Consider the following 62,343-nt stretch of genomic DNA (forward strand, 5'->3'; position numbering starts at 1 on the left):
ATTATCGCCCCACCTGAAATTCTACAAGCTGTTCTATGGGAGTGTCAAAATCCAGGTTCCGAGGGAACTGATGTGCCAGTATCATGGCAGAGCTGCCTTACACAGAGCTTTACACATGCATGCACTGAAACAAAACTGTAGCAGGAGTAGCAGAAGATGCCGATAGTGAGGAAAATGATTAAGAACTAATTATATTGAACAAATAGTTAGGATATGCGATATTTTGAAATATCCCAGCTCGTTTTGTAAGACTGCTGATATTAGCTGTTAATAATACCACTAATAATAATGCTAATAATAATCACCAATAATTATATTCTATGATTCATCAGTTTCAGGTTATAAAACATAATTAAAGAGGTTTTGAATTTTTTGTGTAAAATAAAGCTATTAACCATACAACTATACACACATTTACATATACGTATACGTATATACATGTATATAGTTTACATGTGGTTGTAACAATCGTAAGATATAGAAAGTTAGAAAGTAGATAGAAGATGAATTTTGACTTCACCAATGACAGCCTAAATTGCAGCAAAATAAATATTATAAAAAGTTGCAAATCTGATGCTTCTATGGAAAGAATCTTATTTACAGGGGTGATAAATCCTAAAATAAAATTTTATCAAATTTCTTTCAGAATTGGGAATGACAGCTGTGGCAACTGTTCAGTTTTGAATTATCCATACCAAAATTAGTCTGAATCACTGCAGAAATTGCCACTGAAAGGGGGTGCCAACGGAGATGCAAGAATAAACTGCCTTGGCCCACTGCCCAACATAGCTGCAAGGTGGTTAAGCTGAGCCGTTTTTAGTGTTAGTTGTTAGTGTGCACAGCTGCTCAGCCAAAGATTTGAGTTCAATTTCCCATGCAATGTTTTTCCTAACCTCTATATCTAGCTTTAGACATATGGACAGACACTGCTATTATTTATATTATTAGTGTCATTCTAAAAACTGTCTTCACAACCGGGTGGCTGGTAGGAGGTGAGCCAAGGCCTTAGCCTGATGATTTTGACTTTAACGAGTCATTTTACTGAATAGTCTTCCTTAAAATCTGACCAGCTCCTAGCAGCACTGTTTTCTGAGTTGTTTGAAAGACTATTGAACACTGACCTCAATGAGATATGACCCAAGCTGGCTGAATAATGTATCAATCACTCCAATCACTACATACATTATATTACTTTCGGTTGAAAATTCTACAGCCTTCGACGCTCCAATCTTGCACTTTGTACATCTCCTTTATATATTTCCTTCTTCTTTTTACTCTGGCATCACATAGGATGGTTATACAACTAATCTGACAATCTGTTGTTTCTTTTTTGATCAGTACTAAACCTTTCACTTTGTCATTCTCAGACACTGGCTCTACCCTATGGTTATACTATTATGCTGTGTGTGGTATGCCATGCTTCTTACAGATACTCCAGTAATCTGCTGAGGCCACTTGATCAAGTCAGAGGTTGTATTCAGTTTGTGCAATCTTTGAGCACTTGTTTACAATATGGCTGTTTCACCCTTTGTCTTACACAACCTGCACTTAGTTACCATTCCTGGAATTGGTTTGCAGTGCTTAGTCTTGCGCTGCTGTTATTAGACACTCTGCCTCTTTCTTAAGGCCTCTTTTTGTCATCCTCTTTTGTGTCCGCTACTGTCTGATTGCTTGTTTTCATTTGTTATAGTTCATTCATCAGTCTTGGTGTTCATTATCTAGCATAGCACCTTCTAGTTTTTTTTTCGAAATTCTATCTTACATGTCTTATTCATTGTTAGTTATCAGTTTATTTAAAATATGTATATGTATGTAATAAGTATTTTTTCAGACTGCGGCTTTCATACTTTACAATTATCATTGTATTGCTATTACTAGTACCCATGGCAGTCCGCTGTACTTTGAGGGATGGTCATGCGTGTTGATAAAGTGCAGAGAATAATTACATCCACAATTATTCTACCCTTAAAGAAGACAGCTCATTATTGCATGTGTTAGGGTAGTCGACTCTTAAGCTGTATGCCACCAGTAGCCAAACCAATAAAAATAGTTTTTTTAATCTCTGCCCCTAGCTTCAGAGGCACAGACAAAAGTGTTGGTACTATAGAAATTATTGACTACTGTCTGCTCTGTTTGATGTTTGCCTATTAAAACCGGTAAAAAAGGAAAGCCTGAACCTGTTCTTCATTAGATGAAGTAATTCGCTTAACCACTCTCCGCTTTGTGAGGTAGCATTTTATTGACAAACAGCAATGTTTTATTCAATACAATTATATAAATATAAAATGCTAGTAGAAACAAAAAAATTTTCTTTGTAACTATTGATGCATTGTTGTAATGATAGCCAATGAACTAAGATAAAATAACTGAATTTTTGCTGCCTTCATCACAAAATTAGCTGCAAGCGATTCTTACAGTATGTTTGTAATAATGTAGCCAGAACAGTGTAAGCTTTTTAATTAGTAGCATGCCTAATGGCCTGTTCATGGTTTTCCAAACACTTGTTATGAAGTCAATTAACACTTTGATGCCGTATTGGCCGTGGGCCAAGACAGTTTATTTTGCGTTTCCATTGGCACCGTTTTTCAGTGGAAATTTTTGCAGTGATTTAGACTAATTATTGTATAGATAATTCAAAGCTGAAGAAGTGCCGTAGCTGTCATTTCCACTTCTATGAGAGATCTGGCAAAAATGACATTTTAGGATTTATCTCCCCTGTAAATACGATTTCTTCCATAGAAGCATCAAATTTGCTATTTTTATCTAAATTATCTTGCAGTGATTTAGAATACCAGGGGAGAAGTCAAAATTAACATTCTATCTATTGTTGAACATTCCATATCCTACGATTGTTACATGCACACTAAAACTATATACATGTACATACGTATATGTACATGGATATATAACTGTATAGATTAATAGCTTCATTTTACAATACGAAATAAAAACATTATAATAATATTATGTTTTATAAACTGACACTGATGAATCATAGAAAATAATAAAAACACATTGTGAATACTTTGTATGTGTTTGAATAATGATGTCTCTACTTTTGTAGAATATATCTTTTAAATTTATTTGGTATTATATCGTTTTTGTAATTAAGTATCAATATGTTGTTGATTTCTTAACATTAATATCAAAAGATGATTTTTTTAGCGTAGTTCTGCATGATCATACTATATTTGCATAAATTTGTTTCTGTTTGCTATTTATTTTTAGCACTGTTGTGAAGTAATAAAATACAAACTATTTTAATTGGTTTTAATGCATTTACAACTTTTTGGATAAAAATGTTAGGTAAACCAGCTGTTTTAGTACCTACCATTCAGTCCCTTCTTGCCATGACAATAACCAGTCAGCCAACATCCACATTTGCAAACTATATTTGTTGTACAATAAATAAAATGCTATGAGTTTTTTATATTGAAGAAAAGTAGCCAATTTACACATAAGTTCAAAAGATAGACCACAATCATCGAAATCAAACCATCAGTTTTAAAGGTTTATATTCAAAAAATAACTTCTTGCTAATTCAATTCATAATTGGTTTGTTTATTATTCACATCACATAAAACTTTGATTTCATGCCTGATAAAAACCTGCCTATAAAAGCTCAGCTGGCAGCCATCAGTTGTGCATTTTATTGCAAAATTTGGGGTAAGGAGACTTAACTCTTAAGTGTGTACAGATTTTACCTATGAATTCATTAATTTTGGACACATATCCTTGAGGAGACAACTCCAAGTTCAAAACTACCTCTAACGAATTTAAAAATATATCCTCGATAGGAGGCAAAAATGTTCCGCCTCCTATTATCAATTTGCTATACACATTTTAGATAATTTTTATATATACGAAGGCCTCTTATTAGGGGGCCTCCCATCCTACATATTTTGAGTATATATATATATATATATATATATATATATATATATATATATATATATACTAATATCAATAACCATAAAAGCATGCATAATACAAGTTTTTTAAACAATCACCAATTCAACTAACAGTTTTATATTTCCAAAAAATTCCAAGGATGTTAACAAAATTCCAGATACAACCAGCAATAACTTAAAAAAATCATGCATTCCTGTAACATCCTATATGTAGCTAAAATGTTACAGGAATTAACTTTGCTAATGTTATCATAACATTGTTGAAAAACATTGTTATTGAATGTCTCAGCAATGTCCCAGCAATGTCCCAGCAATGTCCCAGCAATGTCCCAGCAATGTCCCAGCAATGTCCCAGCAATGTAACAGAAAGGTTACTTTGGAATATTTGAGCATAAACATCCATATAACATTGACGTACATTGTAACTGTGAGTCTGTGACGCTATGATGGAACATCATTTTTACATTCAAATGAATGTCTAAAATTTTTTGCAGGAATGTTACTTTAGAATGTTTGAGTCTAAACATCTACATAACATTGACTTGCAATAGATCTGGAACATAATTGTGTGACATAATTTTTACCTTCAATTGAATATCCTAGTGATGTTACAGGAAAGCTATTTTTTGATGTTTAAGAAAAGCCAATGTTACGTGGATGTTTACACTCAAAGTAACATTTCTGTAACATTGCTGGGACATTAACTTGAATGTAAAATAATTTCACACCATAACTTTTGAGCCCATCTCGCATCTTAGTATCACTAAATGAGTGGTTTAGATGGCACCACCAATACCACTTATTAGCAGGTATTATTAGTACCACTCATGATGTGGTTTTATTAGCATGACTCATAAAGATATATTTATCTTGATGATTTATTATAAAATATCTAGAATCCACCAACACAATTATAGCATAATTAACCGCTCAAGCAGTGGTATTAGTTTAGTACCACTTGTGGTGCGGTAGCAATTAAAAGCGATATTAATAGTGATATATAATAGCGATATATATCACTATTAATATAGTGATATATAATATATCACTATTATAGTGATAGATCATTGTGATATAGTGATATTAATACTGGCCAATATGAATACCTGTTTGCCAATAGTGGTATTTGTCCAAAAGGCAAATAGTTATTTCCTACCACTCATACTTTGATATTAGCTAATACCACACCACGAGTGATGCTAATTAATACCACTGCATGAATGGTTTTTAAATGACCACTCTTATACCACTAGACAAGCCATATCATTTATATCGCTTTATAAGTGGTATTAATGTGGGATACACTGTAATTTTTACACCATAAGGTTCTATAGACCTGATAACACATATATATGCCTAATGCTAATGCATTAGACCTATATATGTGTCGTTGGGTCAATAAGATGAACAAGGTTTAATTTGTCATTGGTATATACCTAAGTCTATTTATGTGGTATCTCAGCAAAATACCAAGTAGCCTGATTTAATAATTTCTGAAATAAGATTTAGTGTGTGCTGTAAGAATGGCAAGATTTGAAAGATTGGTTGCTATAGTATAAAAGCAAACTTAAGTAATATCAGATATGAGTACAACTTGAGTGAAAGTCAGAGAGCAGGATTAACATAACTCATTGAGAGATATTTCAGTGTGTTCACGGATAAGCCTGAGAACACAACTCTAACTGACATGGGATGAAGCTGATGACTAGTCATCTAGGGTGATCTGGTCATGAAGCCTGATTTCCATATACGTCACAAGCACCAGTGACATCATCACAGGCTATCAGTGGTGTAATGTGAACCTATGCGCTGAGTACTACCAAGTATCGCCGAGTATCGCCGGTAGTTGCCGCGGTCAAGGCAACCGTTCAGCTCTGTTCAAATTTCACGAAGAGCCGCAAGCAAAACCCTACCAAAATGCAATGTACAGGGGAAGGTCAACATTTTTGAAATGACATTGGAAAAGAACATTTTTTATGCGATTATTAGCAATGCAACTTTATGTGAACAGACGTCGCCAAGCCTAGCGTCTCAAGTGTTTTGCTGCGCAAGATTACCCAATTTACCTGCACAATCGATATGAGAACCAGGCTTTATGTGGTTGCAATTGTTATTCATGACTCATTGAGCAAAGATACAGTAACGATGCTGCGGATGGGTGTGATTCATAGATGTAGTTCGAGTTATATCAGTTCAGGAGTGGTTGCAAAACAACTTGATGGCTCCAAAGGATTTGCATTAATTACAGGAAATTAAATAAGATCCCCTTGTTTGAACCCATGAACCCATGAAATCAATACTTGAAATATTTCAAGAATTATCTTTTACTGAATCTATACATGTATATATTTTTCAAAGTTAGGCTGTTCGTGCGTTTGTCCAGCTATTTCTATTAAAATCTTGTAATAAAGAATCTGTATTGAAGAAAATTTGATCTCAGACCCTCCCATTCACCAGTCCAATGCATTACCAATTCAGCCAAATGAGATTGGTGGATTCACTAGGCCAGTGTTTTTCAACCTTTTTTGAGTCAAGGCACATTACTACATTGAAAAAATTTTGTGGCACACCACTAACCAAAAATGTTATAAAATGACACTCTGAACAGTATACTTAATCACAATATATTTCATCAATTTATTTATACTCAGTAAGTGGGAAACCTGGGTCTGTATAGATAAACACAAAGCCGATATCCTGGCAGGAATAAAAGAAAGACAGACACGAAGGTCTTCTTCAACAGTCTCTCTTTGTTTTTAGTTTATATAGAAGTTAGGCTTGAAAAGCACAGCTCACATAGATATGTGGTGGAAAATGGGAGCAATGTGAGAACAGCTTTGTTGGCCAGAATGGGGAACTCCTAGGCAGCAGTCAACCAAAAATTGTCCGAAGGAAGATCAGCAAATCTTAGTTTTAAACCCGATCCTGTTTCAGTTCAGTTAGTTCCTCTTGCTCTTGTAAAGTCATATCCTTTCAACCAACTGATGCTGGGCTGTATGGATCCCTAACCCAGTCAAAGTATTCAGTGGTGGCTGAAGAGAAATAAAATGACAACTTCTGCTCGAGACTTTTTAAATGTTTACATATTACCTCACACAGTGCAGCAGTGGGGACTAAAACTATGGAACTATCTTTTAGTGCTTTCTCATTTACCTTTGTGGTTTTTCTCATAAAGGTTGCCTGTTTCTCTGTATTTACACGCAAGCGAACAAAATAGTCTGTAGGCTTGTTTTGAAGCAAAGGGTGTTTCATTTGGAGATGGCGTTTAAGCTTGCTCGGCACCACGTACGGCGCTGTTAGATAGCTTCTCGCTACACACCAGGCATAATGGAGTAGGTGTCATCTCATCCCCGGTGAAAGTGAATCCATACGAATGATAGCTTTTACTATATTGCCTTGAGCTCACCGTCTTTGCTTTCTTTTTCCCACCAACCATACTAGGGCCTTCATCCAGGTCAGAATCTTGTACAGAGACCGATTCGGAGTTTGCAGTTGTCCTTTTCAAAAACTTCTCCATGACTGTCACCCCGACCTCTCGGGTACATCAGTCAGCTACGTGTGCCAGACGGATGAATATTACCGTAAAACCTGTATTTGAAGGCCACTTTTATTTCAAGGCCACCTATATTTGAGTGACACTTCCACTATGTTTCCATGATGCGCAGTGCTTCGGAGTTGCGCTATCTCCGAATCATGGAAACGGCGTCTTGGCACTGAAATCACTGCGCACTGATCAGTGCGAAGCCAGTGCGAATTCGCAGCAAGGAAACAGCGACTGCGCAGTGGCTGCGCATAGCTCTCATGCCGTAGAGACGGATTCTTCGAGGGCCATAAACTAGTACAAAGGTTGTCCTGCTAATCTTGTTTATTACTATTCTTCCGATCTTCTTTCACCTAAATTTAATTATGGTCTGCATTCACGAGGATGATGAGGTGATTACTTTCCTGGACTTTGTTATCGATGCCAACACTTTTCGAAAAATAGGTGGCAAGTCCTAAATAAACGTTTAAATAATATATTACTTGAAAATACTTATTAAAAATACATTATTATTTAAAAAGTGTGTTAAGGTTTGTAAAACCTTGTGAATGTGTATTGTAAATAAAAGTATAATGACGACAGAATCATAAAAAGACCGTTTATGACATTCGGTATCCGTGATCGATTCTATTTCTCCATCAGGCGATTCGATTTATACAATTTCTCTTCTCTGGCTAATTTGCGGTATTTGCTGAAAACCACTGCGCAGCATGGAAACGTACAATCCCCTCGACTTCGGAGGGGGCTGCTTCGCAGTACTGCGCACCATGGAAACATAGTGTTTGATATTCATCACACTAGTTAGTAATCAAAGGTGCCTAACTGGGCATAGTGTACTAAACGACCATTCCGCTTTTGATGAACTTTGAGTTATGTGGGCCGATATTAAATGCATTGACCATGCATCAAATCCATGAATAGATGCACCTGGATCATGGTGCCTGGATATTTAGCCTACTACATCAAGGCCTTAGCATTCAAATACAACACTCCTACCTCATAGGTTGCCTCAGAGCCTGAGGAACCTGTAATTAAAAAGGGACATGGGATAATTTTTCACGGCACACCTGAGGATCTCTCACGGCACACTAGTGTGCCGCGGCACAGTGGTTGAAAATCACTGCACTAGGCAATAAGTGTTGCTATATGGGAGCAAATACACTACCGCTCTCCGTTATGACGCAACCTGATAGCGCAACATCATGGAGAGCGGCAGCGTAATTTTATGAGTACTCAATGTGTGAGCAAGTAATTAGCTCTTATTAGTAAGAGTACTCAAATTATACATTGGCAATGTGTCAGGCTAATAGCAAGTGGCAGGCAACTACATTACCTCTCATTGTTTATAAGCTGAGCTTTAATACCATCCGGCTAGTATATTAATGATTTTGGTGTCAGTCATTTACATATTTCAGTCTTATTCAGAGACATTGAGAAAAGTTTCTAGTTCCAATGGCACGCATCAGTTGTTAAAATGCTCTTTGGAATGGCAAATTCACGTGCCACTCTTGTAAAGACAAAGCAGAAGTTTATTGATGGATTCTCGAGAGTGGAAATTGATTTAGATGATGTGATTGTATATAGCACAACATTGAAGGAGCACATGTCCGTATTGCCAGAACTGATAGAGCATATGTGGCAGGTCAATCTGACAGCATGCAGAAGTGTTGTACTATGCCTCAAGGTGATTGTTCAGTTCATCTATAGAGTTAAAATTGTGAGTTATGTATTGTGCCGTGGCTCTGTGAACTTTCAATACCGAACTATTGAGAAAACAAAAACTGCACATCATGTAAAACCAAAAAAATGTTAAGTATTTTCTCGGATTAGTTGGACATTATAGGGAGCACATACTTTAGTTTGCTACCATTACTGTGCTATTACCGGATCTTATCAATAAGGGAAAGTCTAACTGAGTGACCTTACTTGAGGCTGCAGCATTGTCCTGTCTAAGGTCCATCCTAAAAATTGTCCAAAGACCTATTTTTAAAGAACTACGAGATTAATCAAATTACTGTAAAACTTCTATTTGAATGCCATGGCGCTTTATTTTTCAACCTTTGTCTTATAGTGGTGTTCATATAAAGGTAGCATTCAAGTAAAGGATGTCGTCGTATTTTTCAAATAGCTTGGCATAATTTTAGGAAGCCAAATTTAAAACTTTTGCGAGCAAAGTGATTTTCCCTATATTTTGCACTTACCATTGGGTGGAGCAACATTACCCCTTTTGGATGCAATAAATCTGCTAACTTACCTCCAAATTATCAATCCTTTCTATATAAATGCATTGGAAGCCCAAAAATATCTCTACCAGTTGATGTCTACTGCTTGAAATCGGACCTACGAGGATATTATAGCCTGTGCCCTGCTTTGCAATTTGCTAGAGCTTTCAATTTTTTTTTCATTCTAAATTTGAAGGCATAATTTTATTGTATATATATAGTTAAAAATGCTACACAAAAGCTCATTGCACTCATTAATATGTTTGCTACAGTTTGCAGCCAAAACTGGTTTTTTATGTGCAATAGAAAAGGAGTTATCAGTGTCAACCCATTGTAAGTCAAGTTAAGATAAACACAAGGATGCTGTTAAATAATATGCTATAAATCGGCAAATTTATAAGTTATGTAACAATAATCTATCAAATGCTATGAAGATATTTTAAAGAACAAGTGACATAAACAAACTATGCTTATTATACTAGCAGAAACAAAACTAACAGTTTTGAAGCAAAAATATTTGCATCGTTTGCTCGGCCAGACGTGGTGTTCTGATTGTTGGTGGTTTTTCTGGCTGTTTAATACCTTCCACAATGTCTTCAGACCTCAACTTTTTTTCTGCTTTGCTGAACTAATCAATATTAGCATACAAACAATTTTTGGCAGAACATAACTTTTACTCGTTGCATTTCGAGCAAATAATGATAAACTTTTAGTTGCATTAGTAAGCACAACTTTTAGCCTAAAAATAGTCGTTCATAAACCATCATAATTGTAAACCGTCTTTCACATACGTCGAGGTATCAATAACGGATTAAAAAAAAGCTACTATTTGCCTGATATGATTCTTAATTATTTCTATGGTGGTGCTTTCAAAGTTTTAACGAAATAACTAAAAAGCTTTCGAGTCGGAAAAAGCACTTCGATACGCACAAAAAAAATTAATTGTTAATGATATAATTGAGTTATCTGAATACTAGGCTGATGGTTACAAGCTGTTATATCATATTCTTCAATTCATTGCTAACAGAATATACCCTTTTGAAGAAGACAACTCCAATATAGCAATGAGGAAAGTTTATGTGAGGACAAAGGTCTATTAGTACGATTCTGTGAACAATTTTCTACTGGTCACTGGCTATTTTTGGTGAATAAAGACCAAAGAATGTCAAAGTAGCATTCATATAAAGGCGGGGATCATCTAGAGGTTTTACAGTATATACTGTATATTCAAATATTGCACATGTACTAGCAAAGTTAGACAATCCCAGGGAGTAGATACCTGCGTTTGCCATCATTGCTGTGCCCTTGAAAGATCTTGCCAAGAAGACTAAGCCTGACCTAGTTATCTGGTCTGAAGTTGCAGATTTAGGCCATCAAAGTTAAACATTAAAATATGTTCAAAAACCTGCATATTTTCAAAGAACTACCAAACCAATCCAAATTATATACACTGAAAAAATACATATCAGACATCAATATAGGTGCTGTTTTGATGCAAGAAGCAGATGGAAAACATTTTCCTGTTTGTTTTGTTTGTGAAAGGCCTAAACTCAGCCCAAAAGAAGTAGAGTGATATTGAAACTCGTGTCTAAAAGTAAAATGAGCAGTAAAATTTACCAACCATGCCTTTATGGTACCGCCTTTGTGCCACAGACTGTACATGAGATTTTGACTTCCTGGGATCAAATCTAGTATATTACCAATCATGAGATAAGCTAAGTTTCTGCAGCGCTGTTCTATCAGGGTTTAAGCTATCAAGTGTATTAAAAACAATGTAGCGGATTTTTTGTAGCAGAGACACTACCTAAATAAATTTAGTTATATTTCAATGATGTATCACATTTGTTCATCTTATCAACCTTGTGCCATATATATGGGCCATATATGGGCCTAATGCCTTGATAATTGGTTAAAAAACTTTTGCTTCATCTATGCTTCATTGGCCGTTTTATTCACGTAAAATTGATTTTGTGTTCCAGTAAGTTATTGAAAATGATTTATATTTCTTCTTTGACAGTTGTAATTGCACGAATTTGAATTAAAAACATATTTTTTGTAAATAGAGACTGATTAATATTCATGAAAAACAAAAGTTACTTTTATTAATTCATTAGAAATAAAAAATTATCTAAAAAACCATAGCATGCATGGTAAGCCTGTGGAAATACCATAGCATTTTCTTTCATTGCTTGCAGAGTATCACAATTTCAAAATAGCAGCTTTTTGGGGCTCTGACTATAAGCTAATAGCGCTAAGGTTTCAAGTATACAGTAACTAATGAGTGTTGTGATTGGTCACAAAAAAGCTAAAACTTTTAATGACCAATTACAACACTCATCTTCAACTTAATAACAGCAAGTCTATGTAATTAGGTTATGTTTGTTTTTGACAAATAGGAGTTATCTACTTTATTAACACAAACATGATTTACAGTTCAACCGATATTTGTAACAGATTTTGTGTTAATGCAGCCCATTTAATTTAGATTAAAAACTTTTTATTCAGTATCATTAATTTCAGACTTTAGAACAAATTCTTTTACATATTTCACATTTTCCAAATTTTTTCATTGGGCGATATCTGACAACTTTGCATTTTTCAATAATTCCCTCCTAAAAAAGCTAATGCAGGCCAATATGTCCTTATTATCAGACATTTTTACAACCTGGTATTTAACTTTAAAATAGGTATCCTTAGCTTTCAATATTCAGATAAGTTACAAAAATATTATAAAGTATAATAAAAAATAATATATAAAAATTAAATTCCATTTTTTGCTTTTTAAAGATTATCTTCAAGTCTTCAGCTTTGAAAGGGTGTTATTCATTCTAGAAGCCCTGAATTGTAAGTCTATACTATGAAATATAGTTTTTTTGTTACAAAAATAATATATACCACATTAGCCCTTTTTGTACCAAAATTGACTACATCGGTATAAATGGCTTGCCCCAGTGTACCAATCTAATGTCAGCTCCTGTGAATTCACTGTTTTACAAACTTAAAATTATTTTATTTATTTTAAATTTGCATTATAGTAACTACGTATTGGCTTCTGTAATTACGATACAACCAACACCAATATTTGTGCTTTACATGTGTAATCTGTGTACGTGGCCAAAGGTTTCTCTTTCTTTATGTAAAAGTTACGCGTTCAAAATAGCAATATATATAAAAGATTTGCTCTGCTAAAAAAATAGTTTGGATGCTAATATTGATTAGTTCCCCAGTTCAAAAAAACATTCAAGTCAGAAGACACTCTAAAAGATATTGAACTGCCAGAAGAAGCTGAATTGAGTCACAACGAAAACAACAATGAGAGCGTGACTTGGGATAATTGGGCCAAATTATGTCAACAATTCTAAATAATTAAAAACAGTTTTTATTTTGGTTTATGCATTTTAATAAACAGTGTTTGTTTAAGTTTTTTGTTTTGAAGTATATATTTGCATAGATTACCTTTAATAGGTTATTATTTTATAATTTTTAAATTTGCAGATTTGAAGCATACCATTTTATTACTCGAAGGTCGTTATTTAATCTCAACATGCAATAGTTCATAACACATCTTTCATTGCACAAACATGTAGAAAGCCAGTTTTTGCTGCAAATTGTGGCAAGCACATAAGTTAGTGCAATGGGCTATTATCTAACATTGCTAATTATAATTTAAAAAAAATTATTCACTCAAATTTAGGATATTGAAAAAAAAAGTATAGCTCCTATACAAGTTGCAGCACAGGCTATTATATTTGCATGTGTTAACTGTAAGCAAAAATATCAGCTTGTAGAAACAAATCTCACCTTTTAATGCATAAGAATTTAGAGATCTATGACAATCCAGAGGTAAGTTATAGAAGCTTTCATGAAGCCATGTTAGAGGTCCAAATTACTCTACTAATCTGCTTGGTAGGTGGGTCATTTCAAAGCACGTTATAAAAAGTTTATGAAAAATAACTTTCAGTCGATCCATTTAATAACATTGCAACAACCTAAGAAGTGGCATTTGAAAAATTGTATTTGGTTGAACATAATTTTTGGCTTTCACAGAAATTGTTGAAAACATAGAAAGTTGCGCGTAATGATGAGATATACAGCTGGATGTAAGACATAAACTGCAGTAACGACATTGAAATACATATATTTGTTCAAATCCAAGCATTTTACGATTACGCATATGACTGTCTCATTTCGTAGGTGCATGAAACTGAAGAGAGACTTACTAAATATGCATAAAATTGCTCCAAGGAAAGAGGCATATTTTAAAATATTGTGGCAATTGTCAAGGCAATGTGTGTGCGTATAGCTTTTGAATGTATGATTAATGCAGCAGCAGTTATGATAACATACATTTATTAATTCTAAGCCTCAAGCTTGTATCTCTGCATTGATCTATGATATATTTTTAAAAGCGGCAAATTTACTAAGAAAAATATCCAACAAATTAACTTAGAGAAAACTTGTTTGGGGCCAATAAGTTATATATATAGTCTTTTATTGGCAATAATTTCATTTCACAAATAGAAATGTTTTTCAAATTAGGCCATACAACAATAGTAAAACAAAAAAGGGGGAAAAAAGCAACAGTTAGCCATTAAAATTGAATAAATAGTCTGACAAATAGTGTTTAAAACGCCTTTCTCTGCTAAGAGAACGGATATTTGGTGGAAGATTGTTAAAGCAGCTGCCAATGACATTTTCAAAATGATTGTTAGTGATTGTATGCAATTTTTTCATATCACGTAAGTTGAAATGAGATGAGAGCCTGTAATTGTCATGTAAAAAACGAGGACACAAACCATGAAAAATCTTGAAACATTGAATTGAAGTAAAATAAATATTTAGCATAGGCAGAGTAAGAAGACGCAGAGATTTGGAAAGATCATTCGTTGGAATAATACATGCAGGCATTTGATGTAAATTTGCAAGCTAAACTGAAATGTTATATTTTAAATAGAATAAGAAGGAATGCAACATCATCTACAGATAAGTAGTCATTTCTTTTTGGTTCTTTACTCACTGAGGTAAATAAGTTACTCAATTTAGTTGATAACAGGTTTTAGTTACTCTAATTAATTAATTAAGTTGATAACTGCGGCAGCGGCAGTGGATATGATAACACACAGCAATTCATCTTAAGAATTAAACTTGGCCCTCTTCTCTGCATTGCTGTATAATACATCTTTATAGCAGAAAATAGATCAACACATTATTATTATTTCAAACAAATAAACTACAGAGAAATAATAATAGATAAATAAGACAGAGAAAAATGTTGTATCGCGTATGTCATGAGAAGTAGAGACTGCAGACAGTGATAAATGACCAATTTTTTTAATTCATTACTGAAAAAAATTTGTTTTTTTTTATTATGTATTGCTATAAATTATTTTTTTATTAAGCCTGGCGATGCGCAAAATTTTTTTCTTTTCATATCGATCAGTGTTTAAAGGGCTGGAGTTTGGAAACAAAGTATTTCTAGCATTCTAGCAAGAGAAACAGAGCCTATGCATGTGAATTTATGATAGAATATATAATAATATAGAAATATAGAATATATAACAATATAGAAATACAGAATAACAATATATAAATATAGAATATATATTAATAAACAAATATAGAATATATAACAATATATATAATCAAATATATAAATATAAAATATATAACAATATAGAAATATAGAATATATAACAATATATAAATACATAATATATATTAATATACGAATGTAGAATATATAAACATATATAAAATCAAATATATAATTATATGTAAATATAGGATATATAACAATATACAATTATAGAATATATAGCAATATATAAATATAAAATATATATTAATTTATAAATATAGAATATATAAACATATATCAAATCAAATATATAGTTATATATAAATATAAGATATATAACAATATATAAATATCAAATATGTAACAATATATAAATCTAGAATATATAAAAATATATAAATATAAAATATATAACAATATATAAATATAGAATATATAATAATATGTAAATATGGATTATATGACAATATAACAATATAGAATATATACCAATGTATGAATATAGAACATGTAATAATATATAAACATAAAATATATAATAATATATAAATATGGAATTAGCCAAAAACTTGGAAATGCATATTAGTTGTACCGGTTAACACATCCACGCACAATGAAAAACTTAAAAAATTATAAACATAGAATAATCTATTCATTGAAGCAGCGTGATATTTAATAGGCAGTCAGTTATTAATTACTTTTAATAAAGTTTGTTACCACGGCCTGCTAGTGGCTAAGAAGATAGTACATGAAAATATAGAACAGTTTCTAAGCCAATATTGTCCAATAACTAAAGGAGCAAAATAAAAATATTTTAAATTCTTACTATTTTTTTACTTTCAAGTCCAGCTTGGTTATTTGTCAGAAACTGAAACTGCAAAATAATGCAGGCTATATATGCAGTTTGAGCAGGAGGAAAGAATTAAATTTTTCATAAAGTCAATCCAAGAGATAAATCATTCTCAAGTTTATTCTTAAAATCTTAAACTAATCGTAAAAAGTAGGTAAACATTGTCTATGCTTCTGCTACAAAACTAAAAAGAGCATGAAACGTCGACTGTTGCTCCGTTGTATCTGTAGGATATCTCTGGTGTAGGTATTTGATCGATACTGAAACCTTCACAGAAATACTTTACGGCAAATGTCAAGATCATGGCGGTCTGAAGAAAGCTTAATCTAGCGTTGTACGTGTTAGATTGTTGAATTTCAACTGTGGCTCCAATTCTTCTAAAATTTGCCAGCTCATGATTGGTTGTTAAATCTAGCATGGAACTTCTTATTTTAGCCATGGGTTGCTCGTCAGTTCGCATGATTGCTTGATCATTTGCATATGTGATGCCATTTTCATGATAGCATCCGAGTGTCTTATCAAATTTGTAGACGGCCAGCACGTTGCTACCAGGAACGTTGATTGCATAAAAAATTGTTACACCTTTTGGATTTTTTGCTTCTAGTTTGGTCATGCCTTTAAAATCTTCTAACGGTGTGCATTCTAAAGTCAAAAATGTTTCACTAGGCATTATGCCCACATCATAATAAACTATGTTGTTATGGCTGGAATGTCCAACAGCGGAGACAAAAAGATTTTTTGCAACATTTACTCTGTTAAATGGATCGGTTTGAAGGGGAAATGATGGTCCTTTCTCACAACTTAAACAGCTGCATTCTAAAGCTGTCAGACATGATTGGGTTGCCTTTAAATTTAGTTTGATGCCAACTCGGTTCAACACCATAATATACGCAACTATTACCTTCTTTTGCATTGTTGTTACGGCTTTCTTCCAAATAAGGTCAATCGTTATTGGGCTGGAACTTTTAATTGATGCCATCTCTTCTCCTTCTCTATTTAATATGACAGCATCAAAGTTAGACTCCGACAAATTTATCACTCTTATATTCATTTCATATCTGCCAGATGGTTCGTTTGTTTCCAAAGTTGAGTAATGCCTATGTCCTTGCAGATGTTTATATTTACCGAGTTCTTTATTCCCAAGCTTAACTATACTTGTAAATTCTTTTTTTTCCGTTGTAAACATCAAAGCACCGCTAGGATCTTTCGCTTCGTGTCCATTTGAATCACTTGCTAAAATGGCCAGAATGTTATGTCGTTTTGTGTTATCCATGAGGAGCAAGTAGTTTTTGCTGATACCACCCACTTTTGACCAGCTGCCCCGACGCACAATCAGTTTTTCTTCTTCCACTGATGCCTCAAACGCACCTGCACCTTTAAAAACCTTCTTGTTTTGCTCAGGTTTGCACCGAAATGTTCGTCCATTGAGCTTTAAATCCTTTAAAGCTTCGTCTTCGGTACTTACTGATCTGTTTAAGTAAGTCGATTCAAAGGTTAGAGCTCGCTGTATTACATAAGCTATAGTTAAAACTTTCATTTCTGCTGATTCATCATCAGCCCAATTGAAAGTATATTTTTCCGTTTCACGGGTGATTGTGCTTGAGCCAACTGTAAAAGTATCAAGAATTCTACTGATGTGGAAACCTGCTACATTATTTCCGGGCTTGATAGTGTCATCTTCAATGGTGCCAATCACATGACCTTCAGAGAAATATACTGTCACAGGATGACTCTTTTTCTCGGCTCCTCCAATACAAAACCGTATATTGCCCTGAATATCAACAACAACTAAATGGGAAGATTCAGCTACTTTACAGCAAAGTGTTCGTGATCCACCACATACCATTTCCAAAAGGAGGTTGTGATGCTGCTCAAAAGCTTGAAGTTCCATCTTCGTTTGTCCAGCAAGGTATGCAAGCGCTCGATTGGCTGCCATCTTATTCAGCTTTTAAAGTCTTGCTTTTTTTAATTTTGTTAAGCTCTCCAAGCCTTTTTAAAAGTGTACTCAATACCTGCCAAGAAACTCATTAATTTGAAATATTTTAAGAATTTATTTTAAATTTTCAATCACAAAATTATATATAATTTTAGTTTTAGGCATCTGATAAACTTTTAGAACATTTATCGCCGTACCACTAAGTTTTAGTCAGAAACCTTAAAATACAATTATTCTTATCAATATAGAATATAGAATAATATATAAATACAGAATATGTAATAGTATATAAATACCGGATATATAATAATATATAAATATAGAACATATAATAATATATAAATCTATAATATATAAAAATAGAATAAATAATAATATATAAATACAGGATAAATAATAATAAATAAACTTAAAATATATAATAATATATAAATATAGAAAATGCAGTAATAAATAAATATAGAATATATTATAATATACAAATATCAAATATATAATAATATATAAACATAGAACAAATAAATATATATATAATAAATAGTTATATATAAATATAGAATATATAATAATATATAAATATGAAACATATAATATATAAATATAGAAGATAAAATAATATAGAAATATAGAAGATAAAAGAATATATTAATATACAATATGTAACAATATATAAATATAGAATATATAATAATATATCAATATAAAATATATAGTAATATATAAATATAGAATGCATAATAGTATATAAATATAGAATATATAGTAATACATAAATATATAACATATAATAATACTAGCTGTGCTATCCGGCGTTGCTCGGGTAATAAAAAATTCTTTGGACCGAAAATTGATGTATTTAACATGTAATGACATTAGCCATTCTAACTTTCAAATTACATATCATGAGATAAGTGTTTTGTGTAGTTGAAATAAATTAAGGGAGAAAATAAAAACATCTGGAAAAGTTTTCAAACTTTGTAAAACAACTGTAACTTTCAAACTTCATATCACAAGAAAAAGGTTTTGTGCAAGGCAACCAATTTAAAAAATAAATAAAACAACTGTAAAGGTTCTCAAACAACTATGAGTTTTAAATTTCATAAATTAAAAGAAATGTTTCGTTGAAATAAATTAGAAAGAGAAATAAAAGTGTAAAGGTGTTAAAATGTAAATGTGAAAACATTAGAGACTAATGGCTAAGTATAGTCTATTTCGCTACGATTACAATCAAAAATTATTTGGTATACAATTATATGATTTTTGTTTGTGTCAGTGTTGGCATGCAAAAATTTGCATGCCAATTTTTGCATGCCAGAATTGGCATGCGAAAATATCTTAGGCTAATAATAATAGATGTTCATAGAGTAGTATAGAAACCCATAGTCATTATCTGATGCAATCACCTCCTGGTAGACATCATCATCATTAAAAATAGTACCAAAATACTATGTTAACCTTAGTAACTATTAGTACCTACAATGACTTTAGTACATTTTGTGGTTATGATCTGCAAGATAACATAACATTACAATGTACTACCTGGAGAGTTCTTACCTCCGAGGCAGACGTGTGACATAAATGCTGAATCTAACTTAAATGAATTTAGTTTACTAAATACATACTCAAAGGAAGTTTGATAATGTATTTTAGTAAATTTCTAACTTTTAACAAAAATTTTATCATTCACCCCTTTGCGAATCGTTTTTATTGTAACGGAAACTAGATATACTGGAAAAAGGATACGAATAACTTGCCATGGCGAGTTCAACGAGTTATATGTTTTAATAACGTATATAACCAGTACACAAATGGGCCAATTTCAAGTTCGAGATAAATTATTGTTGATATCCTGAAGAAGAACAAATTTGCCTTGATGGAAAAAACAAAGAAGCATCTTGCTGCATTTACTTAGCTCCCAAAATATTTTTTAACAGGAAATAAAATATATATAATATAAAAAAAATTATATAATATAAAAATTTTCATATTTTTTAATGTTTTTTATTTCGTAACGCATGGGCGCAGGTGGTACAATCTATCTATATATTTTTCAAAATTGGTCCTGTGTATGTATGTGTGTAGGCGTGTCCAGCTATAGCTATTAAAATCTAGCAATAAAGGATCCCTAAAACAAGAGATTTGATCTTAAAACCTCTCATTTGCCAGGTCGACAGCTAGCTAACTGCACCACATGAGCTTGATATATTTGCTAGGCAATATATGTCGCTATATGAGAGCAAATAGGCGACCGCTTTCGATCTCGATCGACGCAAAGTCATGGCACAACACAGGTAGCTCTTACTAGTAAGCTTACTCAAATTATCTGTTGGCAATGTGCCAGGCTAATAACAAGCGGCAGGCAACTTTCATTGTTTATAAGCTGATAGTTAATACTCGGGCAGCGCCGGGTAGCATAACTAGTAATAGCTATAACTGGAAAATCACAACAACATACGAATACATGAATACGCACACAAACTTTGAGAAATATATATAATATATATAGCAGCAATAGGTACTTAACAGATCCTGATAGAATTCTAAATTATTTTTATGTTTTTGTGGATCTTTCAATTGTGCCAGAATTTATTTTTTTATACTGTTAATGTCCAGTTTAAAATGTGTTTTTATTAACATTGTTTCTTTTCATGAACAAGCTCCAGAAAATCTCAAAGAATTGAAGTCAAAAGTTACAGAACAAAAACCAGGCTTAACACTTTGGAATAAATTAGGTCGTTTAATTATTGCAATAAATTAAAAAACTGAAAGTGAAGTTAATCAAAATCAAAAGTGGGTTGAATTGAAAAGAATAGAATTTGATATTTAACAAGGAAATATGAATCAAAGAAATATATAAGCAAAAAACAATAAGCTAAATTTATATTAGTTTACTGTTTGATTGTGAATTGGCAAATTACTGAATTGGTGAAGATGCTGAATTAAACTAGTTTCATACTTTTATCACACCCTCTACCTACACACTGACTATTCCCTGTATCAGCAAAGGTACACCCCAGATTGTAGTTTTTAATGCACTGTCTATATCCTGTATCACCTAAAATACACCTAAAGTTGTCAGGATGTAACCCACCACCTATTCATTGTATCACCAAAAGTATGCCTTTGGTTTTCAGTCCTTAATATCAAACATAAAACACAAAATTAAAGCTTTCTGTTTTTGGTTTTTACTTAACTCGTTCAGTTTTCACATATCATTTAACTTTTATATTTTATAATTTATCGTTATCCTATTTATACCAATTTATGCAATGTTTTGAGTTAACAGAGGAACTTCAATGTAATTTAGTGTATTCATATAAAAATGCTTATTCTAACATGAAACGAATTTGACATAACAAAAAAGAAAGCTGAGAATGAAATGTTTTACATGTCAAAGTATTTTCAACTGTATTTGTCAACTGTATTTTCAATGTAAATCTCTGCTGAATTGCTTGTAACTAATGCAACAGAAATGCAAAGAGGCTGATTAGTAAAGTGGTATGCTGCAAAGGAAGACAAAATGGCACAAACTTACCATATAACTACAAATGTATAATAATTTTGCTCGTCAACAAATAGCTTTTATCGCTGAGTGTTTCCTTAGTCAACTTTATTTTTTATTTTGAATGATTTAGTTGCTAGCCATTATGCAAATAAGTACATATGTAAGTACATCTAAATAAGTAAGTAATTAAGTAAGTAGGTAAGTAAGTATGTAAGTAAGTAATTAAGTAAGTATGTAAGTGCGTAAGTAATTAAGTAAGTAGGTAAGTAAGTAAGTATGTAAGTAAGTAATTAAGTAAGTAGGTAAGTAAGTAGATAAGTAAGTAGGTATGTAAGTAAGTAATTAAGTAAGTAGGTAAGTAGGTAAGTAAGTATGTATGTAAGTAAGTAATTAAGTAAGCAGGTAAGTAGGTAAGTAAGTAAGTAAGTATGTAAGTAATTAAGTAAGTAGGTAAGTAAGTAGATAAGTAAGTAGGTAAGTAAGTAGATAAGTAAGTAGGTATGTAAGTAAGTAATTAAGTAAGTAATTAAGTAAGTAGGTAAGTAGGTAAGTAAGTAAGTAAGTAAGTAAGTAAGTAGGTATGTAGGTACGTAAGCAAGTAAATAAATATTTAAATACATGTTAGTCAAACATTAGGTAAGCAAAGCAGTAAATACCTGTTCTGCTTGAATCAAATCAACAGCAAAAGAATTATAAATCAATATTTATAAATCAATACATGCCGATGTTAGAAGACCTCATATGTGACAAATATTGACATTGGAGTATGTTTAGGTCACCTATTAGCTCGGAGTAGCTCTTTTTCCAGGACTTTGCACCTTTCTATCAGCTTGTTGTTGTCTGTTTCAAGTGCTTGGTAGACGCTGTGCTGGCCAGAGATGAAGTCAGTTTCTCTTCGAGGTCACTCAGCTCTTGCTCATAATAAGCCTAAATATCCACCAAGTTGTTGAGTGCTTCTGTCGAAGGCTGAATCTCAGACTAAAAGGTCAATGAGATTCTGCTACTGTTGATTTGATTTATCATATCTATTACATCTCATCATTTCTGAAATTCAAACAATATTAATTTTTAATAAATTTTCATTTGATTTCAGTAGTTGATACATAAATATATTAGTAAAAATAATTAACTACTGATATTTATTTACTTTTGCATTTGTAAAATTAAGGCAACTTTGTAAACTATTATTTTGGTGCTCATTTGAGAGCATGAAAACAGAAGAAAAAAACTGTTTGAATGAGATCACCAGTAATGCTGGCATGCTCAGTTTTACACTGACTAGAAATTCTATGGCAGCTATGGCCAAATGGCGGATCTAGATCCAGATCCGGATCTTTGTAGTTTTTTTGTAGATCTTTCAAGTTGCCTGTCAAAAAATTTATTTAAAAATCTTTTTTGTAAACTTTTCTTACAATTTTTGTAAATTCATTGTTTTTATCAATGAGTTTTGTAAAAAGCAGTCATAGGACGCGACTCACAAATACTCATCTTCAAGAACTTTAAGAGTACTTAACATGAACTTAAAAAAACCGCATTTTGATAGTATTGTGCAGTCAAAGCCCCACTCATCATTTTTCTCACTGATATCAGACATATTTATTGCAGCACATTCATTCAGTGATTTTTAGTCAAATTATTTAAGTTATTATTACAAGTAATTGCATGTTTATGTATGGTAAAAAAAATGCACATCTTCAGCTCATTGTGGATCTTTAATGCGTCAGATTTGGCTGTAACGGATCATGGCCAAAATCATTATTTCCATCCCTCTTCTATGGCATCAGCATCTACTTCCAAAGACACCATCAATATATCTATAGGTCCAGCGCTTTGGTAATTGTTTAGAAAACTCTTGCATCATTCATGTCTCATTGACCAGTTCTGAAAATATAAAACTTGTGTTGCTGTTAGTTACTAAAGATAATAAGAAATTTGTTTTACACTTGTAATTAAATGATTCTGAACTGACATTAGTAATTACTAATTGATTAGTATACAGTCAGAGCCGGAATTATTTTAATATAGTGGGTGTGTAAAATTAAGTCATAGAACATAACTATGCATGATTAGCCTGTGCCACTAAAATAGCAGTTGTCCTTGAACTTTGAAGAACACCTCTGCAGACCTGCATAGTTCTAAAATAGTAGAACTATGGGCTATGATTAAAAACTGATAGACTCAGAGTTATAGATATGGCTGCTAAGTATTGTGAATGGTAGTTAAATACATGTAGATCTCAATAATAATAATAATTATGGTAACAGACTTTTAATTAGGTTTATTTGTTCTTAAAAATTGGGAGTTATCCACTTTTTCAACGCAATTATATGATTCATGGTTTAAACCTTTTTGTAGCATAGTTTATTTTAATGAACTAATGCTAATGTTTTAATAAGATTAGAGACTTCTTAGTCAGTGTTTATTAATTTTAGGCTTTACAGAAGTTTGATTTTACAAGTTTGGGCTTTTTTCAAATTATTTCATCAAAATGATATTTGAAACTTTTGCTAACTTTGCACTTTTTAATAATTCACTTAAAAAAAGCAAATGCAGGCTAATGTGTGCTTATTATCAGACCTTTTTACTATCTGATCTTTAGTTTTCTGAAGAACAACCTTGAGTTCCAAGGTTTATAAAAAGAAAATCTTTATCTTTTGCTCTTTAAAGGTTATCTTCTAGTCTTCAGGTCAAAAAAAATTATCCTTAACACTTTATAGCCTTAAATTGTAATTCTACCTTAATGTAAATATTTTTGCTGTTACAAGAATGATATATATCAAATTAAAAAAGATAACTTTCAGCTTACCCAGTTACATTACATTACCAAAAAAACCAAAAAAATAAATAAAAATTATTTAACTGTACAGATTCTGAGAAAAGGATAAAAAGGTTACGCATAAACATAAATTATACAGCTGGCAGCAAAATCTTAACAGCAGTAAATAACTTAAAATTGATAAACTTATTTTGAATACAAAGATTCTCAAATGATGCATATGACTGTCACCCTTTGTTAATATTCACTAGTAAATAGCCCCTACAATGTTTCAAAAGAAGAGGCCTATTTTAAAGTATTGAAGCAGTTGGCAAGGCAATGCATGTGCTTGCACCTTTAAATCTAGTGAGTTGTGTGCACTTTTATTTATAATGGTCAATGATTTGTTTTAACTACTCAGATAGTGTCCCTGATCTGCCTTGCTATACGATATAGGCCCATTAACAAAAGCAAGTGCATAAGTGTTATGTTTTGTATTTCTTAAATACACTTATGTATGTAGATGGAAATGATTATCACCCAGTCATATGTTTCTATCCCTGTTGCTTTATTTCTTCAAAAATGTTAACTACGCATGCTCAATGCCTGTGTAGTATCAAAATCACAAACTACAAAATATGCATATAATCTTGATGCAAACACAACATCACTTCGAGACGTGAGAAAATGTAGCACATATTATATATGAGCACACATACCATATGCATATAATGACCAAATGACTAGAACAATATACGATGTAAATATTATAATACACAGAGAGAAATTTTGATTGAATTTTAAATCATTAATAAATCTAAATTCAGGGTGACAAAACTGTACTCAAAATTGATTTAATTTGCATTTAATAATGATTTACCTATGCCAACGCATACTGTGGCTATTAAATCATATTATGATTGATAGCTGAGCTTTTGTACAGCTTTGCTAGTGCCTTTTCAATCATATAATGATTGATGGTTGAGCTTTTATACAGGTATGCTAGTTCTTGTTCAATCATATAATGATTGAAAGTTGAGCTTTTGTACAGGTATGCTAGTGCCTGATCAATCATATAATGATTGAATGTTGAGCTTTTGTACAGCTTTGCTAGTGCCTTTTCAATCATATTATGATTGATTGTTGAGCTGTGGTACAGGTATAATAGGGCTTCTTCAATCATATTATGATTGATAGTCGAGTTGTTGTACAGGGATGCTTTTTGTGGAAATAACCAAAACTAAATCATTCTGTGATTCAGTGCTGTGCTGCTATGGATGCTCCCTGTTCACTCATGGTACTGCCATTTTTAAATCACAATAAAATTGTAATTTTATACCAGGAGAAGACAATTGCACACTTGAGTGAACTGATTACTATGAACTTCTTATTTTTATTTTCATGAAATACTGAGGTTAAATATATGTATAAGCAAAATATATTATGATAACTTTAAAGCTATAATATGAATAAAAAGGTTAAAAATGAACTGTTTTGCAATGAAGTATTTACATGTAAATGTTTACAAATAGTTATAAAAGAGAAAATATTTTAATTGAGTACTAGCGACACCAGCCGAGATACCATCAGTTGGAGTTCTAGAGAAGCTGTTACTTGACTATCCCCATAATTTGAGGAAGTCTCATCTGCAATGCAGAGGTTGTTGTCATCAATGATGAGAGCAGCCGTAGCAGACGTTCCACCAGAACCCCAACTGATGAATGGGCTTGGATGTGGTACCTCTGGTTAACCACAAACAAACACTTAACATAGGCCAGACATGCATCTACCTCAGTTGCCATCAGGAACACTGCTCCCGTTGGCAAAACCAGGTAGATGCATTCCTGTTCATTTGTCAATACAATGGCTCCTCTGCTGGTTTCACCCAAGGTACTTTGCGAAAGTCTCTCCATAAACAGGCTGGTGGCTGTCGACTTGCCCCTCAAAACACCTTGCTTTTCATCATCAAGCTTGTCACCTATAAAACCACAAAGGTAAATTGGTAATAATTGGTACAAAGGTAAAAATCATAAAGGTAATAACACAATTCATAACTAATAGCTCATGTAAATGTGCTAAAAATAGCAATATAGTGATGTGGGTAGGTAGGATTAATGATTAGGAGTTATCTTACTCTGTGTTAAGGTCTGGGTGATGATAATAATACAAGTCATAACTAATAGCTCTGGCTACAACTAGTAATATAGTTATGTGGGTAGGTAGGGTAGATGTTTAGGAGTTATCTAACTTTGCGTTAATTATTCGGAGTTATCTAACTCAATGGGGAATATTGATTTACTCAACATACTCTTACAATTTGAATTAATGTTTTTCAACTTACTCGTTTTAACTCCTTCTGTTTCCTAATAAGGAGAGTTTGAGTTCTTGAGATCATGTTAGGCTGAAGGTTGGCCAGCTGGTGTTCCATCAGTTCTATAAAAATATCTTCATCGACGCCTTGGTCTAAAATTGATAGAAAAATTTAAATGATATATTCTGGTTGAATATGTGAGCAATTTCTTCATAGTTGTTCTGTTGTTTCTGTGAGGTTAAATATTCTATTATATGTTTTAAACAACAGACAATATACATTAAATTATAAAAGATTTGAGATTGTGAATATAGTCTTAAAAATCCCAATACAGCCACCATTACTCTTGCTCCAAGGGGTGTGCGTGTGTTCTATGATTTTTTGTGATATCCAATGATGTAGTTCACAGGAATTTTACATTCCTTAGTGACAGAAACATTAGTATGACATTTATGATAAATTTTTGGCTAAATAGTGCCATGTTGTATGTTATACAAACTCACCATGGCAGGCTTTCACAATTGATTATCCAAATGACTGCAGAAAGTGTGATGGCAGAGATGGCACAAGCTCTTCATGGTTACTTGCTTCAATATTGTCTATGTCGTCACTACGATATATTTTGTAATTATCTGAATAGTTGTCTATTGTGTTGTATATCCTACTAGGTGATCGCTTTAACAGTATCAAGTGCAAAATGACCATTGCCAGCTTTAATTCTACAAGGATGATTTGAAAATGCCTCCCTTGTTTTCATTGGTCAATGCGATGAATAGGCTGCTCAGCCCCTGAGCTGCTTATCATCATCATAGATATTGGGCATTTATAGCTTTAAAGCAAAACATGGCCAATTTGTTGTACATGTATTGAGCAAAAATACTGTGAATAATAGTTAACCGTGGAATGCAATGATTTTAGTTTGTATTTTCAAGCTAGGAATACAGAGAATTTTAAAAACCCCAAGATGTCAACATAAGTAAAAAAAGACATAATGAATATGAGTTAGTCTGGATAGGCTCTCTTGGAGAGGGAAAAAGCTGTGCCTCTACCCCACCACGCAATATGTGTAGTGTAGCTACTCGAGTTGACTTAAAAACAAATAGCTTATCTTATACTGAATATTGTATTATGGATACATTAATCATTTCAGTTGGGTTGAGTATCAGATAGATGTTGCAACAGTGGCGAAGATGTGCAGTGTTAGGAATGCATTACTATCAGGGTTTTTCCTTATTACCACGTAAATCAAATATTGTGTATATACTGTATGGCACCAATAAACAGCGAAATCGACATCTATATGATACTGTGTATAAATGTCAGCTCATGGCAAACCATGGCCACCCCCTTGGGTCACATATAACCACCTTAACTCCATGTTTTAAGCAACACTTACAAAAGTCAAATAAACATACAGATTACAGATCTTCTGAGCACTACAAATGACGATGCAACTTAATAGGAGAAATCAATCTTCACTCAGTAAAATAAAATACACTAAAGGTTTCTATGTATCAGATTAAGTGAAAACAATTGCCAGATCATTGCTCCCAACCAAATGTTTCGCTGGTAATAAGTGTATTTTATCGATATCAGGCAAGGCAAAACATCCTAAATAAGTGTAATGTAGTAATTTAATCTAGTATTTCATCCTTTTAGCTCTACTAGAAAGCTTACAGATGGCTCAACTAATACTATACTATTCGCTTATATTCGACTCCACAAACTACATTTTGTTTGTTGAATTAGGAAAGTGGAATTAGGAGATTTAAGTCAGACAATGGCCATCGAATGGGTTGTTTGAAGCCATCATTCAAATAGTAAGGTGATGAAAATTTTTAAATAGTACAGCCTCAAGCTTAGATTGCAGCAGTTTGGATACATTAGCTACATGCTACAATTAGAGGATTTCAGAGTCATGTTTATCCTTAAAATTTAAAAAAGATGGTAAGTTTTCTTAGCTATTGTATCTCTGGTGAAATACAATCATACTAGTGACAAACATCAATTGGCCATTAATGATATCCATGAAGCATTGGTTAAACAACTGTGACTGCATTGCACAATAATTTTGTATGATTAGCTGAAACTTTATTTTTGTTTTCATTGATAATGGGAGAATGGCTTCAGTTGCCTCAAAACCTGACATACAATAAGCTCTACCAAAAACCACTTTTTTCAAAAGGCCACCATAATTGAAGTGCCAAGCCATATAGAAATTTACATTTAAATCACTCATTTCAAGGCATCATGAGTTTCGCTGTCGGTCAAGGGGTGGTTTCAACTACCTGTTTCTACTGCAAAAGCACATTACAGATTACTAGTATTAAGGCTGCTTGGTATCATAGTGTACAGTGCTCAGCAAAACATCCTGATAGCTAAAAGAACAAAGTGACCAACAATAATAACTAAATGCTTGTCTATAAAAATGTTCTTCTCAGCTGTGGTTGTAATATTACCAGGTCGCTCTAGTTGTTGCGCTGGCCCATACTGAAAGCAAGCACTCCCAATAACTCACAGCGTTATTGTTTCATATACAACATAAATCCCATCATTGAATTAAGTTATGTAACTCATAGCATCTGTTAATAATAAGACAAGGTATAACCACGCTATAAATAAGCAATCATATAGTATTAGATAATTGTAGTAGAAGATTGTGGAAGATAGCATTTTATGCACAATCCAACAGAGGTTTTAGGCATTGGCTAGTAGATAGTATTGGGCTCGCTGAATTAGGAAGGCTGTAACATAACAGCCAATGAGTTTACCATCTAGCATGTATATAAAAATATATCAACTGCAACTAACCTGAGACAGGCTGAGCTTAGGCTACAATAAAACTAAATAATAAATAAAACAATAAAACCAATAATATTAGATAGAGGGTTTTTACCATTGATATCAATTATATCTAAAACTGTCTACAAAAGCAATGTTTGACTGATTGCAACGTTTCCAACATTCCTTTATTGTAGCTCATTCCAATTTTCTGCAAGTGTGAAAAGGTGTGATACTATAATTTTACTTGGTTTTACATGTACAACTATTTAGTCAAGAGATTCACAACACAATTCTATGTTTATCAAGAAGAATATATACAAAGCTCTAATTATTAATATGTACACAACTTAGTCATTCTTGTGAAATTTCAATTGCTTCAAAATGAATTTTTTCAATATCAAAGAAGTCTAATAATAATAATTATACTGTTGACATTCCAGAGTAGACCAATAATATGCAATAAGGCAATTATTCCAGATTTGAAACAACATTCTGATCATAGCTATTTCCTTACTACAACAGTCCAAGGTTTAATAGAAAATTTAAAACAACTATTGCAAGCTGATCATGTCAGTCCTTGGCCAGCTATTTCATTGGATTCATTAGATAGAGAGCATGCCTAAAGAGCTTTCATTGCTTCTGCATAAGCTCGTTAATAAACAGCTTTGTAAATGACAGCTCAATTTTGTGTTGCTGGTAGAATGTGAGATATGACTTGCTGCAGTCTGTGCAGCTAAGTCGATGATATGGTGGTCTGGATTTATTAATGAGATCTCAGTCTTGGCCCCTATATTACTAGACTTTTGACATCCAAGCTAAACATATTATGATGAGATAAGTTGCTAGAGGAAATTTCGTATTTTACCATTTTACATTTTTTAGGCAAAAGGTTAATGCAATTACCGAATTCTCAATAATTTACTCTGTTGTGTAGTCTTATTCCAGCATTTCATTACCCCAGCGATCAGACAAAAGCAGTCTTGGGCCAAAAACGGTGTTTGGATACACACCATTTCTGTAAAGTTGTGCAAAGAAACCTTAGTTCAGTGAACTCAACAATGCCATGTTGAAAACCTTTCTTGAGAGAATATCTAGCTAGGTTTGAACAAACTGACGAATGAATATATTTATAATTCTCCAAATGTATAAATTGTTCATATGAATCAATCAAGGGGGCAGTGCCCAGATCTCAGCAAGGAAGGATGTCCAGTACTTTTTATTTATTGACTGTTAGTTTCCACTACCAAGTTCAAATCCAACGCTTCTGTCTAGTTCCAATTAGGGAACAGATAATTTCATGAACTAACCCCAGCTTGATGCGGTTCAAAATACAATGCATTACATTTCTTAGCTCAGTTCACTAAACTGCCATGCAGGGCCGTATCCTTCTATACTGCGGTTTCTGCCATGGCAGTACCATTTTTTGAAACTCAAATCCTGGAATTCACGTCATTTTTGCTTGACTTCAACCCTTGGGCTGGGGAAAGGGTGTCGTTGATCGTTTATCGTTTTAATGTCGTTTATCGGTTGCGTGGAGAAACGAACTTTATGTCGCTTTCGGTAGACATTTATAAAGCTGTCGTCTAGTAGCGTTAAACAAAGGATGTGAATGCTAGTAAGTTTTAAATATCATCAACAAGATATTAGTCGATGAATTACGATATTAAACGATTATCTGAGAGACGTTGCTTTGTGCTAAAAGCTAAAAAAATCGTGCCTTTTTGGAAAAGAATAAAAATTGAAAAACCTAGTCAACATAGGCTCGAATTTTAAAATGGTAAAATAAAAGTTATTTGATCCTGCGATCGATAGTGATTTTTTGTCAGATCAGAATAAAAAATAATTCAGATGATAGAAATGATGTAAACTTTTTGAACTTTTATTATACTTGGAATATACAGAGAAAAACAATTGTTATGGTAGCTCACACGGCAACTTTATAGCTTGGACTCTAGCAAGTTGAATGCTTGTAAGCATTTCATACGGAGACAATTGAACATGGTTGTATTTTTTATGTGTAACATATGTATTTAATATGTGTAACCAGATTAAAGTGGGAACAACTCTTGGTCTAAACTGCTGTGGATTGTGGAATCAATATTAAATGGCAACTGTCTGAAATTTGATTTATTTCAACAATGATTTAAAACAGATTCATGAGAAAGTATGTGATTGAATTTTGATAGTCCTAGCTGTCAACAATTAATTAGCGATCATTATTAAATCAATCTTCAGTGTCATATGATTGATTTTTTCATTTTGCTTCACTGATTTAAGAATGATCAGTTGTGATTGAAGTTTGAGTTGTCAGCTGAATGTAGGATAGACTCACTATTTACTCCAGCTGTTGATTAATTTGCCATTAATTATCGTTATCAAATCATTTATCAATCAGTATGGGTATGTGTTATGGGTAACAGTGATTTTTAGATCATTATCAACATAATATTAAATCTTAAGCCTGGCTAAATCAAATTACAATCATTTTTTTCTCTCTGTGTACCAACCATGAGTAGATAAAAACATAAATTACCCCGAAATACAGTATGAGTATTAAAATAGGCACATACAAAGAAAATACCCAACGGTTGCTAAAATGCAGACAGAATACCCAGTTCAAATTTATTTTCAAACTGTTACAAAATCTTTGTGGCGGAACTTTACGATCTCGCACAATTCTGGTGTTCAATAACTAAAATTCAGAGTCATCAGGGCTAGAACTGTTTTGAGACAAACAGAGATTCATCTTCTTGGCAACAGATACTTTCTGTCTAACTATTCGACCAGAAGGACTAGAACAAAATATGTCAGAACCTCACACGTCAAGAACCTTAGTGGTGATCAGGATTCTAATTAGTGCCAAACTTCTTTCTGCTTTTTCAGCTCAGTGGAGCTGTCTTACCAAGACTCACAAAATTTCCTTGGCATCTTTTTATTCTTTACTTATAGAGTGCATCTGCATCTTTGGCATCTCCTACCGCCCCGGTCATGAAGCTAGACACCGTGTGCATTTTGGCTTTCATTTCACGACCAAACATCAAAGCAAAAGGCATAAGCCAGGTAGCAGTATGTGAGGTGAACTTAACTGCTATTATGAATTTCTACCAAGCTTTCTCTAAATTATCCCCCCAGATTTAACTACTTTATGAACATTTAAATTAGCTTTCTTGACCTTACCATTGACCTGAGGTTAAAAATATCATGGTTAAAACCAACTTTATGTTAAATTCATGGAGATAACTCTCAAGTTTACCAGAAACATGCTGTAGACAGTGGTTTGACTTGAGCATGCCTGGATATCCATAAAAAGCAACGACTTCTCTCGAGAATGCCATAATCCTTTCAGTTTTAGTGTTATGCAAAAATGAAGCTTAAAAAACCTGTCAAAGCAATTAACTAAAATGGTCAAAGATAGCAAATCGATACTGCAAATTTTCTAAAGACCATTGGACAATGTCATGGGTGTAATAGGGATAGGAGGGTAGCAACTACTAACGAGCTGACAAAATAGACAGCATCAACATTAACACCTCACCGTCGCAAAAAACCTCTGCCATCAAACTTTGACAAAATCTATTCTTAGTTTTATTCATTCCTTGACCTTGAGATGCCAAGGTCAGCACCTTTTACCAAAGACTAGTAAAAAGCATGGTCCGGTTAGGCCTACCTCTAAAATGACATCTTCACAACAACTGAACTTGGTGTTTACTGACCTTACAAAATCTGAAAAAGACCTGTAGTTACTAGATTGAATAGCCTAAATAATAAGTTTGGTCTCTTTAAAGATTTGGTAGCATAACGTAATGTGTTTTAAATGTATTTACCGTAAGAGTGATGCTGGGTACAATCAATTCTCAATGCACTTGACGTCCAGCTCACTTGCCTATTCAAAGCACAGTTTTGTCTCAATCTTTTTACATGTAGTTCTCCCCTAAAAAGCCTGAAAATGCCAGTTCTTTTTGGCTTTATCCATAAACATATGAATTACTAGCTGTGCTAACCGGCATTGCCCGGGTAATAAAAAAGTCTGGATGGAAAATTGATTTGTATTTAACATATAACAACATTTTCCATTCTAACTTTCAAAGTACATAGCATGAGAGAAGTGTGTCGTGTAGTTGAAATAAATTAAGAGAAAAATAAAAACAACTGTAAAGGTTTTAAAACTTTGTCAAACAACTGTAACTTTCAAGCAATTAGCCTGGAATATTGCCAATGGAAAATTCCAGTAAGCTGCTAGGCTTCTAATGATGGTACTCCATGACGTTGCGTCATCATTGTTGTCCAGCTACAGTTATTTTAATAATAGCTATAGCCGGAATGCAGACAGACATACGGACATACTTTGAGAAATGTATATATAGATTATACACTACATCTCCTTAAATTTTCACTGATATTAATATTTGTCAGTAACGATGCAACTACACTATCAAGCTTCAGAAGATGATTCAATGCCTATCACACAATAATGTTCTGGCCCATAAATACTGATTTGTAATAAACTGAGTATGAACAAAACAAATCAAGAAGGTGCAATAACCGATAGTAAGATGTGCAAATAATACAAGGTGCAATAATAAAAAAGTGCAATAATAAAATGTATGATAATATAATATGCACTTTACTTTTTACTCTGCCTGATCAATATGTCTACAACAAACTGATCTTCTCGTTCTATTTTTTCAGCACTTCCGACTTCACATGCTTCCATAAGAGACGATTAAAGATGTTCAGATGCTAAATAGTATAAAACTAGATATGGTAACTGTTCTTCAAATTAGTTAGATATTTAGCTGGTCTGGTGGTTTGATACTCAGGCCTAATGTAGAATACAAGGTGGGTGTTGCGGGTATGGGGTCATCTTTGATAGCTGCAGGTTTAGATGAGTTATGATGTAATGCAAGGGTCTCAAACTCAAATTGCTCCAAGGGCCAAGTGATGACTTTTAAAGTACCTCGAGGGCCGCATAGCCAGAAATTGTTTAAAATTATAAAAAGTTAATAAACAAGACAACATAATAAGAACGTAGTGCTTTACAAACTTTCTAAAACCCATTTATTGCAAATGTAATGTAGTCAATTTAAGTACCGTACTTGGCGTATCTGTATTTGGTTAACTTAGGTTTCAGTCACTTTCTGTACTGACTGCTGACCTGGCAGCGTTTTGCGTCAACAAGGGCATCAATATTAAGCTTGATTTTATGAGAAGAAACCAATCTCAGTGTTGCTTGCAAATGCTCATTAGTGAGCTGTGACCTCAGTACAGACTTGTTAACTTTCATGGATGAGAAAAATTGTTCACATGCAAACGTAATGCCAAACATTGCAAGAATCCTTGCAGTAGCAGAGAGTAACCTTGGAAATCTTTCTCGTGAAAGAAATGTGTAGAATTCGGGTATCTCTACTTCTGCATATTTTTGCTTCAAGATAGTATCACACTGGAGTTCTACCAACTCCATTTGCAATTCCTCTGCAATAGCGTCAATTTCTACAGCAAACGGCGTCAAAAAAAGTTGAAATTGTGGCTCCAGTAACTTAAAGTCTGCAAAACGCACAACAAACTGTTGAAGTAACTCAGACATCAAATCTGTATATTCTTTCAAGCATTTGGTATCAACTTTGCCTAAGGAATTCAGAGTTGAAAAATGGGCCAAATTGCCCTCACCAAGTTGCTTCATCCACAAACGTAGTTTAACTCCGAAAGGATTTCACACTGTCGTACATCTGTGTAATAATCTGTTGTTTACCTTGAAGCTTTATGTTCAGTGTATTCAAGTGATCCGTAATATCAGTTAGAAAAGCAAGGTTGCATTGAAATGTAGAATCAGTCAGTAAAGGAACTGCCTTATTTTTCATTGTCATGAATAAAGCGATTTCATGTCTAAGTGCAAAGAAACACCTCAAAACTTTTCCACGAATTAGCCATCTTACTTCAGTGTGATAAATAAGTTCACCATACTCAGATTCCATATCTGCAAGAAATGAAGTGAACTGCCTGTGATTCAGCCCCCGAGAACGTATATAGTTGACTGTTTTAACTACCACATCCATCACCTCTTTCATCTGTAGGCTTTTACTACAAAGGGCTTCTTGATGCAAAATGCAGTGTATACTAGTGAAATTGATTCCTGCTGTTTCAAGGCTGTTTAATTTGTTTTTCACCAATCCAGCAACACCTACATTTTGAGAACACATTGACGGTGCACCATCTGTGGCCAAAGATACAAGTTTATCCCATAGCAAGTTATACTTCTCAATGCATTTTTCCAGGGCTTGAAATAAATCAGGTCCAGTTGTAGTACCCTTCAATGGTAATAGTTCCAGGAATTCTTCTGTCACATTTAAATTGCGGTCCACACCTCTGATAAACACAGAACATTGTGCGGTATCTGAAGCATCTGTGCTCTCGTCGAGAGCAATTGAAAATGCTTCAAAGTCCATAGCTGTCTCAGTTAATTGCATCTCCACATTTGCTGCTAAATCTGTAATTACTCTCTGGCTACTGTATTGGCTGACAAGCTTATGCCTTCAAACAGTTTCTTTTGATTCGGACATAAAATGTCACTTGCAGTTAAAAGACATTCTTTTATAAAAGAACTCTCTGTAAAGAGTCGTGATGACTTCGCTATCATCTCACTTAATGCAAAACTTACTCTCACAGAATCCTTGCTGGACTGGTTAATTTTGGTGAAAAAACTTCTTTGTTTGCATAATGCTGATTTAAGTTGAATAACTTTATCCTGTCTGACTTTGCCGGTGTACGCGTCATATTTCACACGGTGCAATGTTTCGTAGTGTCGACGAACATTGAACTTCTTCGGAACCGCTATCGTTTGCTGACAAATGAGACAATGAATTTTATCGCTGACTTCAGTCACAAAATATAAATCCTCCCATCTGACTTGAAAAACTCTCTTTTCATCTGCGAGTTTTCTTTTTTCGAAACAGAAGACATGAGCACTTGTTTAAAAACATATAGTAAAATCAAATTTATACAATGCAATCAACAGTGAGCAATAATAAACTGGATGTATGCTTTGAGCGCTACACGGAAATCAATGGAAAGACTACGAATAAATAAGTAGGTAAGATTTTCTCCTGGTTATGATGGCGCTTTTGCAAAAGTTCAAACTCCGACAATAGAAATGTGTTGCGGGCCGCATGAAATGCCTTTGCGGGCCGCATGCGGCCCGCGGGCCACGTGTTTGAGACCCCTGGTGTAATGCAACAGCACAACTTGACAGACGTGATGAAATAAGTATCTTCTGACTGGCGTAAAACCGTAGTATCACTCGACTGACATGATGCAAAAGCACTGTTTGACATTTGTGTAAAATAAGCTGTACTTGACTGGTCAGGGAATAGCTCACCACTTCTAGATGTCCTAGTAGTTTTATCATCTGAGATATTATTGGATATTATTATTTGAATATTATTATTATCCAAGTTAATAATAAATTCTTAATATCCTATTAATTTGGATATTATTGTTAACTTAATAATATCCAAATTAATATTATTTTGGATACTATTAATTATTCAAAATAATATAATTATGTTTTGGATAATTAATATTCCGATCCTTGGAATATTAATTATCCAAATAATTAATAATTCCAAAGAATTAATAATTATTTATTAAATGCATTCATTTATACGTTAATTATCATTAAAAGTGCACAAGGAGCTTCTTGACTGTTTGCTGTGCTAGACTAAACTAATTTATTTCACTAAAAGATTTTGTCACAAACAAGTCAGCAATAAATCAGACGACACACAATAAGAAAAACAATATTATAGATTGCCACACTGAAAGCATAACAAAGAAACATTTCTGCACTAGCTTGTAAAAACTGTGGATTCACATAATGTGTTGCATCAGCTGACATACAGGTGTGATGATCATGAATAATCAAAGAATACAAACATTGGTACATTACATCCCTTACCAATTTTACAGGCATTAAGTCCTGTTGTAACATAAATCAGACAGCTACATTAATATAAGCAATTATTTGAAAAACATCAATTGAACAAAGCTAATCTGTAACACACAGAGTAAAATATATTTAATCAGAATAAAATGAGACTAGCTATAAAGTATCCTAGGGCTAATAAGATTTCAGTTTCAAATTCCACAAGGTCCTACTGTAATCTGTTTAATGTACCCTGATATCCCCATATCTCTCTGGTGGGTGACGTGGTCGGGTAGAGTCATGGTTAAGAGCCAGTGGAATAAAACAGTCAGCCCTGTTGGCCTTCCGTAAGGTACTTTGATAACCAGGGCCCAGTTGGACTGCATCAGGCAAAACTTTGACAAAAGTGGAGTTTCTACGCGTTTGTTTGCCACTCTCATCCCTAACAATTATTTCAGACCCTTCTTTAGCCACAACTGTTTTGGGGTTTGATTCAAAATTACCATCTAGCTTTCCCCCTTTCTCTTTTCTCATTAAAACCTGATCTCCGATCTCAATATCCTTACTGGATAAACGCTTATCTACATTTTTTTTGTTTGCATGCTTAGCTCTTGCATCAAAATCAGCTGCTTCCTCAAACACAGTTGGATCAGTTTCACCGCACAAACCAGGAAGTTTAGTTCTCATTTCACGACCACCAAACAGAAGGCTAAATGGTGCCACACCTGTGCTGCTGTGCGGTGTTGATCTGTATGCCATGAAAAAATTCCTCAAAGCCTGGCCTAAATTTTCTTTTTTGCCATGTGCAATTTTCAAGGATTTGAGAATCTTACGATTTACCCTCTCTACCTCTCTAATTTCCATGAGGCCACAATGGAGTAGTTGATATCCAATTTATATTACAAGACTGTAAATAATCCTGGAACTCTGCTGATACAAACTAAGGACCATTATCTGTTCTCAAAGTTTCACAGTACCTGAACCTAGCAAACACGGTGTCCAGAAACTCAATGATCTTTGCAGACTTGGTAGAGCCTAAAAATGCACATTCAAAATACTGAGAGTAATAGTCGGCAAGCACCATAATTGACCTACCATCTGGTAAAGGACCTAAAATGTCAGCACTCAAGTATGACCATGGTTTATCCGGAAACTTTGTCAATGTCACCTGCTGAGGTGGATCTGGCTGAGATACCGTCATACACTCAATGCATTTCCTACAATAGCTCTCTGCCATTCTGTCAATACCTGGCCACCACACTTTGGTTTGTAGCCTCTGCTTGGTTTTCACAATACCCTGATGACCTTCATGAGCGAGCTCCACAGCCTTATCTCTCAAACTTCTGGGTATAACAATCCTCTTACCTCTCAGTACAACACCCTGAACCTCACTAAACTCAATAGACACACTTTTGAACGAGGAAGGACAACTCCCAAAATCATTGCTATAAATGGCCTGTTTCAAGAGCTTGATTTTCTCACACTGATTAGACTGGTCAACTATTTCCTCCCATGTCATAGCTTTCGGAACAGAGTCACGAGCTGTGTATTCCATATAACTCTCACTTGTAACATTGCTAATAAATGGAGAATCACCAACCCAATTCACTATCCTAAACAATGGATCTGCTATGTTTGATTGCCACTCTGATACACCACGTTAAACTTAAATGACTGCAACCTTAATGCCCATAACTCTATCCTAGGCATTGGCTTAGAAAAAAGATTGTTGAGAATAAACTGCAAAGCCTTGTGATCAGTTATCAGCTCAAACTCTGTGCCCAACAAATATAGCCTGAAATGTTCACACGCCCACACCAATGAAAGTGCCTCACGCTCAGTTTGGCTGTAACGCTTCTCGATATCAGAAAGTGATCTATGACCGTAAGCAATCATCCGTTTAACACCATGCTGTGTCTGTACAAGCACTGCCCCTAAAGCAAATGGAGATGCATCCGCAATTAATTTTGTCTTAGCATTAGCATCATAGTGTGCCAGTGTTTCTGCATTGCTCATCAAGAGTTTGATCTTATCAAACGCTTTCCTTTGCTCACTTGCCCATCGAAACACAACATTCTTATGCATCAATCTCCGTATAGGCTCTGAAACAGTTGCAAGATCAGGGAGAAAGCGGCCCACAAAGTTCACTAGACCCATGAAATTTCTACACTCAGTTGCATTCTGTGGGGCTTTGAAATTAACTACCGCTTCTACTTTCTCAAGGATCTGCCGATATACCTCTATTTGAGACAATAAAACCTAGAAACTTGACCTTGCTGCAATGGAATTGGCATTTCTTTGCATTCAAGGTTATACCAACGTCTCTGAGTCGCTCAAGCATAGCCTTCAACCTTACAACATGATCCTCTACCGAACTAGCTTGTAAGAAGATATCATCAGCCATGTTTTGTACACTCTCTAGACCTGACAAAACCTGCTGGATGATATACTGAAAACATTTCGGGCTAGCATTGACTCCCATTGTCAAACGCTTGTAACGATGCAGGCCAAATAGAGTGGAGAAAGTGGTAATATCCCTGGATTCTTTCTCCAATTCTACCTGATTAAATCCTTGATTCATATCTATGTGTAAATGAGAGAAAACCTTCCCTCCCTCTAAATTAGCAAGCATTTCCTTGATTGTGGGAATGGGGTGGCGTTCACGCGTAATTGCCTTATTTGCCCTTGGCATGTCAACCGTTACCCTAATGTCACCATTGTCTTTAGGTACACACACCAGGGGACTGCTCCACCGAGACGGGACACTCACAACATGCTCTATGACATCCTCACCCACCATAGCATCTAATTTCCTACGTAACTCTTCCCTGACTCCAAAAGGAGTTCTCCTAAGAGGTTGAGCTACTGGCTCTACTGTAGGGTCTATGTGGAATTTGATCTGATATCCTACCAGCTTACCCAAGCCTTGGAAACTGTTGGAAAACTTTTAATTATGTCATCAGAATTTCCAGGCAAAATGTTACACAAAACATTATCACTATATGACACTAAAGACAGACTAACAACTGTTTCATGTGATAACAAGCATTTAGCCACACCATTGTAAGCATAGAAAATAGCACGTGCCGTTTTATGGCCACATTGAACATTAGCAACGAATGATCCACACAAATCTAATTTTCTCTTGCTGCCAAAGCCAAAAAGATTGTCATCATCAGTGACAGCTTGCAGTGAGATGCTATGCTTGGACTTCAGCTTATTATAAGTGTCAACACCAATAATATTGCTGCAGACTCCAGTATCAAGAATAAATGGAGTTCTCTCCCCCATAATGTTGATGTAGCATCTAGGCATCTTACTTTTAATATGCTGAATGGCATACATGTTGCTATTGCTTGACTCGGGGTTGTTTACTGTGGACACGGTAGTAGACCTTTTGGGTTTTCCATTACAGAATTTAGATCCCGCAAAGTGTCCTTTTTTGTGGCATGTGTTACAGTTATGGTGCAGGGCCGGACAATCTGTACTGCTGCTAAGATGTTTCTCATTCATACACCGGAAACATGCTTTCTTCTTAACAGTAGAACTAGGAGTAGACGATTTCTTATCATGCCTCCTTTGCTTCTTTACAGCTGAGACATCGACTGCGGGTGGGGTGGTGACACTCATCAATTCTAATTTCTCCTCAATCTCCAATTGTCGAGCTATGGCTACCACTTCTGAAAGGTCTGCTTGTCTGTCAGCTGGCATTGCTGAAATCCTGTCCCGAACTGTCTTACTATTGACACCTATCCGGAACTGTTCTAGCAGATTTTTTTCCAAATTAGCCTGAAACTCACACGTTCGAGCTTGAGATCGTAGTTTCAGCACAAACTCTGAAACTGACTCTGATAGACTTCTTTTTACCTCTCTGAATTTTGCCCGCTCCATCATCTTGTTTGTTGTTGCTCCATAATGCCTTCGTAGCAGCTCAATTAAATCTTCTGCATCCACTTCTTTTGGCTTCCTTGGTGCAGTTAGGCAGGCCAGCGTTTCATATTGCTCTTCTGACAGTCCCATGATGAGCACATGTTTTTTCTTGTCCGGTTTGGTTCTGTGAAATGCATAATAACTGTCAAATTTTTTCCATATATGTCTCCACCTTCTCACCAAATACCGGAACCGCTGACGCTGTGGTTGCACCTGTTGCTGCCATTTTTTACCAGTCTAGCGTAGAAACTTTTTTTCTTCGTCGCCAATTTAATGTATTCATTTATACGTTGATTATCATTAGAAGTGCACAGGGAGCTTCTTGATTGTATGCTGTGCAAGACTAGACTAATTTATTTCACTGAAATATTTTGTCACAAACAAGTCAGCAATGAATCAGACGACACACAATAAGAGAAACAATATTATAGATTGCCACACTGAAAGCATAACAAAGAAACATTTCTGCACTAGCTTGTAAAAACTGTGGATTCACATAATGTTTTGCATCAGCTGACATACAGGTGTGATGATCATGAATAATCAAAGAATACAAACATTGGTACATTAAAATTTAGAGTTATTTTCTAAATAATTCCAAATTTGGAATTATTTGGAATTCCAAATAATTCACCATTTGGAAATATTTGGAAAATAATTCCAAATGGTGAATTATTTTTCAAATAATTCATTATTTGGAAAATAATTTCTAAATGGTGAGTTATTTTCTCAGCACTGAGGAAATAATTTACCTTTGCTAGGTGTCTCAACAGTTAAACCACCGAAGGGTGATGAAAACAAGGTCTGACCATTGTTGAGCAATTTCGATTGATGATTCTGCGATGAGGCAAACTTATCAATTGGCTTAACATTTGCTTGATAATGCGTCAGTATTTTCCCATCTTTTTCAAGTAGCGCCTCACAACCATCGGTGCCCACTATCATAGCCATTTGTTGCTTCTTTTTCACACTGTCTACAGTTTTTGCTGACTGTAAGTCTTAATAGACTTCTATCTCAGACTGCATGTCTTTGGTCATAATTTTGCAGCTGTTTTGCTTTTAGTAACCTGTCTCCGGTGTGCAAATGTGCTTCATTTGCCAAATAGTGAATACTAATCTTTTTAAAGTTTAATCCTCTATTGACAGAGGCTGAGCTGGCAAATACCCACTCTGCAAAAGAGTACCTCTGTAACTGCGCAATGCTACCTGCAGATTGACATTTTTCATCAATGTTTTACTGTCTGGACAGACCTATCAGTTTCTATGGTACTCTGACTTTTTAGAGAGGCGGAAATAGTGTAAGTTGTATCTTTTTTTGCAAGAATTTTTGGAACAGTTCCCTTACGAAATATGTCGCGTTATTGCTTACTAGTGAGTGGGTAACTTCAAGTGGGCAAACGACATCCTCGATTTGCTAGTTTGTTAGTTTCCTGGCTATTGTATACTTACTGTAGTAGTCTACTTTACCCAAAACCTGAGTAGAATCAAACCCACATACATTGACTGCCAGTGTCCACCACGCTTAACCTAGTAGATATGTACTACATATAAGTTCTTTCGGAATCCTTTGGAACTTTTCATTGGTTGTACATTGCTGAACCGGTTTTTTCATCTCATCAGACAACCTGGACACACTAAAAGGTTTGCACTGTGGATGCACCTTTTCATTTCATAGTGCCTTTATAAAAATCTTTTAAGATTTTTTCTTGTTCTGGCGGAAGTATGACAATTTTGTTCCAGTAGTAGATAACTCCATTTACTGTTGTTACATTATGTTTACTGAAATATAGTTTCTGGAAAAAGCTTTGCATTTTGTGGGCCATCCACCTTCTATGTAGTTTAACAGCAGCCGGCACTCCTCATTAGCTAAAGCTAATGTTGCTGCTTGCAGTCGAGCCAGCTTCAACTGAGACACTGGGAGTTACTCTATAGGTTTGTGCGTGAGAAGCTCACCAGTATTCTCTTGCTCCACTGCTGGTAGTGAAACTATAGATAAAGTGTCAGTTACTATCAGTCTTTTTCCAAGTGCGTACCTTATGTCATAGTCCATCATTTCTAGCCGGAACTGCTGTACACAAAACGGAAGTTTAGCTAACTTCTTATCCCCAAAACTGAGATAAACGATTTGTGGTACGTGTTTCTACATTGAATTTTTAAACCAGCCAGATAATGAAGGAATTTACCACAAGCCAACAAGATCGCAAGAGCCTCTTTCTCTATTTGTGCGTAGCGTAACTCTCCCCACTGAGAGCTTTAAATGTTTAAGCTACTGGTCTGCTATGCTCTTTGTACATCTGCATTATGACAGTTTCCAACCTATATTACGAAATTTCAGTGCTTGGGAAAATTTATTTTTCCAGGCTATAAAGCATGAAAGTTGGACAGCTTTCATTTCAACTCTTCAAACCCCCTAAACTTTTCACTGCTTCAAAGTCAGGCTGAATCCTTTTGAAGTAGCTTGTTGGGAGCTGCGAAGTCTGGAGCTAAAAAAGCTAACAACTTTTTGAGATAGCTAATCATTCCAAAAAAAGTCTGAGCTCTTTTTTACTCTCAATATTATCAAAATCTCTGATAGCATTCATCATCTTGGAGTCCACAAGTGTGCCATCTTTATTAATAATAGGCTCTATTAATCTAACCTCAGACTAATTAAAATTGCATTTATTAGGATTGAGTGTTATTCTAGCTTGAGATATCTTCTGCAGCACTGTTTCAACTAGTTGATCATGCATTTCCTTAGTTTGGCCATATACCAAAATTTCATCTATTTAGTAAGTTATTCTCTGGAGGCTAACTAACACTTTTTGCATTTCACATTGATAAATTTCAGGAGCAATTGAGATGCCAAAGAGGAGCTCTGTACAATGGTAATGATGAAACGGTGTAATAAAGGTAGATAGGTGTTGTGCTTTCTTCTCTATTTTTGACTACCACTACTAACTGTTTGCATCAAGTTTTGTGAAGTGCTTGGCAGCCCTAACTAAATTAATGTTCCTTCTGTTGTAGAGAGAAAATGATACTCTCTTTCTATGATTTTATTGATTTTGGTAAAAATAATGCACACCCTGATATTATTATTCTTTTTGGTACAACTATACATGAACCTTACCATTCAGTTGGAAATTGAATTTTTTCTACCATCCTCATTGCTATCATTTTTTTCTAGTTCCTATCTTAGTGGTTCTTTTCTTGCTGCTGCTAGTCTACGTTAAACTGCATGTGTGAACGGCTTGTGATCTTTTCTCAGTAGAATCTTAACTGATGATTACATCATGGGTGCCAAATTTTGTAAAAACTTTTAGAAATCATTGCTTTCAACTGCTGCTCCAACAGACATCTACTAAGTCTATAAAATCAATAAGTCATAATCTTGAGATAATTGGCTTGCTAAAGAGAGATATGGCAAAATTGGGAACATGACTTGTTTTCTACTTCTCTCCTTTTGTCGTTTATTAACAGCAGCTTCTCTTGTGAGCTGAAGGACTTGATTAACCACAGCTCTAAACAGTTCTTAAAGGTTCACTGCTAGCTTTAAGTTTTTGGCCATTTTCCTCAAAATTGCTGCTACTGCAGCTCGAGCACCAACTTTGAATCCCACAGGTTGACCATTAATTTGAAAACAAAGCTTTTTTAGTTTCTTGAATGTTGTCGAAGTCTAATGACAAACCATTGGCCTGAAAAAAGTTATCTACGCTTTCTTCTGACATTTCGAAAAATGTCAGCTTTTCAACTGATTTTGATTTTTACAGCTCTTTGATTTTGTCAAGTGCCTTTTTTCCCTACTCTACATACTCTATATACTCCTATATACTCCTCTCCTCCGCTCTACATACTGAAAATTTGACTATTTTCCACGATGAAATGTTTAATTACAGAGATCACAAGCTTCATTCTCAATATCTTACTCTATTTTGCAGTTTTGATACTCTGTCTTTGTTATATTGCTCAGGGGAGCAATTAATCATTAATATAATATTAATATAATATAATATAATATTAATCACTCACCGTGAACTCAAGATCACAAGAGGCCGTCAGCTTCGTCTCCAACCACTATATATCCATAGGGGTCACGAGTCTCCTAGTCGTCTAAGCCGTAGTCACTTAGCCTGTGGTTTTTCATCCATAATGTGTTACATTATGAATATATAACAGTCTTGCTGTTCTTTACATCAAGATTCTCATCCCTATTCTCAGTGAACCTGCTACTTTGTTGATGCTTTGCAATCCATTACTTTGTTTTCTGAATGCATCTCATCAAATCTAGATCATCAATATCTATAAGATATTTTCTTAGCTTGCATACCTACTACAAATCTGACTCTACTTAAATCACTGTTCACCAAGCTATAGTCACATTGATCTGCTTGGTTCTGTAAGTCCATAATGTATTGGTCTATCGATCTTTCTCCTTGCATCATCATATTAAATTTAGCTCGCTCACGCATAACATTTTTGACAGGTTAACCGTAGTTATTGAACAATTTAATATGGTTCTCTAGCGTTTTCTTATTTGTTGCATCATTAAATTGAAACTACGAGTAAATGGGCTCTCATTTCCAATTTGTACTAGCATGTTTGATATCTGATACTTTTCACTCGAAGAAGAATATTAGAAACTAAATATAAAATAAAACTAGAAATTCCCCTGCCATACAGCCCACGACCAAAGTGATATTGGAAAAAAGAAAGGGTACTGATGGTTGAGAAATGCAATATTAGCAATCAAATGGCACTGCAGTGCAATAGGATAACTGCAATGGTAGCTGTAATGTACTGGATGTGGGTGTTATTATGTACAACAAACAGCAATAATGAAAGGAAAAGATTATATGTTTATATCTCTCCCTCTGCAATAGGATAAATGCAATATTAGAAGTAAAATGCACTGATGTTATTAGAATAACCAATTTTACTAATATAGTAATACAGTAATAATAGAAAACCAATGCACAATTTTGTTCACATTTGAAAACGTCATAGCTGAAAATATCAAGAAGTTGTGAAATTTATAAAGATTTTTAGAAAATCTATTTAACAAAACTATCCAGAAAAAATAATAACAGTAACATATTGCCTATCATCGATGTTGTTAGTGTGACTATAACACTTCAATAGTCATCCAATAAAGATTGCTCATATATATATCCAAACTTATAATTAAATATTGTTATAATCTCATAAGAATCGTTAGAAAAAAATATCATCGTCATTTCCTTTACTTTCATTGCGCTGGACATCAGTTAAGACTACCAAAGTACTCAAAAGTGTCCAAAATGTCAGTCCCTTTGAAATCGGCAAAAAAACAATTATATTTTAGTACTTCTACGTTAATTACAGAAACCTTCAGCAATTCGACAATGCTATAGACTGGTGAAATGTGCACGTAATTTTTGTGTGAAATGCGCACGACTTAATCGTTCTATTCTCTCTCGATCGGCGTCGCGTTTGCCGGTCTTAATTTTGATAAAAATAAGGCGGGGCAAGTTTTAATTACGATTTTTGGCCCAATTAATCTGTTTATTTGTGTATAATCCAATCAGATGGGTAAGTTTTAAGATACTGTCGACAATGTCCAAAGACTTGGTAACATAATTAAATGGGGTTTTATGTGTTTTGTATCGTTATTATATTTAAACGACTCCATTGAAAAATGGTTAAATTTGTTGATGAGATTTCGGTACAAGGGTTTGCCATGTTGTTGGTGAATAATTTTTGGGAGTTGTGTGCACATGCATTTATTATAAAACTCAAAAATTCGCTCCGCTCGTGTTTGGTTGTGGGAATATAGAAGACAAATGTATACCACGCTTAGTCAGGTTACCACTTGAAAATTCCATCCTTTTGAAGAAACTTATCATTTTTGGTACTCACAGCTATGGTTAAACACAATAGCAGATAGGGATATTATACTGATCGAGTCTACAGCAAAACCCCACTCAACATTTTTTTTATAAATACACACAGTACTGTATTGTCCTATTAGGAGACTCTGGAACCATCCGGAGCACTTTTCCTCTGTCAAAATCTCGGAAATTGCGAAATCAGCATAGTGTACATAGTGGAAGTCATTACGTGGCACTAAAATTCACAGGCCTGTATTCCCTGAGATGGCTGGGCAGCTGAGTCGCCCCAACTTTTTAGTGCTCTCAGGTGGCTAATTAGTAAGAATTTCAGTCTAAGCTTATTCACTTGGAATTTTCAACAACTAATTACCTAGCGCTCTAGCGATGAGGTGGAGAGGCTCACTAATCTAGTACGTATTGGTTTTGCCTCCCACCGATGCAGTGAGCAAGAGATACTTTTGCGCATTGAAGCGAATCCAAACATCGATGAGGAACACCATGGGGCAGGCTGTCTAAATAATCTTCTAATATTACACATATATAAAGATGATGAAATGGATACAGAATCAGTTGTGAAAGATTTCTGCCATGGACACATTGACAGAAGAAGAGCTTTTTAAAAGACAAGTGTCAGGCTATAACACTCAATTTTCTATGTACACATATACATGTATGTTTGTGTCTGCAGGCCAAGTTTGTTGCTCATTGTACTCTTAGGTGGCCATAATTTAAACATAGTAAGTTTTAAGCAGGCCAAGTAATCTCTTTATTGTCTTTCCCTGGTGCATGTAATATATTATTTAAACTTATTTATGTAACTGAAACAGGTGTTCTTAAATTGAGTTTTTAAAAGACAAGTGCCAAGCTATAACAATCAATCTTCTATGTACACATGTACATGTATGTATGTTTATGAATATAAATGTAAATATACCTATATATATGGTTACAACTCAAAACCATGTAACTCTGTAGCTAGCTCTTTGCAAGACTTGAAATGACTCATTTTGGCAGGACCTGGATATCCACCTTAAATAATACGAGACACACTTTAAAATGCTCTAATTTTGCTCTTAATTCTCAAAATTTTCTCGAACCCCCAAACCCCCCTTCTCTGGGAGGGTGCTTTATCTTTCCTCCCAGACCCTCCCAGCACGACCGAGTCGGAGCTTCTGCCCTTTGGCAACTACTAATTGACTGTCTTCTGACCACTTTATCTTTGGACAATACAGCCCTGAATATATGCTATAGAATTTTCTGCTGATACTGTCTGTACTTCTTTTAAATTTATCTCTCATCAGGCAGCCTTTCTAATAGCACCATATAGCGAAATGTATTTTAAAGGTATTTGCCAAAAGGGTATTGTTGGCTCCAATCTCTCCTCAGTATACTTCACATCCAGAAACAAAAATAGCAGAAGTTAGTAGTAGTAGTAGTTAGGCTAATAGTTAGGCTGATAGTAGTTCCTCATTTGACACGGTCTTGGTACTTGAAAGTAGGGATGGTCGATAAACACTGATATGCTAATATCGTATCTTTAGGAGTTGTCTTCTCAAAATATCAAGTTAGCAATAATTACTGGATATTGGCGATGCAATCAACTACCTACCAAAATAATTTAACTATCAACCTTAATTTTTTGTCAACTCAAAGTTTTATTTGACCTATGGTCAAATAAAACAGTGAGTTGACAAAAAAATTATCAAAATCTCAATAATTATCAAGGGAACAAGATTGCCATGGCATAAGATTTACTGAAATGATAAAATTGTGTGTGCGTAGGTCTACTTTGAGCCTGTTTTTCTATCTTAGGCTTCAATCTATGAATTGCAAAAAGTCTCGTGTATGTAGTAGTAGTAGTAGTAGTAGTAGTAGTAGTAGTAGTAGTAGTAGTAGTAGTAGTAGTAGTAGCAAAGTGAAGTGAAACGGAAAAGACAATCTTCTCAATTGAGCAAAAAAATTAATGCTGAACTAGGGCTAGACGATGAATACTGGCATGCTAATACCGAATCTTTGGAAGTTGTCTTCTCGATATATCGAGTTACCGATAACTACTGGATATTGGTGATGCAATCAACTACCTACCAAAATAAAATAACTATCGACCTATCGGTCAAATAAAACATTGAGTTGACAGAAAATAATAAAAAAAATCTCAATGATTATCAAGGGAAAAAGGTTTTTTATGGCATAAGATCTACTGAAATCATAAGATTGCGTGTGTGCAAAAATAGTCTTCAAAAGATTCAGTTGGGTGCTTAGGCTTCAGTCAGCATTTATTAGGAGAAAGAAAATACCTTTGATTCAGCAACAAAATTACAGCCAGAACAATCGTGATATCGTGATCTATGAATAAAAAGAATGAACTGCAAAAAAAACAATCTGCAGCTAAAAATTGACAAACAATATATTGAGGTGGGTACCATCGATGAGTAAAAGAAACTACTGGTAAGATCGGTAACACGATAGGGCAGTTTCACTTTGATTTATATTACTGAGAAGACAACTACCGAATATCACTATCGTTTATCGTTATCTTGTCCATCCCTACTTGAAAGTATATAAAAGCTGTTTACATAATATATAAACAGCTTTTATATACTTATATACATCATATATTATATGATAGTATATGAACAACTAGTTTTAGGCTAAAAGTTGTGCTTAACCTGCATGTGGCTAAAAGCTTATCATCAGTTGTGCAAATTGCAACACGGGAACATTTTGCTCTGCTACACAAACTGCTTTAATGCTAACATCTATTAGTTCAGCAGTGCAGAAAAAGAGTCACGGTCAGAAGACATTATAAAAAGCATTGAACAACCAGAAGATGTTCTCTCCATCAAAAGCAACAATCAAAACGCAACTAGCCAATCAAATGATGTGAATATTTTTTTTTCAAAAACACTCATTTTTGTTGTTTGCATGTATTCATGAATATTTATTCATGAATATATATTTGTAGCAACTGATAGATTATTATTACATAGCTTATAAATTTTCAGATTTATAGCATGTTATTTGATAGCATCATTGCGTTAATCTGATCTTACAATGGGTCGACGCTTGAAACTCCTCTATTGCACAATAATAGCCAGTTTTTGTTGCAAACTGTAGCAAATATATCAATGAGTGCAATGAGCTTTTATGCAACATTGTTAAATAGATAAAATAAAAACATTTCTACCAATTTAAAATGAAATGAAAATTAAAAGCTCCAGCAAATTGCAAATCAAGACACAGGTTATAATATCATTGCAGATTAATTGCAAGCAATAGATATCAACTGGTAAAGACATTTCTCAGCTTCTCAATGCACATATATTAAATTTTTTTTGACAAGTTGGAGGTAAGTTAACAGATTTATTGCATGCAAATGGGCAAATGTTCCTCCACCAAAAAGAGAAGGCAAAGTATACGCAACATTTGCTTCACCTGTGAAAGGACTTAATTTATCTTCCCAAAAATTCTGGTAAGCAATTTAAAAAATACAACACCAGCCTCTATTGAAACGCCACTTTTATTTGACCGCCACTATAGAAGAAGGGTTGAAAAATAGAGGTTTTACGGTGCTTTAGAGATTACATTGCATACAATTAGAGATTTTACGGTAAATCAAATTTCACCTTAACCTTTGAACCCTGGCCGCCTTTGTCAATATGTATCAGTATACCTGAGCAAATCGTCTAACAGCAGGCAGTTTTAAAAGTTTTATCATGTATATCTAAATCTGCTATAATTCAATGATATTTAGTAAAACACACACAAACACACACACGTTTGCACACACGCGTGCACACACACAACAGGTTAATATAAGATACAGTGTGGTAGATTTTACCGTGCCACTTTCACGGTTTCCCACAAACCGAGTAATCACGAAGACCGAGTTGTTATTTGAGCATACAATGCATATTTACATAATAAATATAGTTGTATTAATATAACAACGTCATGCATACATAAATATTACACAGTATATATAAGGATAAAGTGTCTCTCGAATGCAGGGAGCTGCGCTGCTCTGCCTGCCTCTCCATCGCATCTGTTCTTTTATCTGCTTCGTTCTTGTTGGCTCCGCCCACTTGCGGTTTCGCTTCCCGCCGTATGTTTGGTGGCTACGTGACCCGCGTTACTCCTGCCTTATCGCCGGCCCAGCCTCCGGGCGAAAAGAGGAGGCCTTGTTCGGCCTGTCACTTGGCCGTCATGATGGCACCGGCTCTACTCACGATGTGTTTCCTTCAAAACAGGATATATAGATATACAGGATATATATAAATAAATGTATATATATATAGTATTAAAATTTATAATACCAAGAGCTAAAACCACAGTGCTCAACATGGAATGGAGCAGTATAAAATAGTAGAGAATTATATATTGCACTTATCATTGTCACCGACTGTCAGTTTCTAGCCAACGCAATCATACGGGATTAGATCTCAACTGAGATCTACAGCCTGATACATATATATATACTTACATATACATATATATATATATATATATATATATATATATATATATATATATTAGAGCTGCACAACAATTATAAAAATTAATCGTGAATAATAACTGGTCTGAGCCAGTTAATCTTCGATTAATCTTAGAATTAATCTAGCAAAAACCTGCATATTTAAAAAAAAAATAAAACACCTGCGTGTAAATTAATTATATTTGAAACATTTATTGTTAACAGGAGTACATGTTATGTACAATGTATATAAGCTACAATGTAAAAATTTTTATGTGCATGAAAATTGTCGATGAAAGTCTAAAATTAAGCCAACTAAGAGTTGAGGCAACACAGTTTATTTACATTATCCAAATGAAGAGATGCCCTTTTCCTACATACAATATTGCCAACTTTGGAGAATAGCCACTTACAGGAGACAGTAATTGCAATGGTACATAGGTATTTTCTCGCCAACCTACTAAGCCTAGGATATGTATATGATCGGTCTTTCCACCAGACTAGTGGGTCAGCATCATCATCAGCTGCGGTATCACGCTTGTAGTTTTGTAGTTCTTCGTGCATTGAAGTGCTTGTAACTTCATTTTCACTGTCTTCGTCTTCACTGGAACTGTACTGGTATCAACTTATTTTTATAGGACGCTCATCAAAGCTAGTTGAAGACTGACTGGTATCTCCTTCCTTAACCTCGTTAAGTATGAAATTCTAGACAGTTTGTCGATCTTCCTTTGGTATAAACTTCAATGTCCTAAATCTCGGGTACAGGGCAGAGGCAGCTTTAACATGCATGTTGGATTCAAGAACATCAAGCCTTTGTCTCAGATTGCTAGCGCAGCCTTCCTTAAACTTTGATATATATCCAGGATCATCATCATCCACACACATAAGCTTCAAGAGATGATTGAGCTCTGGTAGTGCGATTCATACATACTTCTCATCACCAAGTCTCTGAGTAGCTGCTTCCAAAGGTGCCAATAGATCTCGGACTTTCCTCAGCTTCTCCATTTCATTACCTGGTATAAATAAAAGTAACTAATAAACCTAAAAAAGCTCTTCATTCTTGTGGATAGGGACTAAAATAAAACATTTACCTGCTGGTGATTAAATGTTTTTATGACCTTCACCACATAAAACAGCTTGAATGCAATCAATATTTCGTAAAACAAGGTTAATCATGGTTATTGTAGAAGTGTAGGTACATCTTGTTTCTGTAACAAACAAAATGTGGATTGAAACTTACATTGTTGAATAATATACCAGTTAAAGCTGGTCATACTAATTTATTATGAACACTAACCAGTGACTCCTTTGGAAGGTCCTGTTTGACTTGGTCAGCCTGCGAAGAAGCAGTGTTTATTGGAGAGTGCTTGAAATGACCAACAATTTTTCGAGCTTTAGCCAACACTCCATCTATTTCTGCAGTTTTAATTCCCTTGTTGATGGAGAGTTAAAGAGAATGAGCAACACAAGGAATGTGAAACCACTCAAATTTGGCTGCAGCACACAGCATGTTTTAGCAGAGTCAGTCTCTAAGCTTACTACTTTGTCGCTAATGCACCACTCATCAACAATAGATTGGATTTGTTTTGAGACACTGTCAGCTGTATAACGTCCATCTAATTTCTTCACAGCCAGAGTTAGTGTCTGCATATTCCAATCATTGTTTATATAATGAGCAGTTACCCCGGCAAAGCTTTCATTAGCACAGCTTTTCCAATAATCAGTTGTCAGTGCGATAAACTCAACTCGACATTTTGCAATTGGGCTTTGATGCTCTCTTCTTTCTTTTCATATAGGCCTTCAACCTTTCTACTAGTAGTGGGTCGACTTGGTGGTTTGTATTGTGGGTTAGCTACAGCTGTCTGTAGCAAATTGGTAAATCCATTATCTTCAACAATGTTCATGGGCCTGGCATTCATAGCAACCCATCTTGAAATAGCATTAGTGATCTTGTTTGACCTGTCTTGGGTAACAGGTCTAGTAAATGACTTGAGGGTTAGTTGCTGTTGCTTAACGTTTGCGACAGCTGGTAATGATTTCTGAGCAGTAGGATGAAAATTAGTTAAATGATATCTTAGTGATGATGTGCTGCGGTGGTTGTAATAATACATGTATGTAGTTATCAATCAGCTTTGTTTTAGATTGATATGAATTATTAACTTTATTTCGTAGTCTACTCATAAGATTACGCCATATTCTAATTAGCCTTCTAGCACACGCATGCGTACGCATACCTGCACTTCGGTGTCAAGATTAAAATAATATAACATCTCCTTTTCTGATAAAATGAAACAATGCAAAAAGAACTCAGTTAACCAAGCTGGACAGTAAAAAAAAAAATTATTGGTAATCATCCCTGAAGCGAGTAGGGCGCACAATAGCTCTTCTAGATCGAGTTCTCTTAGGTTCGGACTGCGCACCCGTTGTCTGCTCAACAATTGGATCGATATGAGGTGTCAGAAGAGGTGACAGTAAAGGAGAAGCACTCACAGGTTCATTCAATGAGCCCGAAACTACATTTGATGTTGGCACCTGTACCGGTTGGGTCTCTGTGCCATGGCTTACTCCATTACTACTTACCGCGAGTCCCCTATCAGAAGGCTCTGATGGAGTATAATCAGCCCTTAGGTGCTGTCTATTCCTTTTATTTATCACACCAGATGCAAGATTCTTGATACTGTATGACCGGCTACTACCATGGTGACCTTGCACTACAGCCTTTTCTCACCTACCTTGCTGAGTCTCAAATCACACATTTTGACCATTTACCAGAGCTTTCTCTCGGAAGTCATTTTGACATCATGGTTTTCTTTCATAACAACTTGCCTATTGACTAATTTTTCCCTAACCCATGACTTATTGTAAGCTCTAGGAAATAAGCAATGCTGTTGCACTGAGATGCTATCATATAAAGTGCGACCTTGAAGAAGTTGAGCTGGCGATGGCGAGTTAGCATCTAGTGGAGTATTTTTGAACATTCGTAATGCTTTCGAAAAACATTTACCATCTTCTGATGCCTTCTGCAGCTGACGCTCAACTTGACCGTTGAGCGTGCATACTCTGGTGAGGAAGTAACATGTCTAATATCATACTGTCTAGCAAATTCTTTGAATTCTTTGGCTGAGTATTGGGGCTCATTATCTGATCTAATTACAGCTGGACACCCAAAGTCTGCTATCTGCTTTTTAAACTCATTAACCAGAGCTCTACTTGACAAGTCACCAAGCACAGTGACGTTCACCCACTTAGAGAAGTAATCGACATTCAACAAGTAATGTTGCCCTTCAAACTGAAACAATTTACTACCTAGAATTTGCCAAGAGTAATCTGGTATTTCACTAGTTGTAAGTGGGGCATTTGCCTGTGCATTGTCATGAGCCTTACAAATACCACATGAGCTAATTTTGTCTTCTATTCTACGATTCATGCCTGACCAGTATACTGAATTTTTTGCTCTTTGCTGAGTTCGAGTAATACCTTGATGGCTTTCACGTAACTGCTCAACTACGTGTGATTGTTTTAGATGTGGCACTATAACTCTGTCTCTGTAAAACAACAAACTGTTATATTCAGTGATATCATTTCGAAACCCCCAATAAGGTTTAGCAAGAGCGTGACAAAGCCTTCTTTGCCTTGGCAACCCGGATAAAACATACTTAAGTACTACCTGAAGGGGGGCATCATTACTGGTAGCCTTGTGATATTCATTCATGCCTGTGTCGCTTCTAACACGAATTGCACATATCTATGACATGGGGTCGTCAATACCCAAATCTACCTCGTAGGTTTTCGCTCTACATGACCTTAAGAGATAGTCAGAAACATACATATATTTGCCTGGCACATGCACTACTATCATAGCTATAGTGTTGTATTTGCATTTGCATTCTCTGCAATCTGGGGGTCAAGTCATTTAATGCTTTTTTACATTTATGCTCTAATGGTTGATAATCAGACTCCACTTTTACATCTTGACCATACAAATATTGGTGAAACTGCTTTAAACCAAACTGAACTACAAGCATTTCTTTCTCAACTTGAGCATACAAGCACTGCATAGTGGTTAATGACTGAGCTGCAAATTTAACAGCTTTACCATCCTGTAACAAAACTGCTCCTAGGCTGTAAGAACTAGCGTATACGTTAACCACAACTTTCTTAGTAGGATCAAAAAAAGCTAATATAGGCGCATTTGTGACCAAATCTTTGACAGTTTGCAACGCTCTATCACGTACAGGCTCTCAACAAAACTCAACATTATCGCGCAACAGATCACGTAATGGTTTGGTATGGTGGGACAAGTTTTGGCAATACTTGGCAAGATAAGTTTTCATGCCTAGGAAAGAGCGCACCTCTGATTTGTTTGACAGAATCAAAGAATTTTGCACAGCTAGCACTTTGTCTGGTGAGGGGGCCAATCCATTACCTGAGAATATGTGACCAAAAAATTTGACAGACCTTTGATTGACATGGCATTTTTTACATTCAACTTGAGCCCTGCCTCCCTGAATCTATGTAACGCTTGAATTAGTTTTAGGTCATGTTTGGCATGCGAGTTGGCATGAATTAGCAATCATCGATGTATATCTCTATCCCGGGTATGTCCCCTACCAAATCTACCGTAGTTTTGTGGAAAAACTCAAGTGCAGATGTCAGTCCAAAGGGCAATTGCATATACCTAAACCTACCAAAAGGCTAGAAAAAAGTGGTCAGATTGGATGATTCTTCATCAATGGGAATTTTGGTGAAAACCTGATTGCGCGTCTAAGGTACTAAATATAGTAGAACCTGACAGCCTAGCATATATGTCACTGATAGTTGGTGAGGTAAAGCTTTTTCTGATGGTAACCGCATTTAACTCCTGAGGATTTAGGCATATCCTCAAAGATCCATCGGGTTTTAATACCGGAACTATTTGATTTAACTACTCACTTGATCCAGTACACTCTGTAATACTTCTCAAAGAATTTAAACGCTCAAGTTCACTCTTAAGTTTATCCCTGAAGGCATGAGGTACTGACCTGGGCGGACAAATGAATGGTTCAGCATCTGATTTGAGAGTAACGTGATGTGTGGTTTCTAACTTACCGAATCCTGTGAACACGTCGGTGAACTCATCCGTAATCTGGCACTTACCTTCTGCTCCCGAGTTTGTACTATTATCACAGCCAACCACAGAGACATTAAGAATACCCATACTTTTGAGAGACGGTAAACCAATGAGTGTATGTGCCTTTTTTCACTGCTCAGCTCATGAAATGAGAGTGCATGCCGCTCTCCCCTGTATGCCACCTCAATGTCGCTGACACCCAAAACCGGTAGAACATGACCCAAGTGCACAGTCAACTTTGAATTACTTTTGAATCCAGCTTTTGGCAACACCAAAGGCTCAGTTCAGCACGTGATATTACAATGGTTTGAGCTCCAGTATCAATTTTAGCATTCATTACATTACCAAAAACATCAAAATCTAGAAACCACTCATTAAGCCTAAAACTAACCTGTGGAACCTAAAACATTAAGTTTAGGTTCCACACAAAACTCATCTACATACTACACAGTTTCAGCATTTCTACTAATTGTATCTACAGTGTGCTGAACGGAAGCGATGTAGTATTTAGAGTTTCCTTCTGGGGAGCAACTGTGATTTCCTTAGCTTGAGCAGTTCTGTTTTGACCACACATTCGTTCAAAATGGTGTAGTGTGGAACAGTGGTTGCAGGCTTTGCCAAACGCTGGGCAAGCCCGGTGTTTGTGTGTGCCACCACAGTATTTGCAATTATGAATAGTTCTTTCAGGCGGTTTCCTGGCAGCTCCAAATGCTGATGCGGTTTTAACAGCAGCCATCACTGTTTCGTTGGTTTTAACGGCAGTAACCATAGTTTCAGCAGCCATCTGTTGCTGTATCGCCTCTTTAGCTCTCATCTTAGAGGTCACAGTAGCCAACGTCTCCACCTGTTTTAAGTATGTAGCTAAACATGCTCAAAACACTAATGCTCCATTCAATAAATGCTGGCGATAGCAAAATATTTTGTATAATTTTTTAAAAGATGCAAAACTTTTTGATACTGCCAGTTTGAAAAACTTCAGTTTGCATGGCAATGGCAACTTCATTATCAGTTTTCTGTACACAAATAAGGCAACTCCGATTTGAGTGTTTTGAGACTGATGCATTGTAGACTAGCTGTAAAACGTATTGCAGCTTTCCATTGTTCTTCCCAACATTATTGACATATATGACTGCATAGGTGTAAGCATAGTGTAATCAGGGCAAAAATTTTCAGTAAACTGCCTGTTTGGAGTTGTTTTACAGTATGAAAAACAACTCTCAATAAACCTCCTGCTGTACGTAAATCTGTTCCCGTGGACTGGTGATGCAGTTAGCTGTTTGGGGCTGTGGCGTCACTCGGGAATGCACGGGAGACCTTTTTCACCGCGAGTGCAGCGAGAGTATCCAGGCGCGGCTTTCCAGATGAATGAGTTGGCCAGTGCAAGGTGATTGATTGCGAAGCGATCGAGTGTTAGGCGATTGATTGCGAAGTGATTGATTGTGAGTGCGAGGCGATTTGTTGCGAGTGCGAGGCGATTGATTGCAAGGCGAGTGCGAGGTAATTGATTGCAAGGCAAGTGCAAAACGATTGATTGCGAGGCGAGTGCAAAGCGATTGATTGGGAGGAGAGTAATTGTGAAGCGATTAATTGCGACACGATTTATTGCGAGGCGATTGATTGCGGGGCAATTGATTGCGAGGCGAGTGCAAGGCAATTGATTGAGAGGCGGGTGCGGGCTGATTGTTTGCGAGTGCGAAGCGATTGATTGCGAGGCGAGTGCATGAGCGCGATTGTCAACTGCTCGGTGGGTAAAGACTGGTCAGCCAAGGTGGAGGCTCGGCGACAGAAATGTGCGATCGTCAACTGCAAATATAGACGGGTAAGAACGGATGCATGAATCTAGACACATGAATCTAGAATATTTACTAGATTTTACATGCATCTAGCTGTAAAACGCATTGCAGACTTCCAATGTTCTCCCCAACATTATTGACATGTATATGTGTATGCATATATGTGTATGCATATATGTGTATTCAGAGCAACAATTTCAGTAGACAATTTACATAATAACACATTAGGGCAACAATTTCAGTAGACTGCATATTTGGAGTTGTTATACAGCATGAAAGACAACTCTCAATAAACCTTATGCTGCACGTGAATCTGTTCCTGTAGGCGGGTAATGCAGCTAGTAAATATATATATATATATATATATATATATATATATATATATATAAATTTGGTAAGACATTTATTAAAATTTGACTAAGCAAAAAATTACTAAAAGTTTCGTATTACACAAAAGGTGTGTAACACTCATCAGATAAAATGCTTAGTGAGGACTATACACAAAATTCTGCATTAGCTGGTAAACTGAAATAAAAGCTCAGGTATTAAAAGCTACATGGATAGGGTCTATTATGTAATACTATTTCGTAAAAGATGTTTCTTAGAATGTCTACACATAGATATTAGTTCACTACGTTTGTTTAGAGTTGCCTTCTCAGGTCTATGAATGATGAAATATTTTTCCAAAGTACATAATTTGAAATTTTCGCTGTTTTTAGAGTACTGCTTGGCGTGTGATAAAATCTTCCAGGCTATGTGGTAGCCAGTGCTGCTTTCTTTGAGGTTCCATATGTAGCTGCTTAGCTCGGCAGAGTAGCGTTTAGAAATGTCCTTGAATGTCGATTTGTGAAGGTTATATCTAGTTTTGTAGCTGTTTTCGGTTAGCCTTACATCACCGTCAAGGATTACAAAGAAAACTTTATTAACAATCCAAAATGCTGGCTCATGAACCCCACGGAATCATAACTGGGTCAGATCAGCAAAAACTGTTGGAAGACATCAACACCCGTATAAAAAACTCCACACAGATTAACCAATGGAGAAACACAGCAGCTGTATTGCAGTGGTTCAAGAAAATCCCCAACAAGAGCAGACACATATTCATCAGCTTCGATGTCATCGAATTCCATCCTTTGACATCAGAAAAACTACTACTGTCGGCTCTGGAATTTGCCGCTAGTTACACCACCATCACAGAGAGAGATAGGGCAATAATCCTACACACCAAAAAGTCTACCTTGTATAATAATGGACAGCCATGGGGTAAGGACACCTCCCAAAATCTATTTGATGTAACTATGGGATGTTTTGATGGTGCTGAAACATGTGAGCTAGTAGGTGCATACATATTATACCGAATATCTAAAAAATAAAAGAACAAATTTGGACTATAAAGAGACAATGGTCTGGGAGCTTTAAACGCAACCCCCCGCCAAGTTGACAACATCAAGAAAGACCTGTGCGCTATCTTTGGCTCACATGATCTAAAAATATTAATAGAAGCCAACAGGAAAATAGTAAATTTTCTAGACATAACCCTAAACATAGAAAATGGGAAGTATGAGCCCCACACTAAGCCAAACACCACCATTACCTATGTTCACAAAGATTCAAACCACCTGCCTAACATCATTAAAAATAAACCACTGGCAATCAACAAAAGACTCTCAGAAATTTCATCAGATGAAATTCAGCAAAGCTGCCCCTATGCATCAGGAAGCCTTAGTAAAAAAGCGGATACCAACACAAGCTATAATTCTCCTCACCTAGAGCTCAACAACTAAAGGCAAGAAATAGACAAAGAAAGAGAAACACATCCGGTATAACACCCCTTACAGCAACACCGTACACACCAACATCGGGAAAACTTTCTTTAAATTAATCGACGAAAAATTTTCTACTGACCACAAGCTACACAAAATCTTTAACAGAAATATTCTAAAATTAAGCTATAGCTGCATGTACAATGTGAAACAGGCTATCAACTCTCACAATCAGAAGCTACTATCACTGAACAATCAAAAAACAACTAATGCTGGCTGCATTTGCAGAAATAAGAACACCTGCCCATTACCAGACAATTGCCTAGCAAAATCAGTGATATACCAGGCAAGCGTAACAACCACCGTTAACAAAAAACTTGTAGCCACATATAGAGAGCTAGCAAAAAACAGCTCAAAACTAGATATAACCTTCACAAATCGACATTCAAGGACATTTCTAAACGCTACTCTACCGAGCTAAGCAGCTACATATGGGACCTCAAAGAAAGCAGCACTGACTACTACATAGCCTGGAAGATTTTATCACACGCCAAGCCATACTCTGAAAACAGCGGAAATTGCAAATTATGTACTTTGGAAAAATATTTCATCATTTACAGACCTGAGAAGGTAACTCTAAACAAACGTAGTGAACTAATATCTACGCGTAGACGTTCTAAGAAACATCTTTTACAAAATAGCATTACATAATAGACCCTATCCATCTAGCTTTTAATACCTGAGCTTTTATTTCAGTTTACCAGCTAATGCAGAATTTTGTGTATAGTCCTCACTAAGCATTTTATCTGATGAATGTTACACACCTTTTGTGTAATATGAAACTTTTAGTAATTTTTTGCTTAGTCAAATTTTACTAAATTTCTTACCAAATTTATAGTAAGCTTTACTTTAGCATCAAGCACTTTATGCTGACTTTTAGCCTATACTTTATTGCATATATATATATATATACAACATATATATATATATATACAACATATATATATATACAACATATATATATACAACATATATATATACAACATATATATATACAACATATATATATACAACATATATATATACAACATATATATATACAACATATATATATATAACATATATATACAACATATATATACAACATATATATACAACATATATATACAACATATATACACAACATATATACACAACATATATATACAACATATATATATACAACATATATATATATACAACATATATATATATATACAACATATATATATATATACAACATATATATATATACAACATATATATATATATAACATATATATATATATATATATATATATATAACATATATATATATATAACATATATATATATATATATATATATATATATATAACATATATATATATATGTATATATATATATAACATATATATATATATATATATATATATATATACAACATATATATAACATATATATATATATATACAACATATATATATATATACAACATATATATATATATACAACATATATATATATATACAACATATATATATATATATAACATATATATATATATATATATATATATATATATATATATATATATATATATATATATATATATATATATATAACATATATATATATATAACATATATATATATATATATATATATATATATATATATAACATATATATATATATATATGTATATATATATATAACATATATATATATATATATATATATATATATATAACATATATATATATATATATAACATATATATATATATATAACATATATATATATATACAACATATATATATAACATATATATACAACATATAAATATATATATATATATAATAGATAAGTTGTCAGGCTTACTGCTAACAGCACTCTACGCTCTAAAAAGTGCGGAGTGTTAAAACTAACTACAGTGTGGAATAGGTTAATTTTACTTATCTTTATTCCAGATTGATGTTTTATTCTGGGGTCACGAGATGTCTGTTTTGTGCTGGTGCACTCTTCAGGTGACTTGTGTTGAATGGCGGGTGGAATTGCCTCTCCTGATGTTGTTGGTGGTGTCTGTAGCTCCGCCTC

The 62,343-nt window shown here is 34.6% G+C and overlaps 1 protein-coding gene across 1 annotated transcript; it reads right to left on the minus strand.

Moving 5' to 3' along the window:
- Positions 1–22,368: 22,368 nt before the first annotated feature.
- Positions 22,369–35,857, minus strand: LOC137402758 (general transcription factor II-I repeat domain-containing protein 2B-like). The gene is made up of 5 exons (XM_068089263.1): positions 35,143–35,857; positions 34,542–34,937; positions 26,193–26,276; positions 25,883–26,040; positions 22,369–22,470 (listed from the first exon to the last, which is right to left on the minus strand). Exons 1-5 carry the CDS (start codon positions 35,855–35,857, stop codon positions 22,369–22,371), a joined length of 1,455 nt encoding a protein of 484 aa, XP_067945364.1.
- Positions 35,858–62,343: the final 26,486 nt, after the last annotated feature.

This window comes from Watersipora subatra, chromosome 8 (assembly GCF_963576615.1).
Source record: "Watersipora subatra chromosome 8, tzWatSuba1.1, whole genome shotgun sequence".
In the NCBI taxonomy this organism is placed as follows: domain Eukaryota; kingdom Metazoa; phylum Bryozoa; class Gymnolaemata; order Cheilostomatida; family Watersiporidae; genus Watersipora; species Watersipora subatra.

Bases quoted from the DNA above. Each gene is read 5' to 3' on its own strand.
- LOC137402758 (XM_068089263.1), bottom strand. From the start codon at position 35,857: ATGCAATTAACTGAGACAGCTATGGACTTTGAAGCATTTTCAATTGCT. The intron at 34,938-35,142 runs GTAAACAACAGA...TGCGTTTTGCAG, and splicing joins ACTGAACATAAAGCTTCAAG to ACTTTAAGTTACTGGAGCCA. The intron at 26,277-34,541 runs GTCAGTACAGAA...GTGGTTTTATAG, and splicing joins AAAACGCTGCCAGGTCAGCA to GTGACAAGCTTGATGATGAA.